Source organism: Lithobates pipiens, unplaced genomic scaffold, assembly GCF_037356315.1.
Source record: "Lithobates pipiens isolate NorthernLeopardFrog02 unplaced genomic scaffold, aLitPip1_a1.2 Scaffold_27, whole genome shotgun sequence".
Taxonomy (NCBI): domain Eukaryota; kingdom Metazoa; phylum Chordata; class Amphibia; order Anura; family Ranidae; genus Lithobates; species Lithobates pipiens.
Genome location: NW_027507788.1, coordinates 83,527,504 through 83,599,592, shown reverse-complemented (window position 1 = coordinate 83,599,592; position 72,089 = coordinate 83,527,504).

The window sequence follows — 72,089 nt, the reverse complement described above, 5'->3', positions numbered from 1 at the left end:
CACGCTACTGCCTTCCTCTAGATGGGTATCATCATCATCAGAGCCTTCAAAACACTGGGCATTCTCCTGGAGCATGTACCCAACACTGTGCTCAGACAGTTTGGGGGACTACTCAGGACTGATGCCATTGAGACGAGGGAAGAGGATGCATTGGCAGCTGCTTTGCCAGTTCCCTGAGCCTGGATGAGAGAGGATGAGGAGAATGAGGAGGGCTTGGTCATCCACTCTACCAAGTCTTCGGCATGTTGCAGCTCAACACGTCCAGCTGCCAAAAATAAAGACAAGCGTGCCCCATGGCCATGTGCTGATGACAATGCACCTCATCCATGACCAGAACTGTTGCCTCTAGACACAGAGCCTGCTTGCCCTCTTTTATTGGATCATGACTGTCTACCTCTCCTTGTTGGCCTTCCAGACATACTAATGGCCTGCAGGGAGATGAGAACATCAGCAATTGGGGGTAGCTTCAGGTGTATACTGTGCAGGAGGCCCAATACACAGACTTTAACTGCTCCAGATGCCTGTGGTATAGAAACGGAACAACACCAGTAATTGGGGGCAGCTTCAGGTGTATACTGTGCAGGAGGCACAATACACTGACTGTAACTGCTCCAGATGCCTGTGGTATAGAAACGGAACAACACCAGCAATTGGGGGTAGCTTCAGGTGTATACTGTGCAGGTGTCACAATACACTGACTGTAACTGCTCCAGATGCCTGTGGTATAGAAACGGAACAACACCAGCAATTGGGGGTAGCTTCAGGTGTATATTGTGCAGGAGGCACAATACACTGACTGTAACTGCTCCAGATGCCTGTGGTATAGAAATGGAACAACACCAGCAATTGGGGGTAGCTTCAGGTGTATACTGTGCAGGTGTCACAATACACCGACTGTAACTGCTCCAGATGCCTGTGGTATAGAAACGGAACAACACCAGCAATTGGGGGTAGCTTCAGGTGTATATTGTGCAGGTGGCACAATACACCGACTGTAACTGCTCCTGATGCCTGTGGTATAGAAATGGAACAACACCAGCAATTGGGGGTAGCTTCAGGTGTATACTGTGCAGGTGCCACAATACACTGACTGTAACTGCTCCAGATGCCTGAGGTATAGAAATGGAACAACACCAGCAATTGGGGGTAGCTTCAGGTGTATACGGTGCAGGAGGCCCAATACACCCCCTGTAACTGCTGCAGCTGCCTGTGGAATAGGAACAGAACAACACTGGCAATTGGGGGTAGCTTCAGGTGTATATTATGCAGGAGGCACAATACACCAACTCTAACTGCTGCAGATGCCTGTGTTACAGAAACAGAGCAACACCAGCAATAAGGGGTAGCTTCAAGTGTATACTGTGCAGGAGGCACACAACACCCACTGTAACTGCTGCAGATGCCTGTGTTACAGAAACATAAAACCCCAGCAATAAGGGGTAGCTTCAGGTGTATACTGTGCAGGAGGCACACTACACCCACTGTAAATGCAGCAGATGCCTGTGTTACAGAAACAGAATAACACCAGCAATAGGGGGTAGCTTCAGGTGTATACTGTGCAGGAGGCACACAACACCCACTATAACTGCTGCAGGTGCCTGTGTTACAGAAACAGAACAACACCAGCAATAAGGGGTAGCTTCAGGTGTATACTGTGCAGGAGGCACACTACACCCACTGTAAAAGTGCTAGGTTCACAAGCAAAAAGACACTGTCCCTGCCTATCCTGCTCTTTCCCTGCATGCCAACACACTACACAAGGACGCCGTGCTGCCAGTTATGGCTCTCCTCGTTGCCGGCGCTTTGATTGGCCAAGCATGCGGGGCCACAGTGCATGCTTGGCCAATCATGAGCCAGCAATGCACTGCGATGGTTCAGTGCATTCTGAGCTGTGAGTACCACACGAATATGGCGCGAACGGCCCACAAAGTTCTGGATTCGCCGAACAGACGAACAGCCGGTATTCGAGTCGTACATGCATTCGTCTCGAACACCAAGCTCATCCCTACTGGTTACCAACAATACAGACCTGATCACAGATTTGGAAATATGGGGCAATTTACGTAACAGTGATCACAGGTCAATTTTCTTCAGTATAAATCAAATAGGAAACATAAGGGGAATGCAAAGACTCTGAATTTCAAAAGAGCCAACTTCCCTTGCTATAAGGCATAAATTGGGATAAGGAACAAAGAACAAGGAGGAGAGATGGGTTTGCTTTAAGAGCATATTAAATAAAGGCATTAGCCAATGCATCCCATTGGGTAATACATTTAACCACTTGACCACTGGGCACTTAAACACCCTTAATAACCAGACCAATTTTCAGCTTTCGGTGCTCTCGCATTTTGAATGACAATTACTCAGTCATGCAACACTGGACCTATATGAAATTTTTGTCCTTTTTTTCACACAAATAGAGCTTTCTTTTGGTGGTATTTAATCACCGCTGGGTTTTTTATTTTTTGTGCTATAAAAGAAAAAATACCGAAAATTCTGTAAAAAAACGAATTTTTCTTTGTTTCTGTTAGAAAATTTAGCAGATTAGTAATTTTTTCTTCATAAATTTTGGCCAAAATTTATACTACTACATATCTTTGGTAAAAATAAGTACAAATTGGTGGATATTATTTGGTCTTTGTGAAAGTTATAGAGTCCACAAGCTATGGTGCCAATATCTGAAAATTGATCACACCTGAAGGACTGACGGCCTATTTCAATTCTTGAGACCCTAACATGCCAGAAAAGTACAAATACCCCCCAAATGACCCCTTTTTGGAAAGAAGACATTCCAAGGTATTTAGTAAGAGGCATGATGAGTTTTTTGAAGTTGTCATTTTTTCCCACAATTCTTTGCAAAATCAAGATTCTTTTTACTTTTTTTTTTTTTTTCACAAAATTGTCATATTATCAGGTTATTTCTCACACACAGCATATGCATACCACAAATTACACCCCAAAACACATTCTGCTATTACTCCCGAGTATGGTGATACCACATGTGTGAGACTTTTACACAGCGTGGCCACATACAGAGGCCCAACATGCATGGAGCGCCATCAGGTGTTCTGGAGCACCCAGGACAATTCTGACACTTCTCTCCTACATGTAAAAATCATCATTTATTTGCTAGAAAATTACATAGAACTCCAAAACATTATATATGTTTTTTTAGCAAACACCCTGGAGAATACAATGGTGGTCTTTGCAACTTTTTATCTCGCACGGTATTTGCGCAGTAATTTTTCGAATGCTTTTTTTTGGAAAAAAAACTGTTTTGTGCTTAAAAAAAAAAAAACTAAGTAAAGTTAGCCCAATTTTTGCATAATGTGAAAGATGAAGTTACGCTGAGTAAATAGATACCTAATATGTCACTCTTCAAAATTGCACACGCCCGTGGAATGGCGGCAAACGTCGCTACTTAAAAATCCCCATAGGCGACGATTTACATTTTTTTTACTGGTTATATGTTTTGAGTTACAGAGGAGGTCTAGGGCTAGAATTATTTCTCTCGCTCTAACGTTCGCAGCGATACCTCACATGTGTGGTTTGAACACCGTTTTCATATGTGGGCGGGACTTACGCATGCGTTCGCTTCTGCATGCGAGCACATGGGGACAGGGGCGCTTTCAAAAAAACATTTTTTTTTATTGTTCATTTTACTTTATTTATTTTAGTTTGACATTTTTTTCCCCAAAAATAATTTTTTTTATCACTTTTATTCCTATTACAAGGAATGTAAACATCCCTTGTAATAGGAATATGGCATGACAGGTCCTCTTTACAGTGAGATGTGGGGTCAATAAGACCCACATCTCACCTCTAAGCTGGGAAGCCTGAAAAAAAAAAAAGATTCTGGCTTTGATCGTATTAGCGATTCGGTAGAAGCACCGGAGGGCGGAGGGCGGCGGGAGATGTCTATGGCTGGGTATTGCAGGGTATCACCGACTATGGCTGGGTATCTCAGAGCATGGTGTTGCAGAGTACTGCGTTGCAGGGTATTGGCGGGTGTTGCAGAGCATTGCAGAGTGTTGCAGGGTATTGGTGGGTGTTGCAGAGCATTGCAGAGTGTTGCAGTGTATCGTCGGGGGTTGCAGAGCATTGCAGAGTGTTGCAGGGTATCGGCGGGGGTTGCAGAGCATTGCAGAGTGTTGCAGGGTATCGGCGGGGGTTGCAGAGCATTGCAGAGTGTTGCAGGGTATTGGCGGGTGTTGCAGAGTGTTGCAGGGTATTGCAGAGCGTTGCGGAGTGTTGCAGGGCATTGCGGAGTGTTGCAGGGCATTGCGGAGTGTTGCAGGGCATTGCGGAGTGTTGCAGGGCAATGCAGAGTGTTGCAGGGCAATGCAGAGTGTTGCAGGGCAATGCAGAGTGTTGCAGGGCATTGCAGAGTATTTGCAGGGAATTGCAGAGTATTTGCAGGGAATTGCAGAGTAATGCAGACTATTTGCAGGGAATTGCAGAGTAATGCAGAGTATTTGCAGGGAATTGCAGAGTAATGCAGAGTATTTGCAGGGAATTGCAGAGTAATGCAGAGTATTTGCAGGGAATTGCAGAGTAATGCAGAGTATTTGCAGGGAATTGAGGGGTTAATTTTCGGTGAGCAGCGATGTGGGCACTGCAGATGCAGCCCACATCGCTGCTGACACCGATCTCTTCCCCCTCCGCTGTACCGATCGGTACAGAGAGGGGAGGGAGGAACCGGCGTCATAACATGACGCCGGCTTGTTTACAAGTGATCACTCCGTCATTTGACGGAGCGATCACGTGGTAAACGGCCGCGATGAGCGGCCGTTTACCGTGATTCGTGATGCGCCGGGTACACTGGACCCAGCGGTCACGGATGCTCTCGTGTGCGCGCCCCAGGGGGCGCGCGAGAGCAGAATTCTGGGAGGCCGTTAATTAACGGCCTCTCAGAGTTAAACAACCGCCCTGAAGCCGTTAATCGGCAATGGGCGGTTGTTAAGTGGTTAAAAGAGCAAACAAAAGTCCTGGATTAACTCCAATGTAACAATGCATATAAAAGCAAAGAAGAAGGCCTTCTAAAAATACAGGGTTGAGGGATCATCCTCAGCATTCAGACATTATAAAGAATGCAACAAGAAATGTAAGGATGCAATAAGGACAGCTAAGATAGAACATGAAAGACACATAGCGGAGGATCCCAATCCCAAATCCCAAGATTTCTTTAAGTAGGTAAACAGTAAAAAAGGGAGGACAGACCATATTGGCCCCATAAAGAATGAGGAAGGACAGCTGGTTACAAAGGATGGGGAGATAGCGTAGGTATTGAATTTATTCTTCTCCTCAGTCTTCACAAGGAAATCGGGGGGGATTCAGTAACCAAAACTGCAGTGTTTATCTTCATGACACATCACAGGAAGCACCTCCATGGTTAACAGAGGAGAGAATTAAAATTAGACTTGGGAAACTAAACAATAAATCACCGGGACCAGATGGCTTGCATCGGAGAGTACTTAGGGAACTCGGTCAAGTAATTGGCATGGACCATAGGGTGAGTACATGGATTGAGTGGTAGTAGAGAAAAGTGCAACAAGGCCAAACTTAGGGAGAATTAAATAGATCTCCAACAAATCGACCAAGTGTCAGGGCTGGCTTAGCGCTTCCTCCTCTGGGCTGGCCGCTCAGCTGTCGGCTAATTGCCAGCTCACTTCTCTTTCCACAATTACCAGCTGTTCCCGATGATGCTTGTCTGACCTGCCTATTTAAAGCCTTCCAGCTCACTCTTTCCTTTGCCTTCGTGTTGGTCACATCACTAGGAACCATCTCCTGCTGTTTGTTTCAAGACTGGCTTGCTGACATCCCTCCTGGCTTCTATCCTGCTTGCAGTTGCTCTCCTTGGATCCCTGACGTCTGGACTGGCTGATTACCAAATCTGGTTTATGAACTTTGGACTGGCTGACTACCCGATCTGGCTACTGGACTCAGGCTATGCTTGACTACACTTTTTTCTATTTACCTTTTTATTTTTATTAATAAACAAGTGTGATTTGATTGTACTTCTGTCTCTGTCTGTTTCATGGTTCCTGACACCAAGATTGAGAGAGATCTCCTGGCAAGTAAATTTGTATATATATATATATATATATATATATATATATATATATTGTGAGGGGTTAGCTCGGCAGCGGGTGTGTGTGACCCCCTGGATGGGTTCACAACACAAAATCAGGCACAGCAGACAGCGTTGTAGGTGCAAAAAACAAAAGATGCAGTTTATTTATGCTACATGCAGTGATACATATAACAGCCAAACAAAAATAAAACATGAAAATAAATCCTGGTCAGCTTGACCTCTAACTACACACTTATATTCCCTGTCTAACAACTGAGTGCAGCCTTGTGCTGCACCAGTCCCTGTCTCTGTTGTAGAGGGTTGCCACACAGGCGTTAACTCACCGCACAGAACAGATATCACACTCCCCAGTCTATACAACACAAAACTGGTTCCAGGATGGAGCATCTCCCTAAGCATGCTGGGGTTTTTTGTAGAGGTCTTAATGAGCCCACTTACTTCAGCTGGGCTCATTAACTCTTCCCCTCTAATTGTAAAGGTCTGCATAAAGCCTGAATCTAGGGCACACATATTTCCCATCCTGGATACAACCAGGTGACTTTACCTGCGTGCTGCCACATACCCCCCCCCCCTCTTGTTTCAACCTTGGGGTTGTAACACAAGCAGTCAGACACGCATGTATCCGAGACAAAGCATCCACACTCCCCATTTAACACCAGGGCGATGCTTAACTGTAAAGTTAAATTCTTGTAGGGCCAGGAACCACCTATTTACCCTTCTATTGGTCTCCTTGTTCTGAGCCATCCACTTTAAAGGAGCGTGATCAGTCACCAGGTCAAAGTGCCTACCTAGCAGATAGTACCGAAGGGAATCTAGAGCCCACTTCACTGCTAAACATTCCTTCTCAATCGTGGCGTAATTTACCTCATGGGACTTCAACTTCCTGCTGAGGTAAATGACTGGGTGCTCTTCCCCGTTCCAGACCTGGGATAACACTGCTCCTAACCCAACGTCTGATGCATCAGTTTGTACAACAAAGTCCTTAGAGAAGTCTGGTGAGTACAACACTGGCTGGCTACATAAGGCTATTTTTAAGGACTGAAATGCTTCTTCAGCCTCTGGGGACCATTTAACCATGACCGACTCTTTCCCTTTTGTCAGGTTGGTGAGAGGCACAGCCTGAGAAGCAAAATGGGGAATGAATCGTCGATAATAGCCAGCGATTCCCAGAAAGGCTCGTACCTGTTTCTTGCTGTTGGGACGTGGCCAACTCTGTATGGCCTCGACTTTATTGACTTGGGGTTTTATCACCCCCCTCCCAATAGTGTACCCAAGATATTTGGCCTCCTCCTGTCCAATGGTACACTTCTTTGGATTGGCCGTAAACCCAGCTTCCCGGATAGAGTCTAGGACTGCTTGTACTTATGTGAGACCCAGTCTGTGCTATGGATAATCACATCATCCAGGTAAGCTGCAGCATATTTCTGATGGGGCCTCAGAATCTTATCCATTTTCCGCTGGAATGTTGCCGATGCATTCTGTAACCCAAACGGCATTCTCTTATATTGGAATGCCCCATCTGGGGTTACAAACACAGTTTTCTCCTTGGCCGACTCGGCCAGGGGAATTTGCCAATAGCCTTTGGTGAGATCAAGAGTTGTCATATATCCGGCTGTTCCCAGCCGGTGAATCAACTCATCTATACGCGGCATGGGGTAGGTGTCAAATTTTGTAACTTTATTTAATTGTCGAAAATCGTTACAAAACCCCCAGCTCCCATCAGGTTTGGGCACTAGTACGATAGGACTGGACCAGTCACTCTGGGACTCCTCTATCACACCCAATTCCAACATCCTTTGAACCTCCCCACGTATTGCCTCCCGTCGGGCCTCTCGTATTCTATAAGGTTTTAGTTTTACCCTTTCTCCTGGCGGGGTGATAATGTCATGCTCTACGCCAGATGTTTGTCCCGGAAGCTCAGAGAAAATCTCTTTGTTACGAAGTACAAACTCTTTAACCTCCTGTTGTTGGGGTTTCGATAAGGTGTCTGCTATTCCAACCTCAGGAACTAAGCAATCAGGCTGTACTTGTGACAAAGTCTCTGCGACTAGGGATTCCCTATCCCTCCAGGCTTTCAGCAGATTGACGTGATAGATCTGCTCCGACTTTTGCCTTCCTGGCTGTCTAACCCTGTAGTTCACCTCACTAATTTTTTCAATTACTTCATATGGACCTTGCCATTTGGCCAGAAATTTGCTTTCAACCGTAGGGACTAGCACCAAGACCCTATCCCCCGGGGAAAAAGTACGGGTCTTGGCCCCACGGTTGTACACTCTCTGCTGTGCTAACTGCGCTTGGGTTAAATGTTCCTTTACAATTGGCATTACCTGTGCAATTCTATCTTGCATCAGGGCGACATGCTCAATCACGCTCCTGTGAGGAGAACTCTCATTTTCCCAAGTTTCCTTGGCGATATCCAGCAGCCCTCTTGGGTGTCTCCCATAGAGCAACTCGAAGGGTGAGAAACCCGTAGAAGATTGGGGTACCTCCCTAATGGCAAACATTAGATAGGGTATTAGACAGTCCCAATTCTTTCCATCTCTATCCACCACCTTCTTTAACATTTGTTTAAGGGTTTTGTTGAATCTTTCAACCAACCCATCTGTTTGGGGGTGATACACAGATGTACGCAATTGCGTCACTTTGTACAACTTGCATAATTCTTTCATAACCCGGGACATAAAGGGTGTACCTTGGTCCGTAAGCAGTTCCTTACAAATACCCACACGGCTAAAAACAAGAGATAGCTCTTTGGCTATGGTTTTGGCCGAGGTATTTCGGAGAGGAATTGCTTCCGGATAACGGGTGGCATAGTCCAATATAACCAAAATGTACTGATGCCCCCTGGCGGACTTCATTATCGGACCTACCAAATCCATTGCGATCCTTTCAAAGGGGACCTCAATGATAGGAAGAGGTACCAGCGGGTTACGGAAATGTGGCATAGGTGCCGACTTCTGGCACACAGGGCAGGAGGAACAATAATTTTCTATTTCCTTCATGACCCCAGGCCAATAGAATCTCTGCAATACCCTCTCTCTGGTTTTCTCTGTCCCCAGATGACCTCCCAGAATGTGCCCATGAGCCAATTCTAACACCAACTTCCTGTAAGGTTTGGGCACTACAAGTTGCTCAATGGTTTCTTCTGCCCTTTGAGCCACTCGATACAGCAGGTCCCTTTCCATAGTGAAGTAAGGATAAGGGCAAGTCTTATCTGGGTTCACTAACTCGCCATCTATTTTCACCACATTTTCCCATGCTTTTATTAGGGTGGGGTCTTTTAACTGTTCTGTGGCAAAATTTTCCCCGTGAACCTCAAGATCCGAAAACTCCACAGACGGCATGTTTTCATCTGAGGATGTTGGCTCCTCCCCAGTTTCTCGAATTTCCCCCGCCAATACCGACAAGGGAAATTCAGGAGAGTCCTCACCACTCCCAGAGGAATTCTGGTCATCTTCCTGGTTTATAGGGGTACCAGTGGGGGGCTCAGGACAATCCCAGAGTTCCCAGAATTTTGGAAAATCCCTTCCCACAATAGCATCATGTGGTAAGTGAGACACTAACCCCACCTGATGAGAGAGGTTACCTTTGGGGGTCTCAAAAAACACTGAAGTTACAGGATACTCTCGGGTGTCCCCATGCACACAAATAACAGCCACCCTGTTCTTCCCAGAGACCTCTGTAGTAACCAATTCAGCTTTTATCAATATTACCAGGCTACCTGAATCCAGCAACACATCAACATTTCTACCATTAATACACATTTTACATAAATGTTTCTCAGGTCCCCGAATGGCAGTGCATGCAACTGTCGCAAACAGCGACTGACGTCTCTCCCTTATAAAGTCACATTGCATAGGCTCATCCACAACGGGGCAATTTGCTGCAATATGTCCCTCTTGGCGGTAGCGGTAGCAAATAATCTTTTTCGCTGCCTCTTGCAGCATGGGCTTCCTGGGCTGCTCTCGCCAGACCTTAGGTAGAACTCCCACCCTCTCACTCTCTCCACCCTCACCCCTTGGAGTCATCTTACCCGCCACTGGGGATGATCTGGTCTTAGGGTGGAAAGTCCGTGAGTCCCTGGAAGAGGTGGTCAGGTTCTCTGTAGCCAAGTACCTCTCAACCAGATCCACAAGTTTATTTGCATTTTCTGGGTCTCCATGGCTTACCCATTTTTGGATGGCAGTAAGAAGAGCTCTCAGGAAACGATCCATAACCACACGTTCCACAATGTTTGGTGCGGTCAAAATCTCTGGCTGCAGCCACTTCCTGCTCAGGTGAATGAGATCATACATTTGAGACCTGGGGGGTTTTCCAACCTGAAAAGTCCAATTATGCACACGCTGAGCCCGGACGGCCAAGGTGACACCCAGCCGTGCCAATATTTCTGTTTTTAGCACCACATAGTCTTTTGCTTGGTCAGGCTCTAGGTCATTAAATAAGCTTTCTGCGATTCCCCAGTTAACAGAGGGGCCACCAGTCCAGCCCATTGCTCCTTAGGCCACTTTTCCCTTTCAGCAGTCCTTTCAAATGTGGTCAAAAACACCTCCGGATCATCCTCTCCAGTAATTTTTGTCAGTAAACGGCTCACACCAAAGGATGCGGTATTATTGTAACTACTTGCTTCATTGGTCTGCGGACGTTGCTGTATTAATGTCTCTATTTTCTGTTGAAAACTCTGCTCTTGCTTCTGCAACAGGTCTATGAAGCGGGCTTCAGATCGCTGCTGGGCTTGTTGCTGAGCTTCCAGACTCTGCAGGTGAGCTTTCTGCTGGGCTGCAAGGCTCTTTTGTAAAGCCGCATTTGTTTGCTGCTGATTTGCATTTGCTTGCTGCTGATTTGCATTTGCTAGAGCCAGCTGTCTCAGTATCTCCTCCATGCTGGCCTTTAAAAAAATTGAAAAAAAACTGCCAAAATTCTCCACCAACTGTGAGGGGTTAGCTCGGCAGCGGGTGTGTGTGACCCCCTGGATGGGTTCACAACACAAAATCAGGCACAGCAGACAGCGTTGTAGGTGCAAAAAACAAAAGATGCAGTTTATTTATGCTACATGCAGTGATACATATAACAGCCAAACAAAAATAAAACATGAAAATAAATCCTGGTCAGCTTGACCTCTAACTACACACTTAGATTCCCTGTCTAACAACTGAGTGCAGCCTTGTGCTGCACCAGTCCCTGTCTCTGTTGTAGAGGGTTGCCACACAGGCGTTAACTCACCGCACAGAACAATTATCACACTCCCCAGTCTATACAACACAAAACTGGTTCCAGGATGGAGCATCTCCCTAAGCATGCTGGGGTTTTTTGTAGAGGTCTTAATGAGCCCACTTACTTCAGCTGGGCTCATTAACTCTTCCCCTCTAATTGTAAAGGTCTGCATAAAGCCTGAATCTAGGGCACACATATTTCCCATCCTGGATACAACCAGGTGACTTTACCTGCGTGCTGCCACATACCCCCCCCCCCTCTTGTTTCAACCTTGGGGTTGTAACACAAGCAGTCAGACACGCATGTATCCGAGACAAAGCATCCACACTCCCCATTTTAACACCAGGGCGATGCTTAACTGTAAAGTTAAATTCTTGTAGGGCCAGGAACCACCTATTTACCCTTCTATTGGTCTCCTTGTTCTAAGCCATCCACTTTAAAGGAGCGTGATCAGTCACCAGGTCAAAGTGCCTACCTAGCAGATAGTACCGAAGGGAATCTAGAGCCCACTTCACTGCTAAACATTCCTTCTCAATCGTGGCGTAATTTACCTCATGGGACTTCAACTTCCTGCTGAGGTAAATGACTGGGTGCTCTTCCCCGTTCCAGACCTGGGATAACACTGCTCCTAACCCAACGTCTGATGCATCAGTTTGTACAACAAAGTCCTTAGAGAAGTCTGGTGAGTACAACACTGGCTGGCTACATAAGGCTGTTTTTAAGGACTGAAATGCTTCTTCAGCCTCTGGGGACCATTTAACCATGACCGACTCTTTCCCTTTTGTCAGGTTGGTGAGGGGCACAGCCTGAGAAGCAAAATGGGGAATGAATCGTCGATAATAGCTTAATAATATCTTAAAATATATAAATATAGGCCAAAATTTACCTTTTTGGCCTAAAAGCAAAAAAAACTAACTGTTGGAAATACAGGGCAGTCTTAGAAGGATACATGTTAGAGTCTGCAAGACAGTTGAGACTGGGGCCAAATAGCTAAAGCTCTGTCAGATTGAATGAAAAGCATCTGTGAACAGCAATTTTAAAGTCTTGCCATAGATTCTTAATTGGATTTAAGTCTTGGCTTGGGCATTCTAACACATGAATATGCTTTAAAATAAACCATTCCATTGTAGCTCTGGTTGTATGTTTAGGGTCGTTGTCCTGCTGGAAAGTGAACCTCCGCCCTAGTCTCAACTCTTTTGCAGACTCTAATGCCGTGTACACATGACCGGACTTTCTGGCAGAAAAGGTCCAACGGAATCATTCCATCGGATAATGCGATCATGTGTATGCCTCAGCGGACCTTTTTTTTCAAAAATTCTGATGGACCTAGAAATAGAACATGTTTTATATCTTTCCGATGGAATCAATTTCTCTCAGGAAAACTGTTCGTCTGTATGCTGGTCCGAAGGACCAAAAACGATGCATGCTCTGAAGCAAGTATGAGACAGAAGCGCTCGTGTGGTAAAGCTAGCGTTCGTATTGGAGCTAGCACATTCCTTACACTGCTAATTCTGTGAACTTTTAATACAGCACATTCTTTTCTTCTTTATAATGCTAGAAGAATGAAGTTGTTTTGCTGCTCATATTCACAAAGAGTTCTCACAAACTGATTTCTTCATTAATTATCCTCATCTCATGAATAATATTCAATTTTTTTAGCCTAATCTCCATAATAATGTTTACAATATTTTTTTATACTCATCTTTTATCATTTTTTATTTCATCAAGATTTATTCTAAGGCCGCGTACACACGCGGGGACTGTTCGCCCAACTTTGTCCGTCAAACAGTTTCAGCGGACAGTCCGCTCAAAATTAGCATGGACGGACTTGCCCACACACGACGAACGAACAGTCCGCTGAAACCGTGCGCGATGACGTGAACGGCACGTACGACGGGACTAGAAAACGACGTCCTATACACTGCAATGCAAACTTCGGCGTGTAAATCCTTTCTGAGCATGCGCGGAACTTAGTTTGACGAACAAGCCTACACACGAGGGGACTGTTCGCTGAAACAAAGTTTCAGCGCACAGTTTTTCGGAATTTCCGAAAAACTTTGTTCAGCAGACTGTCCGCTGAAACTGTCCACTGAAAGCCCACACACGAGCGGACTGTCCGCCGAAACACTGTTCAGCGGACAAAGTTGAGCGAACAGTCCCCGCGTGTGTACGCGGCCTAAGATTACTTAAAAAATATTTTCTAGTGATCGCCATATACATTTTTTTTTGTTTCAAGTTACCACAATAACATTATCTTGTATTTTTTCTTAACCTTGAGGAGGTTGGTGTCCCTTGTTAATTTGACATAGGGGGTTATTAACGAAAGGCAAATTCATTTTTCGCTACAAGTGCAAACAATAAGTACAAAGTGAACATTTCAAAATCACTATGGAGGTTAGTTCTGAAAGGCAAATCCACTATGCACTACAAAGGCAAACTGAAAAGTCCACTCGAAATTGCACTGAAAGTGCACTTGGAAGTGCAGTCGCTGTGGATCCGAGGGGGACATGCAAGGAAAATAAAAAACAAAAAAAAACAGCATTTTATCTTGCACATGATTGGATGATAAAATCAGCAGAGCTTCCCCGTATTTCAGATCTACCCCTCAGATTTACAGAAACTGCACTTCCAAGTGCACTTTCAGTGCAAAGTGGATTTGCCTTTCGGAAAAAAAAACCATAGTAATTTTGAAATGTACCTGCCTACTCACAAACAAACTGGCCTTTTTGAATAAAAACACATAGAAAAGTATTTTGTGAAAATAAAATATCCATTTATTCAGGGAAACAAAATAAAGAGGAAGGCAATGCTGGACAAACTTTTGGAATTTGTGAAGCCTTTTGGCCCCCAGGGCACACATCACGTCAGTGGAAAACAAAATGAGTATCTTGAGGAGTCCATATAATAGGGAGCACAATCTGGTCCAGGAATCCCAGAGATCAGGACAAGCAGCAGATGACATATCTGTCCCCAGGCTGTGGTACTACAACAGGCTGCATCTTCTATCAGACCAGACTGAACCCATGCCATCACTTTCTTCTCTTCCCTGCAGCCTTCCCTCCACGCCACCCTGCAGTCTTCCCTGCAGCCTTCCTTGGAGGCTGTGGCTCTGGTGGTGAACTTGTGGCAGGAGGAGGAGGATGGGCTTGCTCATATATGTGGCTGTTCTCAGTGAGCTGGCCCCTCAACCCCTCCTGAAGGGCCTCATATAAAATGTCCTCACAGAGGAGGCGTTGGCCCTTCTGTAATTCCAGCAACCTGGTGGATAGATAGCAGCCTTAGGCCTCTTCAGCATTGAGTGGGCTCCTCGGGAAATCGCTGGTTTCCCTAATGAGGCCCAGTGCTACATCCTCCGTCATTGTCCCCTTCCTGGGTCTTTTGGTGGTAAGGCAGAGGGGAGGCACCTGGGATTGGGTGAGGCTCCTACTGGGCCCAGCCACCTCCTGGCTGCCACTGGGCATGGCCTTCTCCTGGCTGCCACTGGGAATGGCCTCCTCCTGGCTGACGCTTGGCACAGCCTCCTCCTGGCTGAGGCTTTCCAGACCCTCCTCCTGGCTGAGCTCATACAAAAAAGGGACATAGTTGTAGTTTTTGCTTCATCAATCACATACATTTAATTTTCAGCTCATGACCTGCAAATTGATTGATAATAAATAGAAAAGATTATCATTCTGACCCCAGCATTTTTCAAGCTGGTCACTAACATTTTTGGCCACTAGTGTCTAGTGATATGTAGACATCATTTTTGGTCTAAAATCATTGATTTGTAAGCAATTATATCATCTAGTTAACATCATTAATATTAGGACAATACATATGTCTAAAAACAAATATACCTGACTCCAGCTGGGCGCATCCACTTCTTCCAGGATGGAAGGCCCAGGTTGTTCCTGGGAAGCCTCTGCTGGGGTGGAGGGAAGGGTGGAGGAAAGGCTGCAGGGAAAGATCGAAAGAGATTCCCTGGATTCAGTCTGGTTATCCAGAAACCTCAGTTTTTTTAAGTACCACAGCTTGGGGACATAAACATTCTCAGCTGGTGCTCCTGATCTGAGGGAAGCCAGGATCTTTTTGTGCTCCTTCCTATACACGTTCCTCGAGATCCCAATTTTAGTTTCCAAAAATGTAATGTTTCCTTCGGGGACCGGAGTCTTCACAAATACCAGAAGTGTCTCCAGCGTTGCCTTCCTTGCTTGCTTATTGTAATATAAACAGTTTTTGACCTCCCACAGATTCTTTATCTCCCTGTACTTGTCAATAAAAATTGACAGAATGTCTGGTTCCTTAAATGGATTAATTTTTTCTGTAAAAGACAATACACAAGACAAAAACACTAATGTCAGTCTAAACTCTCATTATCTTATCCCAATATAGGCCTCCAACGTGAAGCAGTATAGGCCACTGTGATGAGCCAAGTTCAAATTTTACCTTCATTTAGGACACTCGCCACTTTTGTTCGTCCTCCACACACATACACACACACACGCACACACAGATCGGACGTACGATGCGTGTTAGCTTGCTAGGTAAAAAACACCAATGTCCTTCTAAACTCTCATTATCATATCCCAATATAGGCCTCAATCTTGAAGTAGTATAGGCCACTGTGATGGGCCCAGTTCAAATGTTACCTTAGTTTAGGACGCTCACCACTGCCGGTCGTTTGACACACAGATTGGACATTAGACAGATGCATGTTAGCTTTATATACACTGTGCATGCATCAAACTCCGCCGCTTTGCCGGCCCCTGATGTTCCTTTTCACTAATATTCCCCGCCCCATCTCTCTTCGGTGCGCAGTGGGAGTATATAGATAAAAATAGCAGAGACATATTCTGGAACTAGCACAGAAGAAAGCCCGAAGCCCTAAACATCTGGATCCAGTAGAAAATTGAAGGCCACCAACACGGCCTTTGAAGAAATGGTTGAGATGGTGGAAATCTTGAGGAGGGAGGACTATGATGGCAAAAAATGTCCGTACACCCGTCGGCGGAAGGACCAAATAATGTCCTCAGTTGTGACCACTCTGGAGCTGCATTTTGGGGTAAGACGGTCTAAAGACCAATTGAGAAAACACTGGTCCGACCATCAACTGAGGGAGCCGGATCAGTATCAAAGAATCAAGAAGGTGCTTCAAAAAAGTAAGTACTTGTTGTGTTGTTCTTATTATGATAATTAGACATATGCAGAGTATAATATTTTGTTTTGGAATTAAATTTTCGTCCGAAAAATACATTTATTTAGTTACTCCCGAAATTCGTTTTTATTTATTTCGTTTTTCGTTAAAAAATTGCATTTGTCCGAAAATCCACATGAATTACGGTCGAATCTGTCTTTGAAGGCTTTTGGTGTCTGTTGAATGTATAAAGAAGATTCGACGGAGCTGCTAAACTCTATATAGCCTATAGGCGGAGCATTTGACTCCAGAAATGTACGATTGCAGCCTCGTACAGTTTCGATGCTCCGTCGAATATTATTATAACGTGTGTGTTTTTCGTTGCTTCGTCGAATCTCCATCGTTGAATGAATGGTCTAAAGCCACGTACACACGTAGCGGTATGTCCGACGTACTTAGTCTGGCGGACTTCCCGCCAGACTGTCCGTCGGACTTTCCGAACGAGCTACTTGCCCACACACGGCACTTTTTCAGCGGACTAATACGGCGTACTAAGTCCGCCATACTATCCGCCCTACTTTTGAAATGAACGGACTCGCCCACTCATTTCGAGCGCGTCTCCAAGTAGGCGGGGCCCGCGAAGGAGACGTCGCTGGCCCCGCCGCCTGGTATAGACTTAAAGGGGAACCCCAACGCCGAAAAAAAATCGGCGTGGGGGTCCCCCCCAAGTCCACAACAGACCCTTGTCCGAGCACGCTACCCGGCCGACCAGGAAAGGGGGGGCGAGCGAGCGCCCCCCCCTGAGCCGTACCAGGCCGCATGCCCTCAACATGGGGGGTGCCTTGGGGAAGGGGGAGCCGCGCGCCCCCCCACCCCAAAACACCTTGTCCCCATGTTGATGAGGACAAGGGCCTCTTCCCGACAACCCTGGCCGTTGGTTGTCAGGGTCTGCGGGCGGGGGGCTTATCGGAATCCGGGAGCCCCCTTTAATAAGGGTGCCCCGGATACCGGCCCCCCACCCTATGTGAATGAATATGGGGTGCAATGTACCCCTACCCATTCACCTGTAAAATAAAAGTACAAAAAAACACACGAGATAAAATACTTTATTGCACAGCTCTGGGGGTCTTCCGTCTTCGGGGGTCTTCTCGCCGGACTCCTCCGCTTTCTTCTTGTAGCTCTTTTGCTAGCGGAGGAGTCCGGCTTTCTTCCTCGCCGCCGGCCTCTTCTTCTGACTTCGGGGGTCTTGTCTCCCTCTTCGGTTCTTCTGCCGGGCCACCGCGCCTTCTTATAGTTCTTTTACAGGCGGTGGCCCGGTCTTCTGTCGCCGCCGCCGCCTTCCATTCTTCTTCTTCTTCTTCTCCAGGAGATATTGACTCGACGAGCTCTCCGGCCGCAATGCCAGGGACGCGCTGCGCTGCCACTTATATAGGGACGAGGGGCGGTGTCACATGGGTTTATGTCACATGGGTTGGTCACATGGGTTGATGTCACATGGCGACAGTCCCAGCATCCTCCGGGACTGTGACATCGTAAGGGGGCGGGGTCACCATGTGACACCAACCCATGTGACATAAACCCATGTGACACCGCCCCTTGTCCCTATATAAGTGGCAGTGCAGCGCGTCCCTGGCATTGCGGCCGGAGAGATCGTCGAGTCAACATCTCCTGGAGAAGAAGAAGAAGAAGAAGAAGAAGAACGGAAGGCGGCGGCGGCGACAGAAGACCGGAGAGGGGGACAAGACCCCCGAAGTCGGAAGAAGAGGCTGGCGGCGAGGAAGAAAGCCGGACTCCTCCGCTAGCAAAAGAGCTACAAGAAGATATCGGAGGAGTCCGGCGAGAAGACCCCCTAAGACGGAAGACCCCCGGAGCTGTGCAATAAAGTATTTTATCTCGTATCGTGTATTGTACCCCATACTCATTCACATAGCGTGGGGGGCCGGTATCCGGGGCCCCCTTATTAAAGGGGGCTCCCGGATTCCGATAAGCCCCCCCCTGCAGACCCCGACAACCAACGGCCAGGGTTGTCGAGAAGAGGCCCTTGTCCTCATCAACATGGGGACAAGGTGCTTTCGGGTGGGGGGGGGCGCGCGGCCCCCCCTTCCCTAAGGCACCCCCCATGTTGAGGGCACGCGGCCTGGTACGGCTCAGGAAGGGGGGGCGCGCGCTCGCTCCCCCCTTTCCTGGCCGGCCGGGTAGCGTGCTCGGACAAGGGTCTGTTGTGGACTTGGGGGGGACCCCCACGCCGATTTTTCGCGGGCCCCGCCTACCTGGAGACCCGCTCGAAATGAGCGGACTTTTCTCCGGGCGGGAAAAGTCCGCTCATTTCAAAAGCACGGCGGACTGGCATACACACGGCCGGATTGTCCGCCGAAATGCGAGTCCCGCGGGAAGATTGGAGTGCAACACGGCATTCTAAGTCCGCCGAACTTTCGGGTCAAAAAAGTATGCCGGAGGCTACACACGGGGGGATTTTGTGGCGGACTTGAGTTTGCCGGACTTTTCCACCGGATTGTTTGATCGTGTGTACGCGGCATTAGTCTCACAGTGTCAGGCGTCAGATAGTGAGTGACTGATAATAACAAATATGGTGGCAACCCATTGTGAGAGCGACATGGAGGCACTGGAGGACATTCCTGGGCCATCTAAATGTTTCTGTATATATATTATATACTCGTTCAAACAGAAACTGGTAGACTGGTGATAGCGATCACTGATCAGACAGGTAACAAGATTCTATAATAACAAATCCTCCCCACAACACAGGCAGCCTCTGAGGCTATCACAACAACACTGGCAGCAACACTAGTATCACTATAAGGTTCTCACACTAACACAATAGCAGCAGATTATTAGGAAAAAGCTAAGTTGAACTGTAGCTTATGCTGCTGTGCTTATGCTTAATAATAATTTGGGTTCGCTGACAAGTGATAATTCAAATGAACCAGCTAAGATTGTCTTCTGAAATGATTCAGTGTCTGTGTCTCTCTGTGTTAGCAATCATAAGTGAAAGAAAGTTGGCTGTACGTGTGTACTTAGTTCTAGCTATTTTACTGCTCCTCCTCTTTGGTTACAATCAGCCAATAACATTCATCATCATCATTATTTTTATTTTCCTCCCCCCATCCAATTCCAGAATTTTTTCTCTCTATGTCGAATCTTTTCTCTCTATGTCGAATATTTTCTCTCTGTTGAATCTTTTCTCTATATAATCCTGGACTAATAGAGGTAAGGTTAGGCACATTCGACCACAGGTTCAATAAACACAGATTGTTATGGTCAGAGTCACGTCGAATCTCCTATTCTATATAGAACTGTTGTAACAACGAAAACAAAGCATTTATTTATGTCGGATCTTTCGTTTTTCGGATTCTGCGCTTTTCGTTCTTGTTTGTCAAAACGAAAACGAAAATACCTGAAATTCGGACGAAATGCATTCGGACAAAAACGAATGCACATGTCTAATGATAATTAACTTGCATGCTGCTCCATTTGCTTTTCTTTACTGTTGTACAGTTTCAAATGGCTACTTTCATGTTCATGGGCACAGTAATCATTCATAGGAAACATCGTTCATTTGCCAATAAATAAGATGTATTTAGCTGGTACTGGGTTATACCTACATTTTGGTCATGATAATTTGTTTTATTAACCACTTTCAGACCGGACCATTTTGCTGGTAAATGACCAGAGGTCTTTTTACACTTTGGCACTGCGCTGCTTTAACTGGTAATTGCGCGGTCATGCAATGTTGTACCCAAACAAAATTTGCGTCCTTTTCTTCCCACAAATAGAGCTTTCTTTTGATGGTATTTGATTGCCTCTGCGATTTTTATTTTTTGTGATATAAACGTAAAAAGACCGCAAATTTTGAAAAAAAATGATATTTTCTACTTTTTGTTATTAGAAAAATCCAATAAACTCAATTTTAGTCATACATTTAGGCCAAAATGTATTCAGCCACATGTCTTTGGTAAAAAAAAAGTCAATAATTGTATATTTATTGGTTTGCGCAAAAGTTGTCACATCTACAAACTAAGGTACGTTTTCTGGAATTTACGCAGCTTTTAGTTTACGACTGCCTATCTCATTTCTTGAGGTGCTAAAATGACAGGGCAGTACAAAACCCCCCCAAATGACCCCATTTTGGAAAGTAGACCCCCTAAGGAAATTGATAAGAGGCATGTTGAGCCCATTGAATATTTTATTTTTTTGCCTCAAGCGATTGAATAATGACAAAAAAAAAATTTTTTTTTTTTTTTTACACAAAGTTGTCACTAAATGATATATTGCTCACACATGCTATGGGCGTATGTGAAATGACACCCCAAAATAAATTCTGCTGCTTCTCCTGAGTACGGGGATACCACATATGTGGGACTTTTTGGGAGCCTAGCCGCGTACAGGGCCCCGAAAACCAAGCACCGCCTTCAGGCTTTCTAAGGGCGTAAATTTTTGATTTCACGCCTCACTACCTATTACAGTTTTGAAGGCCATAAAATGCCAAGATGGCACAAAACCCCCACAAATGACCCCATTTTAGAAAGTAGACACCCCAAGCTATTTGCTGAGAGGCATGTTGAGTCCATGGAATATTTTATATTTTGCCACAAGTTGCGGGAAAATTACAAACTTTTTTTTTTTTTTTTTTTTTTTCACAAAGTTGTCACTAAATGATATATTGCTCATGCATGCCATGGGCATATGTGAAATGACACCCCAAAATAAATTCTGCTGCTTCTCCTGAGTACGGGGATACCACATATGTGGGACTTTTTGGGAGCCTAGCCGCGTACGGGGCCCCGAAAACCAAGCACCGCCTTCAGGCTTTCTAAGGGCGTAATTTTTTGAGTTCACTTCTCACTACCTATTACAGTTTTGAAGGCCATAAAATGCCAAGATGGCACAAAACCCCCACAAATGACCCCATTTTAGAAAGTAGACACCCCAAGCTATTTGCTGAGAGGCATGTTGAGTCCATGGAATATTTTATATTTTGCCACAAGTTGCGGGAAAATTACAAACTTTTTTTTTTTTTCACAAAGTTGTCACTAAATGATATATTGCTCACGCATGCCATGGGCATATGTGAAATGACACCCCAAAATAAATTCTGCTGCTTCTCCTGAGTACGGGGATACCACATATGTGGGACTTTTTGGGAGCCTAGCCGCGTACGGGGCCCCAAAAACCAAGCACCGCCTTCAGGCTTTCTAAGGGCGTTACAGTTTTGAAGGCCATAAAATGCCAAGATGGCACAAACCCCCCCCCCCCAAATGACCCCATTTTAGAAAGTAGACACCCCTAAATTTAGGGGTACACTAGTGAGACTAGGTAATAAATGGCGGGTGCCCTGAAACTATAAAAAAATAACTAACCAACCAGCGTCACCTGTAACAGTTATATGGTGATCACTGGTGAAAGGGTTAACTAGGGGGCAATCAGGGGGCTTTATGCGGTAGTATATGGGGGTCCCTGGCGCTATAAAAAGCTGCGGCGAACCTAAATACCTACCTGCCTAACTAGCGTCACCTGTGACACTAATACAGCGATCAGAAAAACGATCGCTTATTAGGCTGGGTTCACACTGGAGCGATGCGGGAACGCCACGAATGCGCGGCGGGTTCCCGCATCGCATGCCTCCCGGCGGCAGTTCACACTGCCCTATGCGAACTGCTGGGAGTGTCAGTGAAATGTTAATGACACCCCCAGATCAGTTCGCATATCGCAGTGCGATCTGCAAACTTGGATCGCATGGTGTGAACACCCATGCGATCCGATTCTGCTGCGGACCAAAAAAAGGGTCCCGTGCGAGTTTGCGGCGGGTGCGGCGGGTGCGACACGAATTCAGCCATACTATCTGTATAGCTGAACTCGAATCGCACAGAGATCGGATGTGATTTGCACTGCAGTGCGGTGCGAATCACATCCGTTCTCATAAACCGCTGCAATGTGAACCCAGCCTTAGTGACACTGGCGACGGGGGGTGATCACGGGGTTAAACCTTTATTGGGGGGGTTAGGGGGGTACCTTAGAACTAAAGGGGGCTAACCCTAACTGCCCTAACAGTTATTAGTCACAAATGACACCTGCCGGGTGATCAGGGGGTTAAACCTTTATTAGGTAATAAATGGCGGGTGCCCTGAAACTATAAAAAAATAACTAACCAACCAGCGTCACCTGTAACAGTTATATGGTGATCACTGGTGAAAGGGTTAACTAGGGGGCAATCAGGGGGCTTTATGCGGTAGTATATGGGGGTCCCTAGCGCTATAAAAAGCTGCGGCGAACCTAAATACCTACCTGCCTAACTAGCGTCACCTGTGACACTAATACGGCGATCAGAAAAATGATCGCTTATTAGGCTGGGTTCACACTGGAGCGATGCGGAAACGCCGCGAATCCGCGGCGGGTTCCCGCATCGCATGCCTCCCGGCGGCAGTTCACACTGCCCTATGCGAACTGCTGGGAGTGTCAGTGAAATGTTACTGACACCCCCAGATCAGTTCGCATATCGCAGTGCGATCTGCAAACTCGGATCGCATGGTGTGAACACCCATGCGATCCGATTCTGCTGCGGGCCAAAAAAAGGGTCCCGTGCGAATTTGCGGCGGGTGCGGCGGGTGTGGCGGGTGCGGCGGGTGCGGCGAATGGCTGAACTCGAATCGCACAGAGATCGGATGTGATTTGCACTGCAGTGCGGTGCGAATCACATTCGTTCTCATAAACCGCTGCAATGTGAACCCAGCCTTAGTGACACTGGCGACGGGGGGTGATCACGGGGTTAAACCTTTATTGGGGGGGTTAGGGGGGTACATTAGAACTAAAGGGGGCTAACCCTAACTGCCCTAACAGTTATTACAGTCACAAATGACACCAATGCAAAAAAAAAAAAAAAAAAATGACATTGGTGTCACTGTGACTGGGGGGCAGGGGTAATTGGGGGGGTGATCGGGGGGTAAAGGGGGGGTGTGAGTGTGCCTGGCATGTTCTACTGTGTGTGGGATGTGTTGGTGCAACTCACTGATCCGCTCTCCTCCGTGTCGGAACGAAAAATACCGACACGGAGGAGAGAATACATCACTTCCTCTCCTGTGTTTACATTACAGGAGAGGAAGTGATGTCACCGGGGATTTCCATTCGTCGGGAGCGATCGCGAGGGGGTGGCCATGAATGAATGGCCGTCCCCTCGTCCGGGATCGCTCCCGAACGAAAACCGACCGCCGCAGGCACCGGGCGGGGGCCCGATCGGGCCCCCGACCCGCGGGAGGCAAAGGACGTACATGTATGTGCTTATGCCTGCCCGTGCCATTCTGCCGACGTACATCGGCGTGCGGCGGTCGGCAAGTGGTTAAAAGAAGTTTAGGATATTGTTGTGTAGATGTCTTTGAAGCTAGAATGAATTGCAAACTTGATTTAGTGGAATGTAAGGAGAGGACACTCGGCGGCTGTTTACACATCTGGACTCAGGAGTACTAATGTGGGACAACAGAGAACATTTTTTAAGGTAATCCACAGAGGGGCTCCAGGGGATACTTGGGGTGTCTCCATCTGTGAAACTTGGCCAAAAAAGGTAAGGGAATTTGAATCATGTCTTCAACTTGGATCTCTTCCCAAACAGACAATTGTACACCACTTCTAAGCAATGTTTCATATTCCTATTTCTGGGCTCAAATATCTGTGTGCTAAGTATACCTTTTCTTTCATTCTCATAGGGGAGAAAAGACAACAGGGGCCCCAGGGACCCTCGACCTCGCCAGCCTAAATGGCAAGTAAGCCCCAGCCCCCCCGAGGATGTGGAGGAAGGAGAAATGGAGGAAGTGGGTGACATGGGCACCCCACCAGGTGAGTGTCTGACACCCCAGCTTCAGGTAATCTATGTATGCCTGCATATTTCTAAATACATATTTTTTCATCAATTTTAGGTGATGTTCTGGTAGTGGAAGGGGAAGCAATGGAATCATTTACTAGCGCCAGTGCCCAAACCCTTATTATCAAGATCATGGCGTGGAATGGGGAGATGGACGTTGTCAGGGAAGACGGGCTTTCCATGTAAGATCCCGGCGCGCACGCATGGGTACTAGCACTTTAAGACACACACCTGTCACTAATACTGAAGTCAGGTGGGCTATTTAAACAGGGCTCCTACAGAGGTTCATTGCTGTTTGGTCTGCATCTTCTGTGTTGTATCCTGTTTCCTGTGTGACCTCTGAATCTGATCCAGCTTGTCGTTTCCTGTGATTGCCTGCTGCCTGTTCTGATCCCGGCTTCCCTTTGACTCTGATCCTACCTGCTGATTCTGTCTGATGATCTTCCGGTACTACTTGGCTTGTGACCTGACCTCTCTTCTGCCTACCGTCTATGCCTGATCTGCCTGATTATTACCGACCCGGCCTGTCTGACCCTGCATCTCGTTCATCCAGCCTGCTTCAGCTCCCAGCCCTGCAAACCAGCATCTGGTCCTGCTCGTGTGAGTTCATCCACTACCTGCCTGCTGATCACCACTACTACAGGGACTATTGAACTGTTTACAGGCTCTCATACCCCACCGTGCTCCTGTGGCTGCTGTATCAATACCAGTGGTCCGCGAGCCGGAGTTGTACGAGAGGCCTTCCTCTGCACGTCAGGCTCACATCCCAGATACGTAACAGTACCAAACAGCCATGTCTGAGCCTGCAAGAGGACCCTCTCCAGTGGATGAAATATGTCAGCACCTTGCTGCTCTTACACAGGCGGTTAAGTCGCTGCAGGAAGGATATGTGCGCCTGCAAGAGCGGGCACAGTCCCTGTCCACTCCAACAACTACAGCTCCTGCATCTGATCCTGCCTCCTCTACCACCCAAGCTGGGACTTCAGCCAGCAATCCAGTAGTGATGTTACCCCCTGAGCCCCGTGTACCTAATCCTGAAAGGTTTTCCGGTGATCGGAGTAAATTTAGAGCCTTCCGCAATGCCTGTCAGCTCTACTTTGCTCTCCAGCCACTGACTTTTTCCCTGGAAACCACCAAGGTGGGATTTGTTATTTCCCTCCTCCAAGGGGAACCACAGTCTTGGTCCCACCGGCTGTTGGAAGAGAACAACGCACAACTAAACACCATGCAAATGTTCTTTGATGCTATGGCGCTGATTTATGATGACCCCCAACATACCTCCACCGCTGAAGCCGCCCTTCATGCACTCCAGCAAGGCCGTAGAGCGGCCGAGGACTATGTCACTGACTTTAGACGCTGGAGTGCAGACACTAGCTGGAATGACACAGCCCTGCGTCATCAATTTCGTTTGGATCTCTCGGAAAGCCTGAAAGATGAGCTCGCTCGGGTCGGGGTGCCAAGCTCTCTAGAAGCCCTAATCACTCTGTCCATTCAGATTGACCGCCGCCTACGAGAACGCAGGTCTGAAAGAACCACACAACACTTCCGTCCAGCCTGGATGTTACCTAAGATCCCTGCTCCTCCTAACCCAACTCCTGGAAACTCTGCTTTGCCCACTCCAGAGGCGCCTGAACCCATGCACTTGGGCCCGATTCGTTCTTCATTGACTCCAGAAGAACGCCAACGCCGAAGAGTAAATAACCTCTGCCTGTACTGTGGAGAAGCTGGTCACTTTGTACGTACCTGTCCTGCCAAGCTGCGTAAGTGTCTTTCTCTTTCTTCACTCAACCAGTCACCCCTGCCCGCCTTATCTGCCAGCTCAGCTCATATCTCTCTGCCTGTTTCCTTCCAGCTGTCGGGAAGAACCGTATCAGTGACCGCTATTATTGATTCGGGAGCATGTAGCTGTTTCATCGACCAGTCCTTCGCAGCTCAGCAACACATTCCTCTACAAACCAGAGGACAGGGACTCACTGTATTTCTGGCCGATGGGTCTCTCATTAAATCTGGACTGGTAACCAAGGAGACACCACCGATGCTAACCCTCTCCTCCACCAACCATCGAGAGCTGCTGCGTTTAGACGCAATGTCTTCACCCTTGTACCCTGTCATCTTGGGTCTGCCCTGACTACAGGCCCACAATCCACAGATAGACTGGGAATCCGGAAGTGTCAAGTTCCAGTCAGCATATTGTCAGAGACACTGTTTGGAAACTTCACCACCATCACCTGCTACCCTGCTGTGTATGGACGCAGACCCTGAATTATGTCGAGTAGTTCCAGATTCTTACCACGAATACCTGGACATTTTCAGCAAACGAGGAGCAGACACTCTTCCTCCACACAGACCTTATGACTGCCCTATTGAGCTCCTACCCGGGGCCGAGATTCCATTTGGGCGCATCTTTCCTTTATCTGAACGGGAATCAGGAGTTTTGAAGGACTATATTGATGAGAATCTGCAGAAAGGATTCATCCGTCCCTCTACCTCACCGGCTGGTGCTGGTATATTTTTTGTAGAAAAGAAGGATCATTCCCTGAGACCATGTGTGGACTATCGTGACCTAAAAAAAATTACAGTGAAGAATTGCTATCCCCTTCCTCTAGTTCCTGAACTGTTCCAAAGACTCAACTCAGCAAGTATCTTTACCAAGCTGGATTTAAGAGGGGCCTATAACCTGGTTCGTACGAGAAGGGGATGAATGGAAAACTGCCTTCCGTACCCGATTTGGACACTTTGAATATCTGGTTATACCCTTTGGCCTTTGTAATGCCCCTGCCACCTTTTAGTACTTTATTAACGATATTTTCAAAGACTTTCTGGATATTTTCGTGGTTGTCTACCTTGATGACATTTTGATATTCTCTGTATCACTAGAGGTGCACCGAGGACATGTTAAAAGTGTATTGTGCCAGCTCCGCAAATATGGACTTTATGCCAAAGCCGAGAAATGCGACTTTGAGCAGCAGAGCATCCAGTTCTTAGGTTTGATCATATTGACCAAAGGAATCAAGATGGACCCACAGAAAGTCTCAGCGATACTAGATTGGCCAGCCCCCACAGACAAGAAGGGAATACAACTCTTTGTGGGCTTTGCCAATTTTTATCGCAAGTTTATCAAGAACTTTTCCGCTATCATTCACCCTATTACACAGCTGACCAAACAAGGTATCCGTTTCTGTTGGACTTCTGAGGCTCAAGCTGCTTTTGAAACTTTGAAGAGACGGTTTGCCATTGCTCCTGTCTTAAGTCACCCAGTCTCTACCTTGCCCTATATTGTGGAGGTGGATGCTTCAGAAAGTGCAGTTGGGGCCATTCTATCACAACGTCAAGGCCTCAAAGAAGTGATCCATCCAGTGGCATTCTTTTCATGCAAACTCACGTCAGCTAAAAGAAACTACAATGTAGGTGATCGGGAACTTCTGGCGATCAAAGCTGCATTGGAGGAATGGAGGTACTTGCTGGAGGGAGCGGCCCATCCAATTCTGATCTACACGGATCATAAGAATCTTGAATATCTGCGATCCGCTAAACGCCTCAAACCACGCCAAGCTCGTTGGGCACTCTTTTTTTTCAAGATTCTCATTCCATATTACGTACAGGCCCGGATCAAAGAACACTAAGCCTGATGCGTTGTCGCACATGTTCGAAGATCCAAGAGACATCCTAATACCAGACACCATCTTACCAGCTGGAAACTTCCTACTATTACACACTGACCTTTTGTCTCAGTTACAGCAAGCTTCTGCAGAAACACCCAGTCCTCCAGGGGTCACACTACAAGCAAAGAATGGACTATTATGGAGGGGTAAGCAGATTTTTGTACCTAAAGAGGTTCGAGCAATGATCTTGGGGGTTTGTCATGACCACCCTTTGGCAGGCCATTTTGGGGTTCATAAGACTGTCCAACTTGTACAACGCTCATTTTGGTGGCCAGGATTGGAGAAAGACTGCGGAGCCTATGTAAATGCATGCACCACCTGCATCCGGAGTAAAAGTTCCCGCTTGGGGATTACTCAGACCTCTGCCTATACCTGACAGACAGTGGCAGATGATTGCTATGGATTTAATAGTTGAACTTCCACCATCTGAAGAATGTACTGCTATCTTTGTGGTAGTAGATCGCTTATCAAAGATGGCTCATTTCATTCCTCTAAAGGGTACATCATCGGCTTCAGAAACTGCTCGGGTGTTGATAAAAGAAATTGTCAGACTCCATGGAGTCCCTGCAAATATTTTGTCTGATCGCGGTGTCCAGTTCACATCCAGATTTTGGAGGGCCTTGTGCGAGATCCTACAGATTGAACTCTCATTCTCTTCTGCTTACCACCCACAAACTAATGGGCAGACGGAGAGGACTAATCAAACCCTAGAGCAATACATCCGTTGTTTTACTTCTTTTGTCCAGGATGATTGGGTATCATTATTACCCCTGGCGGAATTTGCCTATAATAATGCCAACCATTCTGCCCCTAAGCAATCTCCGTTCTTTGCTAATTATGGATTCCATCCCACCTTCTTACCCAATCTTGTTGCAGAATCTTCCGTTGCAGCTGTCCAGGATACTCTGGACTTTTTCTCTCGTAATAATATGTTGTTACATGAAACCATCGCGAAAGCACAGGAAGACAGCAAGAAATCGTTTGACAAGAAACGGAGGGGGGAACTGACCTTGCAACCAGGAGATCAAGTATGACTTTCAACAACAAATTTGAAGATGCTATGTCCTTCAAGGAAGCTGGCACCAAGGTTCGTAGGACCATTTCCGGTAAGGAGAAAAATGTATGATGTTTCTTTTGAATTAACTTTACCTGAGTCTTTTAAAATCCACCCAGTGTTTCATGTATCCTTGCTGAAGCCTGTTCTGCCAGATCCATTTCCAGATCATAGACCAGGTCCTCCCGCACCTATTATTATTGATGGGGATGAAGAATTTGAGGTTGAGGCTGTTTTAGACTGCAGGAAAAGAAGGGGTCAGATGCAATATTTAATCAAGTGGAAGGGTTATGGTCCAGAGGAGAATTCCTGGGAACCTGCACGAAATGTACATGCCACAGACTTGATCCATGCCTTCTTCCGCAGGAACCCGCAAAAGAGGAACCAGTTGCATATATGCGGCATAACATGTATTCTTATAAGACTGCCCTGTATTTTGCTCCATCTAGCTTCCCATCAACTCTGACCAGTTTCCTTGCCCCTGCTAAAGAAAAGCATCCCCCCAGCATGATCCTGCCACCATCATGTTTCAAGGTTGTGATGGTGTGTTCAGGGTGACGTGTAGACTTATGCCGCGTACACACGAGCGGACTGTATGGCGTACTTAGTCCGTCAAAACACATTTCAGCGGACAATCCACTCGTGTGTGGGCTTCAGCGGACTTTTTCAGCGTGCAGTCCGGCGTACTAAGAATTTCGGATTTTTCTAAATTCTGTCCGTCGTACTTTGGTTTCAGCGGACAATCCGCCCGTCAGTATGCTAGTTCGACGGACTAAGAATGGCGCATGCCCAGAAAGGATTTACACGGCGGAAGGGTGCTTTGCTGTGTCTTGGACTTCCTATTTCTACTCCCGTCGTACGTGCTGTACACGTCATCGCGCAAGCTTTCGACGGACTGTTTGTGCATCCGTGTGTGGTCAAGTCCGTTCAGTCGAAAGTACGACGGACTGTCCGTCGGATTGTATGACGAACTAAGTACACCATACAGTCCGCTCGTGTGTACGCGGCATTAGTTTTATGCCACACATTTATTTTTAACCACAGCCCCAAAGGATTTGGCTGGCCAAAGACCAGAGCACTTTTTGCGATTCGGCACTGAGTAGCTTTAACTGACAATTGCTCGTTCGTGTGACGTGGCTCCCAAACAAAATTTTCCCACAAATAAAGCTTTCTTTTGGTGGTATTTGATCACCTCGAAATTTTTATTTTTTGTGACAATTTTGAAAAAAAACGCATTATTTTTTACTAAAATAAATGTCCCCAAAAATATATCATTTTTTTTCCCCTCAGTTTAGGCTGATAAATATTTGTCTACATATTTTTGGTTTAAAAAAAATCCCAATAAGCATTTATTCATTGTTTTGCACAAAAGTTATCGCGTCTACAAAATAGGGGTCAGTTTTATGGCATTTTTATTAATATATATTTTTTTTTTACTAGTATTGGTGGTGATCTGTAATTTTTATCATAACTGTGACATTATAGCGGACAAATTGGACAATTTTGACACATTTTTGGGACCATTCACATTTATACAGCGATCAGTGCGATTAAAATTGTATTGATTACTGTGTAAATGGGACTGGCAGTGAAGGGGTTAACACTAGGTGGCACTGTAGAGGTTAAGTGTGTCCTAGGGAGTAAAGAAAAAAGTGTAGCAGTGCTTTTCTTTTCTTTTTTTACTTTTTTCTTTATATCTATTTTTGTGTGTATCTCACCTCTAGCAGCTGCTTAGTGATTTTTGGCTTAGTGCGGTATTCATCCCTTTTACATGTGTCCTAGGGAGTGATTCTAACTGTGGGGGGGGGAGGGGCTGTTTGTGACACATCACTGATCATGCTCTTGATCACAGGTCCGCCCACACACAGGCGGATTGTCCGGCGGACTTTTTGTTCCCAAAAGTCCGGCAGACTTAGAAAGAAGTCTTGACTTAAAATTGTCCGCCGGACTCTGTAGTCCAGCTGACAATCCGCCTGTCTGTGTGCTAGTCCGCCGAACTTTTGAAATTAATGGACTTGCCCACACACGGAGTAAAGTCCGTTCATTTTGAACGTGACTCCAGGTAGAGGGAACTCAATGTCGCTACCTCCATCGGCGAGATTGACACCTCGCGAGCCCCATCACCTGGTATGGATTTAAAGGGGAACCCCTACGGCGAAAAAACAGCGTGGGGGTCTCTCCAAAGTCCATAGCAGACCCTTATCCAATCGTTTGCTTCTATTTTAGGCCCCAGATTTGTAAAGGCGTTTAATTCTTTGCTGAATGACCCTCCCATACCGGAAGATACCCTTAGAGCACATATTGCAGTTATTCCTAAGGAAGATAAGGACCATGCTCAATGTAAAAACTATAGACCAATATCCCCGTTAAACGGCGACTTAACATTTTTTTCTCAGATACTGGCATCTCGGTTACAGCCTTTCCTTCAGAGTGTCATCCACCCCGATCAGGTGGGGTTTATGCCCACCAAAGAGGCGAAAGATAACACTACAAAAGCTTTAGAGATTATCCATCTAGCTCATATACCTAAAATACCAATGTGTTTATTATCTTCCGACGCGGAAAAAGCCTTTGACAGGGTGGATTGGACATTTCTGAAGGAGACGCTGACCTATATCGGTGTGGGAGGGTCATTTAGTAAATGGATAGAGGCTATTTACTCGGGCCCTTCGGCAGCGGTGAGAATTAACGATGTGACTTCAGTCATATTTTAATATGAATAACGGTACTAGACAGGGTTGCCCCCTCTCTCCACTAATTTTCATATTAACCCTCGATATTCAAGGCTGTAGAGTTAAGGATTCAGAGCATAAAATTGTGGCTTTCGCCAATGATATATGGTTTTTTATTACGTCACCAGAAACCACGTTACCAAACCTACTAAAGGAGTTCAAGCGATATGGAAAAATTTCAAACTTTAAAATCAATATTCAAAAATCTGAAATATTGAATATTACCTTATTAAACAAACAAGTGGAGGCTCTTTAATCCTCTTTTTCATTTCCATGGCCATCTTCATTCCTGACATATCTTGGCGTTAAATTGACTTCTTCGATAGACAAGATTTTTCATGTAAATTGCCCACCATTGACTCAGGAACTATTGGCAGACCTGGATAGATGGAATAAAGGTCCTTATAGTTGGATGATATAAAGTTCAGTTTTTAATACGGAAGCGACGAACACATGTTGGCACTGTGGAGAGTCGGTGGGCGATATGCTACATATTTTCTGGTCGTGTCAAAATGGACTACAGTTTTGGGTCAAGGTGCAAAATATTGTTAAACGGTTAACTGAATATGATTTGGGATCTGATCCAGCTAGGTATCTCCTCCATTTGTCGGACTTCTCGAAGCGTAGGTATCGGAACTCGCTGATTGCTCATCTGTTGAACATGGCGAACGCGTGCATGCGTACATTCCGGCTCTGTGGAAGCAGAGAACCCCCCCCCCCCCCACTACACTGTGGTATAAAAAAATAGCCGACATTTATGCTATGGAAAAAGGAAATGCACATATACAGGGTAACAAGGAGAAGTGTGAATTAAAATGGATATCGTGGTCCCAGTTTATATCTACTAAGGAGAATGGCGGCGAGCTGGTCGAGGAGGGGTTGGTGGGGGAGTAAAGAAAAAAGTGTAGCAGTGTATCTCACCTCTAGCAGCTGCTTAGTGATTTTTGGCTTAGCGCGGTATTCATCCCTTTTACATGTGTCCTAGGGAGTGATTCTAACTGTGGGGGGAGGGGCTGTGTGTGACACATCACTGATCATGCTCCTGATCACATGGGCGGATTGTGTGGCAGACTTTTTGTTCCCAAAAGTCTGCCAGACTTAGAAAGAAGCCTTGACTTAAAATTGTCTGCCCGTTTGTGTGCTAGTCCACTGGACTTTTGAAATGAACGGACGTGCCCACACACGGTGTAAATTCCGTTCCTTTTGAACGTGACTCCAGGTAGACAGAACTAGCGAAGGAAGTCATTGTCGCCACCTCCATCGGCGAGATTGACACCTCGCAAGCCCCGTCACCTGCTATGAATTTAAAGGGGAACCCCTACGCCAAAAAAAATGGCGTGGTGGTCCCCCCAATGTCCATAGCAGATTCTTATCCGAGCACGCAGCCCGGACGGTCAGGAAAGGGGGTGGGGTGGAGTGAGCGCCCACCCTTCCTGAGCCGTACCAGGCCGTGTGCCCTAAACATGGGGGGTGCTTTGGGGAAGGGGTGGCCCTGCAGTCCCCCACCCCAAAGCACCTTGTCCCCATGTTGATGAGGACAAGGGCCTCTTCCTGATAACCCTGGCCGTTGGTTGACGGGGTCTGCGGGAGGGGGGCTTATCAGAATCTGGGAGCCCCCTTTAATATGATGTACCCCTACCCATTCACCTGGGGAAATAAGTGTACATAAAAAAAACACAGCACAGGTTGTTAAAGTTCTTTATTAGACAGCTCGGGGGGTCTTCTTCCGTCTTCGGGGGTCATCTCGCCGGACTTCTCCGATATCTTCTGCTCTTTTGCTAGCTCTTTTACTAGCGGAGGAGCCCGTATTTCTCCGTTGCCACTGACGTCCAGGGGTCTTCTTCCGACTTCAGGGGTCTTCTTCCGACTTCGGGGGTATTGTCCCGCTCTTCGGTTCTTCTTGCCGAGCCTCCACTTTCTTCTTCCAGCTCTTTTACTAGCGTTGGCCCAGTCTTGTCGCTGTCGCCGCCGCCTTCTGCTTATTCCTTCTTCTTCTCTTCTTCCGATGTTGACACAATGCTCTCTCTGGCCATAATGGCAGGGACCGCATTGTGTGGCGACTTATATAGGAATAAGGGGAGGGGTCACCGGGTGATGTCACATGGTGACACCGCCCCTTATGATGTCACAGTCCCAGAGGATAAGGGTCTGCTTTGGACTTTGGGGGACCCCACGCCATAGTCCGGCGGATTGTCCGCCGGAAAAGTTTGGTTGTGTGTGGGCATGTGTGGGCAGGTCTGCTCGTTCGGAAAGTCCGGCGGACCTCCGCTGCAAAGTCCGGCGGGTTGTCGACCGGACTAAGTCAGCCAGGTAGTCTGATCGTGTGTACGCGGCATTCGTGAAAATGTCCAAATTGTGGCCACCATTATTTTCCAGCACTGCCTTAACCCTATTGGGCATGGAGTTATCCAGAACTTCACAGGTTGCCACTGGAGTCCTCTTCCACTCCTCCGTGACAACATCACAGATTTGGTGGATGTTAGAGACCTTGTGCTCCTTCCGTTTGAGGATGCTCCACAGTTGCTCAATAGGCCCATTATCTTTACCCTCAGCTTCTTTAGCAAAGCAATGGTCATCTTGGAATCTGGGGTTATTATCATGTTGGAATACTGCCCTGAGGCCCAGTCTCTGAAGGGACGGGATCATGCTCTGCTTCAGTATATTGCAGTGCATGTTGGCATTCATGGTTCCCTCAATAAACTGTAGTTCTCCAGTGCTGGCAGCACACATGCGGCCCCAGACCATGACACTCCCACCACCATGCTTGACTGTAGGCAAAACACACTTTGTACTCCTCACCTGGTTGCCGCCACACACACTTGACATGATCTAAACCAAATACATTTATCTCAGGGTTTCAGTAATCCATTTCCTTAGTCTGCTTGTTTTCAGCAAACTGTTTGCGGGATTTCTTGTGCATCGTGAAGAGGCTTCCTTCTGGGACGACAGCCATGCAGACCACTTTGATGCAGTGTAAGGTGTATAACAGACATAAAGCACTGACACCAGCACCGTGATATACAGCACTGACACCGGCACCGTGATATACAGCACGGACATCAGCAGCCTGACATACAGCAATGACACCTGCACCGTGATAGAGTGATCTGACACCAGCACCGTGATAGAGAGCACTGACATCAGCAGCGTGACATAAAGCACTGACACCAGCACCATGATATACAGCACTGACACCAGCACCGTGATAGAGAGAACTGACATCAGCAGCGTGACATAAAGCACTGACACCAGCACCGTGATATACAGCACTGACACCAGCACCGTGATATACAGCACTGACACCAGCACCGTGATAGAGAGCACTGACATCAGCAGCGTGACATAAAGCACTGACACCAGCACCGTGATATACAGCACTGACACCAGCACCGTGATATACAGCACTGACATCAGCAGCGTGACATAAAGCACTGACATCAGCACTGTGATATACAGCACTGACACCAGCACCGTGATATACAGCACTGACACCAGCAGCGTAACATAAAGCACTGACACCAGCACCGTGATATACAGCACTGACACCAGCACCGTGATATACAGCACTGACATCAGCAGCGTGACATAAAGCACTGACATCAGCACCGTGATATACAGCACTGACACCAGCACCGTGATATACAGCACTGACATCAGCAGCGTAACATAAAGCACTGACACCAGCACCGTGATATACAGCACTGACACCAGCACTGTGATATATAGCACTGACACCAGCACCGTGATAGAGAGCACTGACATCAGCAGCGTGACATAAAGCACTGACACCAGCACCGTGATATACAGCACTGACACCAGCACCGTGATAGAGAGAACTGACATCAGCAGCGTGACATAAAGCACTGACACCAGCACCGTGATATACAGCACTGACACCAGCACCGTGATATACAGCACTGACACCAGCACCGTGATAGAGAGCACTGACATCAGCAGCGTGACATAAAGCACTGACATCAGCAGCGTGACATAAAGCACTGACACCAGCACCGTGATATACAGCACTGACACCAGCACCGTGATATACAGCACTGACATTAGCAGCGTGACATAAAGCACTGACATCAGCACCGTGATATACAGCACTGACACCAGCACCGTGATATACAGCACTGACATCAGCAGCGTAACATAAAGCACTGACACCAGCACCATGATATACAGCACTGACACCAGCACCGTGATATATAGCACTGACATCAGCAGCGTGACATACAGCAATGACACCTGCACCATAAGCAGCCCCAGGAGGAAGTCAGCATAGCACAGGGATGGTGATAGAGTGATCTGACACCAGCACAGTGATAGAGAGCACTGACATCAGCAGCGTGACCTAAAGCACTCACACCAGCACCGTGATATACAGCACTGACACCAGCACCATAATATACAGCACTGACACCAGCACCGTGATATACAGCACTGACACCTGCACCATAAGCAGCCCCAGGAGGAAGTCAGCATAGCACAGGGATGGTGGGAGCCCCTCATAATATGCACAGCAGAGGTACAGCCCCAGGAGGAAGTCAGCACAGCACAGGGATGGTGGGAGCCCCTCATAATAAGCAGCCACAGGAGGATGTCAGCATAGCACAGGGATGGTGGGAGCCCCTCATAATAAGCAGCCCCAGGAGGATGTCAGCATAGCACAGGGATGGTGGGAGCCCCTCATAATAAGCAGCCCCAGGAGGAAGTCAGCACAGCACAGGGATGGTGGGAGCCCCTCATAATGAGCATAGCACAGGGATGCTGGGAGCCCCTCATAATATGCACAGCAGAGGTACAGCCCCTGGAAGTCAGCACAGTACAGGGATGGTGGGAGCCCCTCATAATGAGCATAGCACAGGGATGGTGGGAGCCCCTCATAATATGCACAGCATAGGTACAACCCCAGGAGGAAGTCAGCACAGCACAGAGATGGTGGGAGCCCCTCATAATAAGCAGCCCCAGGAGGAAGTCAGCACAGGAACTAGTAGGTTGTGAATGATTAGCAGACTTTACCTCAGTCCCTATACTGATAAAGGACTACTGCAGTATAGGGCAGCAGTCAGCAGTAGTGCACCTCAACCCTATATATTGTGGACCTATACCAGTCCTTAAGGAATAGCAGACTGTACCTCACTCAACCCTATGTACTGTAGTACCCTATACCTTACCAGTCCTTATAAGGATCTTTGTGGAACTAGTAGGTTGTGAATGATTAGCAGACTGTACCTCAGTCCTTATACTGATAAAGGACTGCTGCAGAAGAAGGGCAGCAGTCAGCAGTAGTGCACCTCAACCCTATATATTGTGGATCTATACCAGTCCTTAAGGAATAGCAGACTGTACCTCACTCAACCCTATGTACTGTAGTACCCTATACCTTACCAGTCCTTATAAGGATCTTTGTGGAACTAGTAGGTTGTGAATGATTAGCAGACTGTACCTCGGTCCCTATACTGATAAAGGACTGCTGCAGTATAGGGCAGCAGGCATCAGTAGTGCACCTCAACCCTATATATTGTGGACCTATACCAGTCCTTAAGGAATAGCAGACTGTACCTCACTCATCCCTATGTACTGTAGTATCCTATACCTTACCAGTAGGGATGAGCTTCGTGTTCAAGTCGAACGTACGTTTGACTCAAACATTGGCCGTTCGGCCGTTCGGCGAATTCCGAACGTTTTGGCCGTTCGCGTCAAAATTCGAGTGACGCGCGCGCGGACCACAATGCACTGCGTTGGCGCAGTGCATTGCTGCCCGATGATTGGCCAAGCATGCACTGTGACCCCGCATGCTTGGCCAATCGCAGCGCCGGCAGCGAGGAGAGCCATGATTGGCCACAGGCATCCTGCCTGTGGCCAATCATAGCTCAGGCTGTGTAGTGCACGCCCCACACTATATAAGGCCGCCTTTAAGGCGGCCTCCTGTAGTGTGTTACTTTGCATCTGAAGCAGTGGGTGTTCTGTGTACCTTCAACACAGTACACACCAATCGTTTTTGGCTGATTTCCTATCTTGCTGCTGTGTAGTGGTTGTTGTCTGTGCCCTGACTGCAGTATACACCACTATATTCACCTCACCTATATAGCTAGTGATCTAGCTTTAACCACTTAACAACTGCCCATTGCCGATTAACGGCTTCAGGGCGGTTGTTTAACTCAGAGAGGCCGTTAATTAACGGCCTCCCAGAATTCTGCTCTCGCGTGCCCCGAGGTGTGCGCACTCGAGAGCATCCGTGACCACCGGGGTCCATAGGACCCGGCGCATCACGGTAAACGGCCGCTCATAGCGGCCGTTTACCACGTGATTGCTCCGTCAAATGACGGAGTGATCACTTGGAAACAAACCGGCGTCATGTTATGACGCCTGTTCCTCCCTCCCCTTTCTGTACCGATCGGTACAGCGGAGGGGAAAGAGATCGGTGTCAGCAGCGATGTGGGCTGCATCTGCAGTGCCCACATCGCTGCTCACCGAATTTAACCCCTCAATTCCCTGCCAATACTCTGCAATACCAGTGCATACTCTGCAGTACCCTGCCATTACTCTGCAGTACCCCGCCATTACTCTGCAGTACCCCGCCATTACTCTGCAGTGCAGTACCCCGCCATTACTCTGCAGTGCAGTACCCTGCCATTACTCTGCAGTGCAGTACCCTGCCATTACTCTGTAGTACCCCGCCATTACTCTGCAGTGCAGTACCCCGCCATTACTCTGCAGTGCAGTACCCTGCCATTACTCTGCAGTGCAGTACCCCGCCATTACTCTGCAGTACCCCGCCATTACTCTGCAGTGCAGTACCCTGCCATTACTCTGTAGTACCCCGCCATTACTCTGCAGTGCAGTACCCCGCCATTACTCTGCAGTGCAGTACCCTGCCATTACTCTGCAGTGCAGTACCCTGCCATTACTCTGCAGTGCAGTACCCTGCCATTACTCTGTAGTACCCCGCCATTACTCTGCAGTGCAGTACCCCGCCATTACTCTGCAGTGCAGTACCCTGCCATTACTCTGCAGTGCAGTACCCTGCCATTACTCTGCAGTGCAGTACCCTGCCATTACTCTGTAGTACCCCGCCATTACTCTGCAGTGCAGTACCCCGCCATTACTCTGCAGTGCAGTACCCTGCCATTACTCTGCAGTGCAGTACCCCGCCATTACTCTGCAGTACCCCGCCATTACTCTGCAGTGCAGTACCCCGCCATTACTCTGCAGTGCAGTACCCCGCCATTACTCTGCAGTGCAGTACCCTGCCATTACTCTGCAGTGCAGTACCCTGCTATTACTCTGTAGTACCCCGCCAATACCCCGCCAATACTCTGTAATACCCTGCCATAAATTGCCATACCCAGCCATACTCAGAGATACCCAGCCATACTCGGTGATACCCTGAAATACCCAGCCATAGACGCCCCCCACCCCTCACCGCCCTCCGGTGCTTCTACCAACTCGCCAGTACGATCAAAGCCAGAATCTTTTTTTTATTTTTTATTTCAGGCTTCCCAGCCTAGAGGTGAGATGTGGGGTCATATTGACCCCCCAGATTTCACTGTAAAGAGGACCTGTCACCCCATATTCCTATTACAAGGGATGTTTACATTTCTTGTAATAGGAATAAAAGTGATCAAAAATATATTTTTGGGGAAAAAAATGTCAAACTAAAATAAATAAAGTGAAATGAACAATAAAAAAATAAAATAAAAATTAAAGCGCCCATGTCCCCATGTGCTCGCATGTGCCACACATGTGAGGTATCGCCGAGAATGTTAGAGCGAGAGCAATAATTCTAGTCCTAGACCTCCTCTGCAACTCAAAACATGTAACCAGTAAAAAAATATTTAAAGCGTCGCCTATGGGGATTTTTTAAGTAGCGACGTTTGGCGCCATTCCACGGGCATGTGCAATTTTGAAGAGTGACATGTTTGATATCTATTTACTTCATCTATTAACTTCATCTTTCACTTTATGCAAACATTGGGCTAACAAGTGGTTAATAATAGAGCTTGCAGTCAGTAGTGTTAGGAGATAGTGCGTGCTGTCTGCGTGCTCTGTACCCAGTACATACCGCTATAATATAGGGCAGGCCCCTACTTTCAAACATCCAACTTACAAACATCTCCTACTTGCAAACGCAAGGAGACAGCAGCAAGTGAGATGAAAAAAGATGGACGACAAAACAAATTATACAGGGGTGATAACCCTTCCCTATGTTTTCCAAAAAGCTTAAAGATAGTTTTTTTGACTGGAGCTACACTTTAAAAATGTACCGGTTGAAAATGACAAACAGATTCAACTTAACACAACAAACCTACACAGTCCCTGTCTTGTTTGCACCGCCTGTATACTGCTGTTCTGAGTATATAGGGCCTGGGGGCCACACGCATTTCCTTTTTTTAATATGGGTACGGGGTTCCCCTTAATATGCGTACAAGACCCAAATAGGCTGGTAATGGGCAGGGAGGGCTACCCATGCCATGTTTCTCAATGATTTTCAACCATATTGCAGGAACCAGATATAACATTAAAACCGCAAGCAGTTTTAAATGGTGTTATTTCCGTTTAATGTCATTTTGTGCAGGGACTGTTCTAAACACGGGAAACACGTGGCACTTCACAGGCATACTACAGACACCCCGCAGGCACCATATTTAAAGGAATATTTCACTTTTTTTTTCACTTTAATCGTCATTAAAATCAGTGCTCCCGCCAAAACGGTAGTTTTTAAAACTTTTTTTTGCAGTGACCCATGTCCCCTGAGGCAGGAGGCAGGTCGCCAAACCCTTTTTAGGACACTATCTTGCATATTAGCCGTTAAAATGAGCACTTTCCAATTCGAACGTTCGAGTCCCATAGACTTCAATGGGGTTCTAACGTTCGTACCGAATGCGGGGGTCGTTCGCAAGTTCTGGTGCGAACCGAACCGGGGGGTGTTCGGCTCATCCCTACTTACCAGTCCTTATAAGGACCTTTGTGGAACTAGTAGGTTGTGAATGATTAGCAGACTGTACCTTAGTCCCTATACTCATAAAGGACTTCTGCAGTATAGGGCAGCAGTCATCAGTAGTGCACCTCAACCCTATATATTGTGGACCTATACCAGTCCTTAAGGAATAGCAGACTGTACCTCACTCAACCCTATGTACTGTAGTACCCTATACCTTACCAGTCCTTATAAGGACCTTTGTGGAACTAGTAGGTTGTGAATGATTAGCAGACTGTACCTCAGTCCCTATACTGATAAAGGACTACTGCAGCAGAAGGGCAGCAGTCAGCAGTAGTGCACCTCAACCCTATATATTGTGGACCTATACCAGTCCTTAAGGAATAGCAGACTGTACCTCACTCAACCCTATGTACTGTAGTACCCTATACCTTACCAGTCCTTATAAGGATCTTTGTGGAACTAGTAGGTTGTGAATGATTAGCAGACTGTACCTCAGTCCTTATACTGATAAAGGACTGCTGCAGAAGAAGGGCAGCAGTCAGCAGTAGTGCACCTCAACCCTATATATTGTGGATCTATACCAGTCCTTAAGGAATAGCAGACTGTACCTCACTCAACCCTATGTACTGTAGTACCCTATACCTTACCAGTCCTTATAAGGATCTTTGTGGAACTAGTAGGTTGTGAATGATTAGCAGACTGTACCTCGGTCCCTATACTGATAAAGGACTGCTGCAGTATAGGGCAGCAGGCATCAGTAGTGCACCTCAACCCTATATATTGTGGACCTATACCAGTCCTTAAGGAATAGCAGACTGTACCTCACTCAACCCTATGTACTGTAGTACCCTATACCTTACCAGTCCTTATAAGGACCTTTGTGGAACTAGTAGGTTGTGAATGATTAGCAGACTGTACCTCAGTCCCTATACTGATAAAGGACTACTGCAGCAGAAGGGCAGCAGTCAGCAGTAGTGCACCTCAACCCTCTATATTGTGGACCTATACCAGTCCTTAAGGAATAGCAGACTGTACCTCACTCAACCCTATGTACTGTAGTACCCTATACCTTACCAGTCCTTATAAGGATCTTTGTGGAACTAGTAGGTTGTGAATGATTAGCAGACTGTACCTCAGTCCTTATACTGATAAAGGACTGCTGCAGAAGAAGGGCAGCAGTCAGCAGTAGTGCACCTCAACCCTATATATTGTGGATCTATACCAATCCTTAAGGAATAGCAGACTGTACCTCACTCAACCCTATGTACTGTAGTACCCTATACCTTACCAGTCCTTATAAGGACCTTTGTGGAACTAGTAGGTTGTGAATGATTAGCAGACTGTACCTTAGTCCCTATACTCATAAAGGACTGTTGCAGTATAGGGCAGCAGTCATCAGTAGTGCACCTCAACCCTATATATTGTGGACCTATACCAGTCCTTAAAGTGGTTGTAAACCCTTAAGCCCCGTACACACGAGCGGACTTTTCAACATCCAAAGTCCGACGGACTGATTCCGTCAGACTATTCGATCGTGTGTGGGCTGCAACGGACTTTTGATTCACCAAAGTCTGACGGACTTTAGAATATGGAACATGCTTCAAATTTTTCCGAAGGAACTCCGCCGGACCCGGTCCCTTCGAAAAATTCGCTCGTGTGTATGCTATTCCGACGGACTAAAACCGACGCTAGGGCAGCTATTGGCTACTGGCTATGAACTTCCTTATTCGAGTCGAGTCGTACGTCATCACGTTCGAATCCGTCGGAGTTTAGTGTGATTGTGTGTGGCCAAGTCCGCTCAGTCGAAAAGTCCGTCAGAACTCTGTCGGAACTCCGGCAGAACTCCGGCAGAACTCCGGCAGAACTCCTTCGGAAGTCTGTAGGACATAAGTCCTCTCGTGTGTACGGGGCTTAACAAACCACTTTGACCTACAGGTAAGCCTAGATTAAGGCTTACCTGTAGGTCCAAGAAATATCTCCTAAACCTATACGGTTTAGGAGATATTTGCCCAAAGACAGGCACCGCTGTCTACGGCGCATGCAACAGCAGTGCCTCAAACCTATATCCTGAACTACACCTAACACCTATACCATACCAGTCCTTAAAAGAACGTTTGTGGACCTAATAGCTAGCGATTTGGGTCACTGCAGTCTCTCCCTGCTCCACACAGCAACCTCTCCCTATAGTGACATACGAAAGAATGTAAAATGGCTGCCGGATCGGGTCTATTTATAAGTTAGGGGGAATGTCCAAGTGTCCATGTGCTGTAATGTCTCAATTGGCTGTCCTGTACCCCATGATGGATGTGTAATCATAGGTCAAAGTTCTTTTACACAGTAAACACGGAAGTCCGCCAGGCGAACGACGGCAATAGTCCGCCAATTGGGCGGATGGCAAACAGCCGAAATTCGCCGCAAAACGACCGTCGGGCGAACCGTTTGGCTATCCCTACTCATACATCTATCTCCCAAAGACAACCTCTGGAAATGACGATGAGCATGTGCACTCAACTTCTTTGGTCGACCATGACGAGGCCTGTTCTGAGAGGAACCTGTGCTGCAGAGGCGCAGCTTGAATCTTGTGGGCCCCGATGCAAAAGTTGACCTGGGCCCCCCCACCCCACTACTTCCAATGTGCGCGCAAATTGCGCGCAAATACATCTACCGCACGCCAAGATACTCAAAGTGGCTTAAGAGTTTTGAGTTACCAGGGTTCCTCTTTACATCAGAGGACAGGGATTACTGCTGGAGGATCAAAGGACAGGGATCACCGCTGGAGAATCAGAAGACAGGAACCCCTGGCAGGTCACTTGGCAGAGCTCCTTTCCCATTTCAGCACTGTATACCCCACACTACACAGGGCTGAAATCACATTCCTTTACACACTAGACATGTGCAAAAAAAATTTGTTTAGTTTCGTTTTGTTTGAATTCGTTAATTAATTTCGTTTAGTTATATTCGGAAAATTCATTAAATTCGTTTTTGTATTTCGTTTGATTTTCTGTCAAATTAGAAAAATCGGTCACATTCGAAAATATTTCTACTGAAATCGAAATGATTTCAACATGATTCGAAATTTTTTCAACCGCATTCAAAACTATTTCAACTTGATTCAAAAATATTTTGCAACCAGATTTTAGGGCCATGTATCTCGGGGTCACTTGGTGATAGAAACCCCAAATTTGGATATGTTGTAGTGTTAGTTCTATTGTGTTTGCATACCAAATTTGGTATTTCTAGCTATAAGTGACCCCAAGATATGTGGCCCCAAATTCGGGTCGCAAAATGTCATTCTCTGCTGCAGAAAAGTACTTTCATATTGCCCTATCTGGGGGTCGCTTGGTGGCAGGTGACGTGGGAAGTGGACAATCCACAACTTGGTCACATGGCACTCGTGTCATGTCACGTGGCACTCGTGGCTGGTCACGTGGCACTCGTGGCTGGTCACGTGGCACTCGTGGCTGGTCACGTGGCACTCGTGGCCGGGCACGTGGCACTCATGTCAGGTCACGTGGCACTCGTGGCCGATCACGTGGCACTCGTGGCCGATCACGTGGCACTCGTGGCAGGTCACGTGGCACTCGTGGCAGGTCACGTGGCACTCGTGGCAGGTGTCATGGCAAGTGGACAATACACAACTTGTGGCAGGAGACATGGCAAGTGGACAATACACAACTTGTGGCAGGTGACGTGGCAAGTGGACAAATACAATACACAACTTTTGGCAAGTGGACAATGACATACAGCATATGCACTTGCCTTGCATTCAAAACTATTTCAACCGGATTCGAAAATGTTTTGCCACCCGATTTTAGGGCCATGTATCTCGGGGACAATGACATATAGCATATGCACTTGCCTTGCGATCGACATCTGTGACTTTTCCAATCAGGCATGCTGACAACTTAATTGATACCATAAATATAAATGAAATAAGATGTGTGTGTTTTTTTTGCACTGGTACACTGCAAGTATGAAAAGTTGATGTGACAGATATATATAAGTAAGTATAAGTAACTAACCATCTTCCAAAATTTCTAATTCAAATCAAAAAGATTAGAACAGAATAGAAAAAAAATAATTTAATAGAAAAAAATAGAAAGAATATACAACCATCTTCTGAAATTCAAATTTGAATAGAATAAATTTGAATTTCGAATAGTATGAATTCAAATTTTTAAATGAATTAATTTTAAATTTGGATAGAAAAGATTATGATAAAATAGAAAATAGACTAGAAAACGATAGAATAGAACAGAACAGAATAGAATATATTCTTTTATATTCTATTAAAATCTTTTCTATTAAAATCGAAATCATTATATACTAAATTCGAATTTCGGAAGATGGTTATATATTTCCGACATATGAATTTCGTATAGCATGAATTCGAATTTGAATAGAAAAGATTAGAATAGAAATAGAGAATAGACTAGAAAAACAATAGAACAGAATAGAATATAGATACTATCTATTTCATTTTTAATTTTTTTTGCAGATTACCATTTGTTTTAATAAGATCTCCTGCAGACTATAAGCATCTATTTCATTTTTTGCAGATCTCCTGCAGACTGTTAGTATCTCTTTCGTTTTTTCACCAGATCTCCTGCAGACTATTAACATCTATTTCATTTTTTGCAAATCTCCTGCAGACTATTAGCAACTATTTCTTTTTAAGCAGATCTCATGTAGACTATTAACAGCCATTTCACTTATTTTTTTGCAGATCTCCTGCAGACTGTTAGAATCAGTTTCATTTTTCTTTTCTTTTTTTGCAGATTACTATTTATTTCCATCAGATCTCCTGCAGTATATTAACATCTATTTCATTTTTTTTTGCAGATCTCCTGCAGACTATTAGCATCTATTTCATTTTTATCTATTTATTTTTTTGCATTAGAACAGCCATTTCCTTTAGCTATAGATGCTAATAGTCTGCAGGAGATCTGCAAACAATGAAATATATGTTATTATACTGCAGGAAATCTGATGGAAATAAATAGTAATCTCCAAAAAAAAAATGAAATTGATTCTAACAGTCTGCAAGAGATCTGCAAAAAAAAAAAAAAAGAAGTGAAATGGCTGTTAATAGTCTACAGGAGATCTGCTAAAAAAATAGATGCTAATGGTCTGCAGGAGATCTGGTTAGAAAACAAAATAGATACTAATAGTCTGCAGGAGATCTGAAAAAAATGTAATAGATGCTAATAGTCTGCAGGAGATCTTATGGAAACAAATAGTAATCTGCAAAAGAAATTAAAAATGAAATAGATAGTATCTATATTCTATTCTGTTCTATTGTTTTTCTAGTCTATTCTCTTATTTCCATTCTAATCTTTTCTATTCAAATCCGAATGTCGGAAAGAAATATATATATATATATTATAAAACCACCATCTTCCGAAATTTGAATTTAGTATATAATGATTTCGATTTTAATAGAAAATTAATAGAAAAGATTATTTATTTATTTATTTATTTTTAAACTACTTCAGCGAATTTTCATGAGGTCCAATCAGTTTAACGTTCATTAACGTTGTCCTCATCTTCACATCATTGTAGCATTAATTTTTTAATTTATATCACAAAAATTTCCTCTCTCTTTTTTTTTTTTTTTTTCAAGGCAAGTATAATGAAGGGAAAAAAGAGAAGAAAAAAAAATCAAATCTACCCCTACAAACTTCTCCCTCTCTCCTCCCCCTTGCCCCCCCCCATCTCCCACCCATCTCCCCCCCTACCTAACTATGCGTGGAGGTTTAAACCTTCTCATATTCTTATATGCTCGGCATAGCTCCATGATTTTTTACATTTTTTCCACTCTTGCCATTTATCTACTACTACCAATCCCTTATCATCATGGCTTTCCCTTCGCCTAGTCATACGGTAAGTCTCTTCCACTGTATCGATCCATTCCCAGATTGATGGACTTTCCTCTTTTTGCCAATTTTTAGGTATCAATCTTTTGGCTGCGTTTAGAAGATGCGGGACCAATGATTCCTGATACTTTTTAATTTCCTCTCTAGTACCGTGAAATAATACTATCCATGGATCCTCTGGGATTGTAATATTTGTAATTTCTTTTACATAATGTAAGATCCTTTTCCAGTATTTATTTATTTTAGGACAACTCCACCATAGGTGGGTCATTGTTCCCAATTCCCCACACCCTCTCCAACAATCCCTTGACTTACTTGATTGAAATTTGTGAATTTTGTCTGGGGTAGCGTACCATCTAGAGATACATTTGTAATTCATTTCTACTGTTCTGCTATCGGCTGCTGACCTGTGTATGAGTTTATAAATTTTCCCCTGGGTGCTTTTATCACATTGTGTGCCCAATTCCATTTCCCACTTCTGTATATAAGGCGGGCTCTCCAGATCCCCTTTCTCGGTCAGTAGCCTATACAGCTTAGAAATTATCCCCTTGGGATTATCTGCTAAACAAAGCTTCTCAAAGGGTGACCACTCCTCTTCCATTTTTAATGGCTGTGGTAGGCTTCTCACAAAGTGGGCCAACTGAAGGTACTGCCACTCATCTATTCTTCCTAAATCCCCTTTGTGTTTTAACTCGTGCAGTGACAAAATCCTCCCTCCTTTTATAAGATCCCCAACCTGTGCCTTCTCTTTTTTCAACCAGTTCCCGCTATTAATTTTTAACCCTGGAGGGAAGTATTCATTTTCTTTTAACTCTATAAGTGAAGAGTTATATTGGCCGTTCAATTGCTTGTATACCCTATCCCAAATCCTGAGTGTATTGCGTGTCAAAATATTTGTGTCTGCATCAAGTGTCCTGTGTTTTGGCGGATTCCATACTATCTTATTCAACTGTGTTTTACTCAAGACATTTTCTATATTTACCCATCTTTTCTCCTTATTATTTTCCCTTACCCACTCTACTAATCTCGACAACACGATAGCGTTATAGTACTTTTGTATATCAGGTACAGCTAACCCCCCTTGACTTTTGCTTCGTTTCAGGGTAGTGAAAGAAACTCTGGTTTTTTTTTTGTTCCATATGAACCCCCTTAACAGTGTCTTAATCTTCGTGAAATAATACTTCGGTACCACTATGGGGATCATCTGGAATTTATATAAAATGTTTGGTACAATAAACATCTTAAGTGTATTAATGCGTCCCATCCAGGTCAGTGGTATATTTACCAGTCTATTCCTTTCTTTCTTGATTTCGTCTAGTAATGGGATGAAATTTAATTTAAACAATTTCTCTACTGAGGTTGTAAGTTTTATTCCAAGGTAATTTAATTCCTTCCGCCAAGGAAACCCAAATTCTTTTTGAAGCCAACACTTTTCCAATTTACCCGTATTAATATTGAGTACCTCTGATTTAACTTGGTTAATTTTAAAATTCGAAAGTTGGCCATACTGTGCTATTGCTTCTATCAGCTTAGGCATCGTATTACTTGGCTCACTGATATAGAATAACACATCATCGGCAAAAGCGGCCAATTTATGTTCTTCTTTTCCTATTTTAATTCCCTTAATCTGTGGGTCATTACGGATCGAGGCAAGCAGTGGCTCTAGGGACAGCACAAACAGCAGGGGTGATAGGGGACACCCCTGCCTTGTGCCGTTTTTCATCTCAAAGGGTGGGGATAGCATACCATTGATCTTGATCCTAGAAGTTGGATGATAGTAGAGTGTCCTAATCCTCTGGACCATTTTGGGTCCCACTCCCATTGCCTCCAGGGTTCGGAACATAAATCCCCAGTCTACCCTGTCGAAGGCCTTCTGGGCATCAATCAACAGGAGTAGACTCGGGCTCTCCCTCTCACCCTCCTGGGATAGAAGGAGCAATGTTCTCACTCCATTGTCCCTTCCCTCCCTTCCGGATATAAAGCCCAATTGGTCGGGATGGACTAATGTGTTCATCAGGGCCTTCATTCTACTAGCCAGAACTTTAGCAAACAGCTTTGTATTAGCATTCAGTAGAGATATGGGCCTATAATTAGAACACAACGTCTCATCCTTCCCATCTTTCCGAATAACCGTTATAGATGCGGACCTTGCCTCCTCACTCATTTCATACTCTGTCCCTAATCCATTTAAATAATTACATAGATGAGGTATTAATATTTTCTTAAATTTCTTAAAGTAATATACGGTAAACCCATCTCGGCCCGGACTTTACCAGAGGCTGAGTCCATAAGTGCCTTTTGTAATTCTTCCTCTGAAATGGGTCTCTCTAGTAATTCCATTTCTAATTCAGTGATTTTTGTTAACTGAGCTTGTGACAGTGGGGTCACTTTGGACACAGGGTGAATAAAAGAAACCCCCGATATGGTCTGTGATAGCCATATTCAAGGCTGTATAATACATTGTATACTGTATGTGGGGGTTAAGTGTCATTGTTGTGACATGTTTGGACTGGGGGCGGTGCTGAGCCAAGTTGGGGAGGATGGAGGAGAACACCCTGTTGCATACCTGAGTAGAAAACTATTACCCCGGGAAGTGAGCTATGCGGCAGTGGAGAAGGAGTGTTTGGCCCTAGTCTGGGCCCTTAAAAAGCTGAACCCTTACTTATACGGACAGGAATTTTCACTGGTCACCGACCACAACCCATTGGTCTGGCTTAACCGGGTCTCCGGAGATAATGGCAGGTTGTTGCGGTGGAGCTTAGCCCTACAACCTTACAACTTCACCATCAGCTACCGACCCGGTAAGCAAAATGGCAATGCTGATGGGTTGTCCCGGCAAACCGACGCCCTCCCGGGCTCCTAGTGCAATGTTGATGGGTTATCCAGTATTGGAAGAATGGACCCATGGACTAACTGCGGAGTCAACCCGTCTGGGGTCCCCTCCTCTGTTAGTCTCCTGCCGAAAGGGGAGATGTGTGACAGTGGGGTCACTTTGGACACAGGGTGAATAAAAGAAACCCCCGATATGGTCTGTGATAGCCATATTCAAGGCTGTATAATACATTGTATACTGTATGTGGGGGTTAAGTGTCATTGTTGTGAGGAATTAAGTTGTTTTGCATTTCTATTGTTCATTTAAGTCTATCCTTGTGTGTAGTGTAAAGTGCCAGACAGACTGGCTGCTAACCCTTTGTGAAAAGATGTGTATTGCGTGGGATCGTTTGAAGCCTAGCAGACGTCTTGGGAAGCTGGGCTCTTGTTCATGTTAAAACATGTGCCTTAGAATTGTGTATAAAAATACAATGTTGGTTTTTAATAAATTCATTCCTACTTCAGCAGGGACAGAGTGCGTCTCGTCTTTTTGCCAGAGGGATCGGCTCCTATAGGAAAGGGTCGTTTAACTGTGGATATTGGTACCGATTGGATGTGTGTCTCGGAGAGGGAACATCGCAAACGGCGTTAACCCCCTTTATATTAGGGGAGCCGTTACAGAGCTTTTTCCAGATACCCCCCCATTTTTAGGTCCTTTTCCTCTGCTTTTAGTCCTATGGGCTGATCCACTGCATACACTTTCTCGTAGTAATTCTTAAATATTTCCGCTATCTCTCTTGTTCTGTAGACCATATCCCCTTTACCTGTCTGAATTTTTTCTATGTAATTTCTAGACTTTTTCTTTTGTAATCTTCTTGCTAGATATTTAGTAGGTTTGTTATCTCCATAGTACCTGTCCCTAGCTATTTGGTTGAACGTTTTTTGAGTTTCCTGTTCCATCAGGGTTTTTAATTCGTCCCATTTGATTAATAATTTTTGGAAGATTGCTTTATCCTGATTCGGGTGTTTTTTATGTTGCTGTTCTATTCTAAATATTTCCTCTAATAGAGTTTTGATTTTTTCCGATCTCTCTTTTTTTTTTCTAGATCCCAATGATATCAGGATCCCCCTAATGTAGGCTTTATGGGCCTCCCATAAGTTTTGACTTGATATATTCTCGGTGTTGTTAATCGCAAAATATTGTTCTAATTCTTTATTAATCCTTTCTTCCCCCTCTGCATCCTGAATTAATCCTTCATTTAGCCTCCAAGTAAAGGATTTACATTCCCCTCCCCTTAATAGCAGCTTCATCCTAACCGGGGCATGATCAGAGAGTGTAGCTACCTCTATCGAGGTCTCTTCAACCATTTCCAAGATTCTATGATCTACAAAAATGTAATCGATCCGGGAGTACATCCTGTGTACAGGGGAATAGAACGTGAAATCTTTCTCGTTTGGATGCTGGACTCTCCAAGCGTCTACTAGTTGACATGTATGCAGTTTCTGTTTTATTCTTTTTAATTGCACCTTACTAGTCCCCTGTACCCCGGATGTACTATCCAATCCCGGATCGACGCAAAAGTTCAAATCCCCCATCAGGATCGCTGGTCCTCTCCCAAAATCTGTTAATTTCCCCAGGAGATCCACTAAGTATTTTGTAGGGTCGCGATTAGGGGCATATATATTGATCAGGGTACATTCCATTTCTCTCAATTTACCTCTTAGGGCCAGGTACCTTCCCTCCGGATCTACTAATCTTTCTTCTAGATTAAACTGTATCTTCTTTGAGAATCCTATAGCCACTCCCCTTCCTCTACTTGTTATCGCATCTCCATAGTACCACACTGGGAACTCCTTTGAATATAACTTAATATTTGCCTCATGAGAGAAATGAGTTTCCTGTAAGAAAATTACCTCAGCTTTGTAGTGTCTAAGTTCCTTCAAGGTCTTATGCCTCTTACTAGGCGTGTTTAGCCCTTTGACATTATACGTCATAAAATTTATGGCTTGCATCTTAAATCTCTTGAGTAGCTATGTAGAAACTACTTCTTACTTCTACACCGAGCAATAACCTCTCCAGCATAGATTTTCCCTCCCCCTTCCCCCTCCTCCCCCCTTCCCCACCCCCCCTTCCCCCCCCCTCCCCAAACCACCACTCTCCCCTCGCCATCCCATCCCTCCCCTCCTCTCCCCCCTTCCCGGCCCAGATCTGGCCTTTGACTCACTGAATGGTCCGGTACTCCCGACCATCAATAAGTCTTGTAGATTCTAAGGTGAGGGACAGTATTTGGCCTCCCCTCCTCTCCTCCAAGATTATACTAAGAAGAGGAGGGGGGGGACCAGCCCCCCGCACCCGCACCCATACCACGGTGTAGCTTCACATAACTCCCTCCCTCCCTCCCTACAATACACAACTTTTGGCAAGTGGACAATGACATACAGCATATGCATTTGCCTTGCGATCGACATCTGTGACTTCTTCAATCATGCATGCTGACAACTTCATTGATACCATAAATATAAATGAAATAAGATGTGTGTGTTTTTTTTGCACTGGTACACTGCAAGTGTGAAAAGTTGATGTGACAGATATATATAAGTAAGTATAAGTAACTAACCATCTTCCAAAATCGAAAAGATTAGAACAGAATAGAAATTATTTTTTAATAGAATAAAATAGAAAGAATATACAACCATCTTCTGAAATTCAAATTTGAATAGAATAAATTTGAATTTAGAATAGTATGAAGAAAATGAAATAGATGCTAATAGTCTGCAAGAGATCTTATTAACACAAATGGTAATCTGCAAAAAAATTAAAAATGAAATAGATAGTATCTATAGTCTATTCTGTTCTATTGTTTTTCTAGTCTATTCTCTATTTCTATTCTAATCTTTTCTATTCAAATTCGAATTCATGCTATACGAAATTCAAATGTCGGATATATATATATATATATATATATATATATATATATATATATATATATATATATATATATATATATATATATATATATATATATATATATATATATATATATATATATATATACATATAACCATCTTCTGAAATTCGAATTTAGTATATAATGATTTCGATTTTAATAGAAAAGATTTTAATAGAATATAAAAGAATAGACCAGAAAAACAATAGAACAGAACTGAATAAAATATAATATATTCTATTCTGTTCTGTTCTATAATTTTTCTAGTCTATTTTCTATTTTATTATAATCTTTTCTATCAAAATTTAAAATGAATTAATTAAACATTTTGAATTCATACTATTCGAAATTCAAATTTATTCTATTAAATTATATTTTTTTCTAATCTTTTCTATTTTAATTAGAAATTTTGGAAGATGGTTAGTTACTTATATACATCTGTCACATCAACTTCTCATACTTGCTGTGTACCAGTGCAAAAAAACACACACATCTTATTTCTATTATATTACTTTTCTGCAGAAGAGAATGACATTTTGCAACCCAACTTTGGGGCCACGTATCTCGGGGCCACTTATAGCTAGGAACCCCAAATTTGGTATGCAAACACAGTTGAACTAGTACTACAACATATCCAAATTTGGTTTCTAGCTCCAAGTGACCCCGAGTTATGTCAGGCACTTTGCTGTAGCAGATAATGACATTTTGCAACCCAAATTTGGATATGTTGTAGTGCTAGTTCAACTGTGTTTGCATATCAAATTTGGGGTTCCTAGCTATAAGTGGCCCCGAGATACATGGCCCCAAATTCGGGTCGCAAAATGTCATTTTTTCAAATTTGATTCGAATTTCGTTTGAATTCGCTAGCATTGTAATCCGGTAATTCGGATGCATCCGAATGTCCGAATAATGAAAATTCGTCCGAATTTCGATTCGTAACAAAACGAAATGCACATGTCTATTACACATAGTCTGTCAGTCTCCACAGGGTGTATCTGGCATTTATGTTGCCCTTATGACCTGTGAAATTCTCTGGTTGGAACAGCAGTGATGTTGCAGTAGGCAGATACTCCCTGTGCAGATCATGGCTAACTAGCTGTGTTGTAAAGCAATGTGATTTCAGCCCTGCGGAGCAGTACGGAGTGCTGTAATGGGAAAGGAGCTCAGCAGCTGGGCATGGCATGCATGGTAGAGGGGGTGCTCAGGGGGCTTTGGGGGGGGTAACTTATATCTAGGAGGGCAAAGCCATGTGACACAAAATCTGGAGCCTGCAGCCCTTCAGGGGCCCCCCAAGGAGGTGTTAAGGGGTTTGTTTTAGCATTTTCTGAAGGTTTCTCTGTCAGTTTTGGCAGGTGTTGTTGGAGGTGTGTTTCTGTTCCCCAGTTGTCAGGGAAGTGGGGTAAGTAGACATCCCCAGGTGGGGGGGGGGGGGTACAGAGAATCCCAGCTAGTGACTAGAACACACTCAGCAATGTCATACCTCACCAGTGATATTGGTCCCATCGTGACTGCAGGATGGCACTCTCCTCCTCTTGACTCATTGAGCTTGTTTACCATTCCATGTTACCAGCACACAGCAAAGACACTTCTCCATCCTGGGCTGTTCTCACCTTGTGCTCCTCTCCATTCAGGAAATGGTTCACAGCTTCTCCCCAGCCAATGGGAACAGAGGGGTGGGGACTGTGTAAGGCAAAGTAGAAGCCCAGAACTGGAGCAGGGCTGTGAGGTCCTGGCGCAGATTGGAGCTGGATTTTGTGGAGGTTATGATAATATGACAGGGAGGCTGCAGGGACCCCCCTGGAGCTAGGGACGGGGTTACGATTGTGACCCCTGCAACCCCTTATGCCACACCCATGCTGTGATGTTAAACCACTGTATGACCTTGGCCACTGTGCTGAGATCAGTTTCAGGGTCTTGGCAATCTTCTTATAGCCTAGGCCATCTTTATGTAGAGCAACAATTCTTTTTTTCAGATCCTCAGAGAGTTCTTTGCCATGAGGTGCCATGTTGAACTGCCAGTGATCAGTATGAGAGAGTGAGAGCGATAATACCACATTTAACACACCTGCTCTCCATTCATACCTGAGACCTTGTAACACTAATGAGTCACATAACACCGGGGAGGGAAAATGGCTAACTGGGCCCAATTTGGACATTTTCATCTAGGGGTGTATTCACTTTTGTTGCCAGCAGTTTAGACATTAATGGCTGTGTGTCGAGTTATTTTAAGGGGACAGCAAATGTACACTGTTATATAACAGTAGCTAGGTAGGTATGTGGTCGTGAAGAAGGGCGTTATCATTGCTAGCCCGAAACATCAGCTAAATATGCCTGATGTTTGATGCAATTTTTTACCAATAAACTCTTAGGCCGCGTACACACGGGCGGACTGTTCGCCCAACTTTGAAACACTGTTCAGCGGACAGTCCGCTCGTGTGTGGGCTTCAGCGGACAGTTTCAGCGGACTGTCTGACGAACAAAGTCTTACGGAATTTCCGTAAAACTGTCCGCTGAAACTTGGTTTGAGCGGACAGTCCGCCCGTGTGTGGGCCAGTCCGCTGTACTTTCGAAATGAGAGAACTGTTCCCGCCCGGAGAAAAGTCCGCTCATTTCGAATGCGTCTCCAGGTAGGCGGGGCCCGCGAAGGAGACTTCGCGGGCCCCGCCGCCTGGTATGGACTTAAAGGGGAACCCCAAAGCCGAAAAAAATCGGCGTGGGGGTCCCCCCAAAGTCCACAACAGACCCTTGTCCGAGCACGCTACCCGGCCGGCCAGGAAAGGGGGGCGAGTGAGCGCGCCCCCCCTCCTGAGCCGTACCAGGCCGCGTGCCCTCAACATGGGGGGGTGCCTTGGGGAAGGGGGGGCCGCGCGGCCCCCCCACCCCAAAGCACCTTGTCCCCATGTTGATGAGGACAAGGGCCTCTTCCCGACAACCCTGGCCGTTGGTTGGCGGGGTCTGCGGGCGGGGGGCTTATCGGAATCCGGGAGCCCCCTTTAATAAGGGGGCCCCCGGATACCGGCCCCCCACCCTATGTGAATGAGTATGGGGTACAATGTACCCCTACCCATTCACCTGTAAAATAAAAGTACCCCAAAAAAAAACACAACACACGAGATAAAATATTTTATTGCACAGCTCCGGGGGTCTTCCGTCTTCGGGGGTCTTCTCGCCGGACTCCTCCGCCATCTTCTTGTAGCTCTTTTGCTAGTGGAGGAGTCCGGCTTTCTTCCTCCCCGCCGCCGGCCTCTTCTCCCGACTTCGGGGGTCTTGTCCCCCTCTTCGGTTCTTCTGCCGGGCCACCGCGCCTTCTTCTAGCTCTTTTAGAGGCGGTGGCCCGGTCTTCTGTCGCCGCTGTCGCCGCCGTCGCCGCCTTCCGTTCTTCTTCTTCTTCTTCTCCAGGAGATGTTGACACAACGCTCTCTCCGGCCGGAATGCCAGAGCCGCGCTGTGCGGCCACTTATATAGTGACAATGGGGCGGTGTCACATGGTATATGTCACATGGGTTGGTCACATGGTGACCTCGCCCCCTTACGATGTCATAGTCCCCATGTGACATCAACCCATGTGACCAACCCATGTGACATATACCATGTGACACCGCCCCATTGTCACTATATAAGTGGCCGCACAGCGCGGCTCTGGCATTCTGGCCGGAGAGAGCGTCGTGTCAACATCTCCTGGAGAAGAAGAAGAAGAAGAAGAAGAAGAAGAAGAACGGAAGGCGGAGACGGCGGAGACGGCGGCGACGGCGGCGACAGCGGCGACAGAAGACCGGGCCACCGCCTCTAAAAGAGCTAGAAGAAGGCGCGGTGGCCCGGCAGAAGAACCGAAGAGGGGGACAAGACCCCCGAAGTCGGGAGAAGAGGCCGGCGGCGGGGAGGAAGAAAGCCGGACTCCTCCGCTAGCAAAAGAGCTACAAGAAGATAGCGGAGGAGTCCGGCGAGAAGACCCCGAAGACGGAAGACCCCCGGAGCTGTGCAATAAAATATTTTATCTCGTGTGTTGCGTTTTTTTTTGGGTACTTTTATTTTACAGGTGAATGGGTAGGGGTACATTGCACCCCATACTCATTCACATAGGGTGGGGGGGCCGGTATCCGGGGGCCCCCTTATTAAAGGGGGCTCCCGGATTCCGATAAGCCCCCCGCCCGCAGACCCCGACAACCAACGGCCAGGGTTGTCGGGAAGAGGCCCTTGTCCTCATCAACATGGGGACAAGGTGCTTTGGGGTGGGGGGCCGCGCGGCCCCCCCTTCCCCAAGGCACCCCCCATGTTGAGGGCACGCGGCCTGGTACGGCTCAGGAGGGGGGGCGCGCTCGCCTGCCCCCCTTTCCTGGCCGGCCGGGTAGCGTGCTCGGACAAGGGTCTGTTGTGGACTTTGGGGGGACCCCCACGCCGATTTTTTTTCGGCATTGGGGTTCCCCTTTAAGTACATTCCAGGCGGCGGAGCCCGCGACGTCTCCGTCGCGGGCCCCGCCTACCTTGACACGCGCTTGAAATGAGCGGACTGTCCTCAGCGTGTGTGGGCGACGAACTTAGTTTGCCGTATTAGTCCGCTCAAAAAGTGCTGTGTGTGGGCAAGTTCGTTCATTCAAAAGTTTGAGCGGACTGTTTGACGAACTTAGTTTGGGCAGACAGTCCGCCCGTGTGTACGCCGCCTTACTTTTGTGCAGCAATTCCTCTTCAATTTTTTATACTTTAGTCCCTGGGAAGGAATAGATTGCTGGCACAATATATCGAATAGACCGTTCAGTGCACCTCACCCATTGATCTTTATATATATATATATATATATATATATATATATATATATATATATATATATATATATATATATATGTATATATATATATATTTATTTATATATCCATATATAGATATAGATATTTAGATATATCTATACAGAGAAATATAGATATAAATAAATATATATACTTATGCTCATGCACACGAGACGCAGTTAAACGCGCGTTCAGATGCAGTTGGACAGTTTTTTCAACTGCCCCTGAACTCATTCAATGTTATCCTATGTGTCCATGCACACAGTCTCGTTTTTTTTCTGTTTTTATGCAGTTGCGTTTAATCTCGTTTTTCCAGAAGCAAAAAAATGCGTTCAGAAGCAAAAATTTCCACGTTTCAGACGCAAAACGCGGCAAAACGCGGTAAAACGCCGCTACCGCGTTTAGCCGCGTTTGTGTTTATATGCGTTTTTAAAGGTGACCTTTTTTTTTTACATTAAAAATCTCAAAAATGATTGCAAATGATGAAAAACCATTAGAAAAATATTTTAAACAATTGCAATTGCAAGTGGACAATCCACAACTTGTGGCAAGTGACATGGCAGGTGGCAAGTGACGTGGCAAGTGGACAATCCACAACTTGTGGCAAGTGACATGGCAGGTGGCAAGTGATGTGGAAAGTGGACAATCCACAACTTGTGGCAGGTGACGTGGCAAGTGACCTGGCAGGTGACGCGGCAAGTGACCTGGCAGGTGACGTGGCAAGTGGAAAATCAACAACTTGTGGCAGGTGACTGCCATGTGACGTGGCAAGTGGACAATCCATAACTTGTGGCAGGTGACGTGGCAAGTGACGTGGCAAGTGGACAATCCACTTGTGGCAGGGGACGTGGCAAGTGGACAATCCACTTGTGGCAGGGGATGTGGCAAGTGACGTGGCGAGTGGACAATCCACAACTTGTGTCAGGTGACGTGGCAAGTGGACAATCCACAACTTGTGGCAGGTGATGTGGCAAGTGATGTGGCAAGTGGACAATCCACTTGTGGCAGGTGACGTGGCAGGGGACGTGGCAAGGGACGTGGCAAGTGGACAATCCACAACTTGTGGCAGGTGACGTGGCAGGTGACGTGGAAAGTGATGTGGCAAGTGGACAATCCACAACTTGTGGCAGGTGATGTGGCTGGTGACGTGGCAAGTGGACAATCCACATCTTGTGGCAGGTGACGTGGCAGGTGACGTGGAAAGTGGTGTGGAAAGTGGACAATCCACAACTTGTGGCAGGTGATGTGGCTGGTGACGTGGCAAGTGGACAATCCACAACTTGTGGCAGGTGGCATGGCAGGTGACGTGGAAAGTGGACAATCCACATCTTGTGGCAAGTGACGTGGCAGGTGATGTGGCAAGTGACGTGGCAAGTAGACAATCCACAACTTGCCGCAGGTGATGTGGCAAGTGACGTGGCAGGTGATGTGGCAAGTCACGTGGCAAGTGGACAATCCACAACTTGTGGCAGGTGATGTGGCTGGTGACGTGGCAAGTGGACAATCCACAGCTTGTGGCAGGTGATGTGGCAAGTGATGTGGCAAGTGGACAATCCACTTGTGGCAGGTGACGTGGCAGGGGACGTGGCAAGGGACGTGGCAAGTGGACAATCCACAACTTGTGGCAGGTGACGTGGAAAGTGATGTGGCAAGTGGACAATCCACAACTTGTGGCAGGTGATGTGGCTGGTGACGTGGCAAGTGGACAATCCACAGCTTGTGGCAGGTGGCATGGCAGATGACGTGGAAAGTGGACAATCCACATCTCGTGGCAAGTGACGTGGCAGGTGATGTGGCAAGTGATGTGGCAAGTGGACAATCCACAACTTGTGGCAGGTGACGTGGCAAGTGACGTGGCAAGTGGACAATCCACAGCTTGTGGCAAGTGACATGGCAGGTGGCAAGTGATGTGGCAAGTGGACAATCCACAACTTGTGACAGGTGACGTGGCAAGTGATGTGGCAGGTGATGTGGCAAGTCACGTGGCAAGTGGAAATCCACAACTTGTGGCAGGTGATGTGGCTGGTGACGTGGCAAGTGGACAATCCACAATATGTGGCAGGTGGCATGGCAGGTGACATGGAAAGTGGACAATCCACATCTTGTGGCAAGTGACGTGGCAGGTGATGTGGCAAGTGACGTGGCAAGTGGACAATCCACAACTTGTGGCAGGTGATGTGGCAAGTGACGTGGCAGGTGATGTGGACAATCCCCAACTTGTGGCAGGTGACGTGGCAAGTGACGTGGCAAGTGGACAATCCACATCTCGTGGCAAGTGACGTGGCAGGTGATGTGGCAAGTGACGTGGCAAGTGGACAATCCACAACTTGTGGCAGGTGACGTGGCAGGTGATGTGGCAAGTGATGTGGCAGGTGATGTGACAAGTGGACAATCCACATCTTGTGGCAAGTGACGTGGCAGCTGACGTGGCAAGTGACGTGGCAAGTGGACAATCCAAAACTTGTGGCAGGTGACGTGGCAAGTGACGTGGCAGGTGACGTGGCAAGTGACGTGGCAAGTGGACAATCCACAGCTTGTGGCAAGTGACATGGCAGGTGGCAAGTGATGTGGCAAGTGGACAATCCACAACTTGTGACAGGTGACGTGGCAAGTGATGTGGCAGGTGATGTGGCAAGTCACGTGGCAAGTGGAAATCCACAACTTGTGGCAGGTGATGTGGCTGGTGACGTGGCAAGTGGACAATCCACAACTTGTGGCAGGTGGCATGGCAGGTGACATGGAAAGTGGACAATCCACATCTTGTGGCAAGTGACGTGGCAGGTGATGTGGCAAGTGACGTGGCAAGTGGACAATCCACAACTTGTGGCAGGTGATGTGGCAAGTGACGTGGCAGGTGATGTGGACAATCCCCAACTTGTGGCAGGTGACGTGGCAAGTGACGTGGCAAGTGGACAATCCACAACTTGTGGCAGGTGACGTGGCAGGTGACGTGGCAAGTGGACAATCCACAACTTGTGGCAGGTGACGTGGCAAGTGACGTGGCAGGTGATGTGGCAAGTGACGTGGCAAGTAGACAATCCACAACTTGTGGCAGGTGATGTGGCAAGTGACGTGGCAGGTGATGTGGCAAGTGACATGGCAAGTGGACAATCCACAACTTGTGGCAGGTGATGTGGCTGGTGACGTGGCAAGTGGACAATCCACAGCTTGTGGCAGGTGGCATGGCAGATGACGTGGAAAGTGGACAATCCACATCTCGTGGCAAGTGACGTGGCAGGTGATGTGGCAAGTGACGTGGCAAGTGGACAATCCACAACTTGTGGCAGGTGACGTGGCAGGTGATGTGGCAAGTGGACACTCCCCAACTTGTGGCAGGTGACGTGGCAGGTGATGTGGCAAGTGGACACTCCCCAACTTGTGGCAAGTGATGTGGCAAGTGACGTGGCAAGTGGACAATCCAAAACTTGTGGCAGGTGACGCGGCAAGTGACGTGGCAGGTGATGTGGCAAGTGGACAATCCACAACTTGTGGCAGGTGACGTGGCAGTTGGACAATCCACAACTTGTGGCAGATGACATGGCAAGTGACGTGGCAAGTGACGTGGCAAGTGAACAATCCACAACTTGTGGCAGGTGCCGTGGCAAGTGACACGCTAAATACAAGTACACTGCAGCTCTCACAGCTGCTGCTACTCACTCTGGTCTCACAAAATTGCTGAAATAGTTAATAATACTGTTTTTTTGAGCTGGGGAGGGTCTATGATGTTATCTTAACTAAACGCTTCTAGACGCAAACGTGGTAAAACGCGGTAAAACGCAGCTAAATCGCGGTAAAAATCGCGGCAAAACGCGCGTTTCTAAATGCCAGTTTCAACATGTGTCCAGCAGCGTTTGCATCTGCGTCTCGTGTGCATGAAGCCTTAGAGGAGAAATTTGCTATTTTCTAAACAAATATACCTGCTGCTGTTTGTGTCTATTTGATTATTAACCACTTCAATACAGGGCACTTAAACACCTTCCTGCCCAGACCAATTTTGAGCTTTCAGCGCTGTCGCACTTTGAATGACAATTGCGCGGTCATGCTACACTGTACCCAAATGAAATTTTTATCATTTTTTTCCCACAAATAGAGATTTCTTTTGGTGGTATTTGATCACCTCTACGGTTTTTATTTTTTGCGCTACAAATAAAAAAATACCGAAAATTTTGAAAAAAAAAATGTTTTTTTTTGTTTCAGTTTCAAAACTTTGTAAATAAGTATGTTTTCTCCTTCACTGATGGGCACTGATGGGGCTACACTGATGGGCACTGATAAGGTGGCACTGATGGGCACCAATGTGGCACCAATGAAGTGGCACTGATAGGCGGCACTGATAGGCGGCACTGATGGGCGACACGGATGGGCGACACGGATGGGCGACACGGATGGGCGACACGGACGGACACTGATAGGTGGCACAAATTGGCACTGATAGCTGGCACGGATGGGCGGCACGGATGGGCATGGATAGGCGGCACAGGTGGGCATGGATAGGCGGCACAGGTGGGCATAGATAGGTGGCACAGGTGGGCATAGATAGGCGGCACAGGTGGGCATAGATAGGCGGCACAGGTGGGCATGGGTAGGCGGCACAGGTGGGCACTCAGGCGGCACAGGTGGGCACTCAGGCGGCACAGGTGGGCACTCATAGGCGGCACAGGTGGGCACTCATAGGCGGCATCGGTGTTATAGTAATGGATGCCAATCAGTGCCAAACAATAATGCATGCCAATCAGTGATGCCCATTGTGGCCACTGATTGGCATCCATTATGGGCACTGATTGGCACCCATTGTGCTGACTGGCACCCTGGTGGTCTAGGGAGGATTATGTATTTTTATTACCTTTTCCCTGGTGGTCTAGTGGTGTCCCTGGTGGTCCAGTGTGGGCATCCTCGGGGGGGCTGTGCTGATAATCGATCAGCACAGACCCCCCCTGTCAGAGGAGCAGCCGATCGGCTCTCCTCTACTCGCGTCTGACAGACGCGAGTGAGGGAAAGCCGATCACCGGCTCTTCCCATTTACACTGTGATCAGCCGTGATTGGACACGGCTGATCACATGGTAAAGAGTCTCCGTCGGAGACTCTTTACCGAGATCGTAGTTGCCGGGTGTCAGACTGACACCCCGCAACAACGATCGCCGCGATGCGCGCCCCCGGGGGCGCGCAGCGGCTTATTATCCTAATCACGTCATATGACGTCGGGTTAGGATAATGAAACCACTTTGCCGCCGTCAATTTGTAATAGGGCGGGCGGCAAGTGGTTAAACAAATCTTGTCTTTGCAGACCACACGCTTATATCTGTTGTCATACCAACGGTTAAGATAAATTTTAGCATAAAAACCAGGTGTAGATACATTTTAAATAAAGTGATCCATATGTCAACATGAGTGATATATATATATATATATCATTTACATTTTTTATTTTAGATTATAAAACAAAGTGAGCCATTTTAGATAATCGGTCTACCACCACAAAGATGGCAGTGTGCCCCTCTGCCAGAGGCACCTCAACAATAAAGTCTATGGACAATATCTTCCATGGCCTGTCTGGAATGGGCAGATATCTCAGTAATCCAAGGCCCTGGTTCTACTGGTTTTATTCCGAGCACAGGTGGTGCAAGACTACAAGTATCTCTTGCAGTCTTTAAGTTCTTGGGGCCATCAGAAAGTGCGCTGGACAAGATCAGCAGTCTTGGTGACACCAAAATGTCCCGCCAGTGCATGGTCATGACAAAGTCCTAAATTTGTGACCAGTAGGCCTTCAGGTACAAAGATTTTGCTTCCGTACCAAAACAGTCCATCCCTAGCTTGTAGTTCTGTTCCTATAGCAGGTGCCGACCCTACTGAGGCTTGCTTGATTCATGAGAGCAGGTCTTCTTGTAACAGGAGAAAATTTCCTGGGGAAAGAATAGTATCTGGAGGAGAGGTTTCTTTGGAATTATGGAACATCCTAGACAGAGCGTCAGGTTTTATGTTCTTAGAACCTGACCGATAGATAATGAAGGAGGCCCGGAATAAGAGACAGAAAAATCAATGAAGGGCCGGGTGTGACAAATGTTTAAATGTAATCAACTAAGGGGTTAAGAGGTGAGGAAAGGAAGGAGGGGGAGGAGACAGGACGTTTGGAGCTGGAGGGGGGCGGAGCAATATAAATAACGTGGGTGGGGACAATTGCGACCAGTGGAAGGTTCAGTGAGGGGAAAAATTCCCACCCACCCTCCCTTTTTATAACTGGGGTCATTTAAGTGTTGTTTTTCCTGTAGTTCGCTTCTTGTGTGTCTGTTTGTCTGTTTTCCTTTTACAGGGTATCGGGATTTGGGTCGTCATAGCAGCAGTAGCGGCGGTGTCTTTGGTCTTTGATGGTGGCAAGAAAACAGATGTGATGGAAGTGGTGGGGGGCTCAAGGTAGAATGTGCCCCCTTTTTGGTGTATTGCAGCAGAAGGGTAGGCTGAAATACGGGAATGGTTGCACTGGGGGAAAGGGGGTTTTCTCCGGGCTGATAAACGGTCAGAGGCCTGGTATGGTAATATATGGTCCCGCAGTGTACTGGTAAAGGTGAAGTACGGGTTACCATCAAAGACCAACAGACCGGGAGTTTTGTTTAATAAAGGCTGCTTTGGCCAGTTTTATACTCCAAACTCCTGTGTGGTCCATTATTGGTTAATGATGGGTTAAGGTAAAGGGAAAAGGGGTGAAGGAGCTGGTAAGGTTAATAAGGGGATCATGGGAGAGTTGGTGATATCTTTAATACATTGGTCATGGAAGGAAAACCTGGAAAAGAACAGGGCCATCTGGCTTTTCGTGGTCTCAAACTCTTTGCAGACTTCAGGTATTCCAGGGTTTTGTGATCTGTGTAGATCAGAATAGGATGAGCAGCTCCCTCAAAAAGGTATCGCCATTCTTCTAGAGCGGATTTTATGGCCAGAAGTTCCCGATCTCCTACGTCGTAATTTTTTATGCAGTTGATAATTTGTGAGCAAAGAAGGCTACTGGGTGTAACAAAGCTTTGGTCCCTTGTCGTTGGGAAATAACAGCTCCAACAGCAATTTTGGAGGCATCTACTTCCAGAACAAATGGCAGGGAGGTATCAGGATGCTTCAGAACAGCAGAGGAAGTAAACAGTCTTTTGAGGGACTCAAAGGCGGTTTGAGCTTCTGGGAACCAATGAAAGCGAACTCCTTGTTTGGTTAACTGAGTGATGAGCAGATGATGGCTGAGAACCCTTTAATACATTTTCTATAGAAATTGGCGAAGCCAACGAAACGTTAGACTCCTTTCTTGTCAGTGGGGGCTGGCCAGTCAAGGATTGCAGCAATCGTATGAGAATCCATTTTGATCCCCTCTACGGAAATGATTAGAAATGGAATACTCTCGTGCTCAAACTCACATTTTTCAGCCTTAGTGTACAAGCCATGTTGCCGGAGCCGGGCTAAGACACATCTGACGTGTTTGCGGTGAGAGACCAGGGAGAAAGAGAAGATGAGGATGTCATCTAAGTAGACTATGATGACAAATTCAAGTAGTTCCGGAAGACATTGTTTATGAAATACTGAAAAGTAGCGGGGGCATTGCACAACCCAAAAGGCATTACCGTGTACTCAAAGTGCCCAAAGCGAGTGTGAAAAGTTGTCTTCCACTCATCCCCTTTTCTGATATGGACCAGGTTATAAGCCCCTCAGAGGTCTAATTTGGTGAAAATGGTAGCAGTCCCCAGTCTCTGGAATAACTCTGGTACCAAGGGGAGAGGGTAATAATTTTTAACAATAATTGTATTAAGTTCACGATAGTCTATGCAGGGGCAAAGGGAATGATCTTTTTTTTCCACAAAAAAGATGCCTGCACCTGCTGGGGATGTGGAAGGCAGAATTAAACCTTTTTTCAGATTTTCATCAATGTACATTTTTCAGTGTCCCTTGCTCCAACTCAGTCAAAGGGAAAATCCTGCCAAAGGGAAATTCATCTCCAGGAAGGAGCTCGGTGGGACAGTCATAAGCCCGAAGAGGTGGAAGGGATTCTGCCCCCTTTTTACTAAATACATCTAAGAAGTCATAGTAGGCCTCGGGGACTGACAGGCGTAACTCAGAATCAGAGTTCAAAGAGCAGGAGATTCACAGGGGCCCTTCAGAATGCACAACTGTTGGCAGTTTGGAGAAAGGAATGTGACTTCTCTGGTGACCCAGTTTATAGAAGGGTTATGGGCTTGTAACCACGGCATACCAAGGATAACAGGGAACAATGGTGAAGAAATAATGTCCAGGTGAAGCAGTTCTTGGTGCAGGTTGGTGATGGTGACTGGAAGGGGAGCAGTTTCCTTTATGAGTGGCCCAGATTTTATCGCAGACCCATCAGCCGGGTGAATAGAAAGTCCTTGGGCCTTGTATAACAGAGGAATCTGGTGTTTGGCTGCAAAAGATGAGTCCATAAAGCAGCTACAAGCCCCAGAATCAATGATAGCGGGAACTTGTAAAGTCCTTCCTGGGAGCTGCAACAAGATTAAGAGAGAGAGGTGAGAGGAAGTCTTAAGCCAAGTAGTTGCATCATCAGAAGACACAGACAGGCACTTACGGAGCTTGGTAGGACAGTTCCTGACATAGTGCCCAGGTTCCCCACAGTACAGACACAGGTTATTTACCTGGTGACGTTGGCATTCCTCCATTATGAGAGAAGGGGCGAAGGACTCCAAGCTGCATGGGTTCAGAGGTATCAGTTGTGGAGGCTGGTCTAGTGGTAGATGCCGGATGGGTGTAGTTGGGGACTCTTGGCAGAATCAAGATAGGGCGAGTGGACCCAACACCTCCTTCTGCTCTTCGCCCTCTCAACCGCCGATCAATTTGTATAGTGAGGTTGACTAAGGCATCCAGGGTCTGAGGAATTCCTACTTGAGCTAGTTCATCTTTGAAGGAGTCAGAGAGCCCCATGCAGAACTGGTTAGCGAAGGGAAACATCATTCCAGTCATTGCACTTCCTTTACTGCCCTACACCCTTGTCGAAGGGTATGCAGGGCAGCTTCTACAGTTGCAGAGAGCAGTGGGTCCTCGTAGAGTTGGGCCATAGTGTCAAAAAAGGTAGTCAAATTAGTTAATACCTCGGCTTTCTGTTCCAGAAGGCAGGGCCCATTTTTGGGGGTCACCCAGGAGTAAAGAAACCATGAAGCCCACTTTAGTGGCTTCAAGCGAAAAGGTGTGAGGTTGTAGGGCAAAGTATAGTTCGCATGAGTTCCGGAATGCCCTGAATTTACTTTGTTCCCTGGAAAACTTTTGTGGAGTGGGAACTCTTGGTTCTGGAGGCAGCATAACTACTGTGGTAGAAGTAGTGCTGGTAGCAGAAGTAGATGGGTGAGAAGGACCCTGCGTAGTAGTGGGAAAAGAAAGTACTTGGAACCGTTCTTCCAGATGTGTATATCCTTCCTGGAGACATTTAACAGCCTGGGTAAGGCCTGCCAGGTGCATACAAAGTTTCTCCATAGGAGAGGCTCCCTGCTGGGGGGTCGGTTATGGCTGTCAGTTACTGTCACGTACCTAGTGGACGAGCCCAACCTGCAGGGGATGGCCTCTCTTACAGCTCCGACTCGTTGGCCCTGGTAAGGTGAACAGGAAGCACAGGAGTCAAGAGTGGCATACGTGCCTGGCAGGATCAACAGCAGGAGATGGATCTAGAACTCAGGAAGCACTGTGCAGAAGGACCTCAGACTGTGCTGGAAAGTAGACAGGAACCTGGAAGAAGCTGGATCGGAAGGCAGGTGCAGCAGACTGGAACCGGACAGCAGACTGGAACCTGGAACCAGGAGACTGGAGCTGGACCACAGACCGGAGCTGGACTGCAGACAGGAGCTGGACAGCAAGCTGGAAGCTGGACCCAGGAGGCTGGGACTTGACAGCAGACTGGAACCGGACAGCAGACTGGAACCTGGAACCAGGATACTGAGACAGGAGGGTCAGACAAGCCGGGTCGTTAATCAAGGATGGTTGGAAGCAGTGGCGGCCCGCCCATAGGGGGCGCCCGGGCGCCGCCCCCCCTCTCCCTAGGTGTAAAAAAAAAAAAAAAGTAAAAAAAAAAAAACGGGCCCTTTAAGACATTTAAAAAAATAAAAAATAAAATGTCATTTAACAATTTAACATAGTGTACTGTGGCGCCGGTCACAGTGCACTATGAGAAGCGCCACGTCCATGCAATCACAAGATTGCATCCATGGCGCTTCATTTGCGGGTTAAAAACCCGCCTTGCGGCGCACTTCAGAACGCCGACTAGCTTCCGCCCGTAAAATCACTGTGATTCTACGGGCGGGAGCATTGTCATTCTTAGACAGGCAGTCACTTCCGGCTTTCGGCTGCTTCACGAAACCCGGAAGTGACGTAGGCAGCTCCGTTCCTTAGCCCGAGCGGAGCTGCCAGACAGTGAGAGGTGAGTCACCGCATAAAGGCTTTCTAGCCTCTACTTTGTGGAGAATGTTCGTGCATTTAGCTGAATGAATGCAAAAAGCTTTCACAGCCAGAAAGGTTTCCCTAGGCCAGGCGACTTTTGCCGTGGCCAATCAGAGAATGAGCTCTGAAGGGGGAACTCCACGCCAAATTTCTGAAAAAATATTTGACGTGGGTTCCCCCTCCGAGAGCATACCAGGCCCTTAGGTCTGGTATGGATTCCAAGGGGAACCCCCTACGCCGAAAAAACAGCGTGGAGGTCCCCCCCAGATCCACACCAGACCCTTATCCGAGCACGCTACCCGGCCGGCCAGGAAAGGGGGTGGGGACGAGCGGGCGCCCCCCCCCCTCCTGAGCCGTACCAGGCCGCGTGCCCTCAACATGGGGGGGTGCCTTGGGGGAGGGGGGGCGTGCGGCCCCCCCACCCCAAAGCACCTTGTCCCCATGTTGATGAGGACAAGGGCCTCTTCCCGACAACCCTGGCCGTTGGTTGTCGGGGTCTGCGGGCGGGGGGCTTATCGGAATCCGGGAGCCCCCTTTAATAAGGGGGCCCCGGATACCGGCCCCCCACCCTATGTGAATGAGTATGGGGTACAATGTACCCCTACCCATTCACCTGTGAAAAAAAGTACAAAAAAAAAACACAACACAGGGTTAAAATATTTTATTGCACAGCTCCGGGGGTCTTACGTCTTCGGGGGTCTTCTCGCCGGACTCCTCCGCTATCTTCTTGTAGCTCTTTTGCTAGCGGAGGAGTCCGGCTTTCTTCCTCGCCGCCGGCCTCTTCTCCCAACTTCGGGGGTCTTGTCCCCCTCTTCGGTTCTTCTGCCGGGCCACTGCGCCTTCTTATAGCTCTTTTAGAGGCGGTGGCCCGGTCTTCTGCTGCTGCCGCCGCCGCCGCCACCGCCGCCGGCAGAAGAACCGAAGAGGGGGGACAAGACCCCCGAAGTCGGGAGAAGAGGCCGGCGGCGAGGAAGAAAGCCGGACTCCTCCGCTAGCAAAAGAGCTACAAGAAGATAGCGGAGGAGTCCGGCGAGAAGACCCCCGAAGACGGAAGACCCCCGGAGCTGTGCAATAAAATATTTTAACCCTGTGTTGTGTTTTTTTTGTACTTTTTTTCACAGGTGAATGGGTAGGGGTACATTGTACCCCATACTCATTCACATAGGGTGGGGGGCCGGTATCCGGGGCCCCCTTATTAAAGGGGGCTCCCGGATTCCGATAAGCCCCCCGCCCGCAGACCCCGACAACCAACGGCCAGGGTTGTCGGGAAGAGGCCCTTGTCCTCATCAACATGGGGACAAGGTGCTTTGGGGTGGGGGGGCCGCACGCCCCCCCTCCCCCAAGGCACCCCCCCATGTTGAGGGCACGCGGCCTGGTAGGCTCAGGAGGGGGGGGCCGCCCGCTCGTCCCCACCCCCTTTCCTGGCCGGCCGAGTAGCGTGCTCGGATAAGGGTCTGGTGTGGATCTGGGGGGACCTCCACGCCGTTTTTTCGGCGTAGGGGGTTCCCCTTGGAATCCATACCAGACCTAAGGGCCTGGTATGCTCTCGGAGGGGGAACCCACGTCAATTTTTTTTTCCGATTACATAAGGGGCATGTTTTATGAGAAGTGGGAGGGGCCAAAATGGTGGGCGGGGTCTGGCGCCCCCCCATCCAAAAACTTCACCAGCCGCCACTGGTTGGAAGCAACCTGGATAAAGCACAGGAACAGGTTTTCAGGAATCAAGACCCATGTAACACTGTAGAACAGACAGCAAGATACCAGTGTGAAGGTCTGTTTTAAATATCCTGCTTAGTTTTAATGGGCGCTCGCGCTCCCATGCGTGCACGCGCTTGCGCATAGGCACGCAATCGCTCAAAGGCAAGCTCAGGATGCCTGTTACTGTCAGGATCTTCCTGACACCCTTCTTGCAGCAGATATGGTTACCAGAAAAAATTATTTTCTTGTCAAAAAAGGACCAAGGGAATATGTCGTATCGGCCCAAAAAAAGGCTATTTGTAATGCTGACAAAACTAAATTCAAGTCTCAAGGGTTAAGGGGTTACCTAACCAGAGATTAAGCCGTGTTACCCCCTGAATAAAGTTAAAAACCAATGAATACAAAGAAAGTGGTCATTGAAATAATACCGATAAGGCCGAGACCTGTCCTTAGAAAACACTCAAGGCCAGCTTTATTTCTCACCCCATCTGCAGAAAAGTCAAGGACTCTACCTTGACTTATTTCCTGGGGTGCAGCTTCTGGTTTCACACCAGAAGACATATGTTTCCCAGACTACACAAAATATAACCATGGAGGCCGGCTCCCTTACATTAACCAAGGTAGAAAACTACCGAACCTGGCAGCCCACGCTTCTTCAGAGCAGGCATGTACTGACCATCGGGACTATCGGGACTTTCCCGGTGGGCCGATGGCTCAGTGGGCCACTCTGATGTAAGGGGGCTGCTGATGGGACACTGATGTAAGGGAGCTGCTGATGGGACACTGATGTAAGGGGGCTGCTGATGGGGGTGCTGATGGGGCACTCTGATGTAAGGGGGCTGCTGATGGGGCACTCTGATCTAAGGGGCTGCTGATGGGGCACTCTGATCTAAGGGGGTGCTGATGGGGCACTTTGATCTAAGGGGCTGCTGATGGGGCACTCTGATCTAAGGGGGGTGCTGATGGGGCACTCTGATCTAAGGGGGGTGCTGATGGGGCACTCTGATCTAAGGGGGGTGCTGATGGGGCACTCTGATCTAAGGGGGGTGCTGATGGGGCACTCTGATCTAAGGGGGGTGCTGATGGGGCACTCTGATCTAAGGGGGGTGCTGATGGGGCACTCTGATCTAAGGGGGGTGCTGATGGGGCACTCTGATGTAAGGGGGGTGCTGATGGGGCACTCTGATGTAAGGGGGGTGCTGATGGGGCACTCTGATGTAAGGGGGGTGCTGATGGGGCACTCTGATGTAAGGGGGGTGCTGATGGGGCACTCTGATGTAAGGGGGGGTGCTGATGGGGCACTCTGATGTAAGGGGGGTGCTGATGGGGCACTCTGATGTAAGGGGGGTGCTGATGGGGCACTCTGATGTAAGGGGGGTGCTGATGGGGCACTCTGATGTAAGGGGGTTGCTGATGGGGCACTCTGATGTAAGGGGGGTGCTGATGGGGCACTCTGATGTAAGGGGGGTGCTGATGGGGCACTCTGATGTAAGGGGGGTGCTGATGGGGCACTCTGATGTAAGGGGGGTGCTGATGGGGCACTCTGATGTAAGGGGGTGCTGATGGGGCACTCTGATGTAAGGGGGTGCTGATGGGGCACTCTGATGGGGCACTCTGATGTAAGGGGGCCGGTCTGGATGAAGTCCAGGGCCAAATTTCTTTCCCAGTCCAGCCCTGCTTCAGAGTGTGGGTCTCAATAGCCAAACCGTTACATTTAGCATTTGTAACGTAGGATGGAACTCCGAACTTTGCAAGAGAAGGTCTGGCTGTGAAGGTAGGGTCCATGGGTCCCCTACTGCCATCTCTACAATCTCTGCACACACATAGACATGTACATTTTTTTTTTCGTTTCGAATTGAAATTCGGATGATTTTTTATTATTCGGACATTCGGATGCATCCGAATGACCGAATTACAATGCTAACGAATTCAAACAAAATTTGAATCAAATTCGAAAAATGACATTTTGCGACCCGACTATGTGGCCATGTATCTCGGGGCCACTTATAGCTAGGAATCCCAAATTTGGTATACAAACACAGTAGAACTAGCACAACATATCCAAATTTGGGGTTTCTAGCACCAAGTGACCCCGAGTTATGGGGCCCCAAAGTCGGGTCAGAAAATGTCATTCTCTGCTGCAGTAAAGTGCTTGATATTTTGCGACCCGACTTTGGGGCCACGTACCATAACTCGGGGTCACTTGGAGCTAGAAACCCCAAATTTGGATATGTTGTAGTGTATTTCTACTGTGTTTGCATACCATACTCCTAGCTATAAGTGGCCCCGAGATACGTGGCCCCAAAGTCGGGTCGCAAAATGTCATTCTCTTCTGCAGAAAAGTAATATAAATGAAATAAGATGTGTGTGTTGTTTTGCACTGGTACACTGCAAGTATGAGAAGTTGATGTGACAGATGTAACCATCTTCCAAAATTTCTAATTCAAATAGAAAAGATTAGAACAAAAATATAATTTAATAGAATAAAATAGAAAGAATATACAACCATCTTCTGAAATTCAAATTTCAAATAGAATAAATTTGAATTTCGAATAGTATGAATTCAAAATTTTTAATTAATTAATTTTAAATTTGGATAGAAAAGATTATAATAAAATAGAAAATAGACTAGAAAAATTATAGAACAGAACAGAATAGAATATATTATATTTTATTCTGTTCTGTTCTATTGTTTTTCTGGTCTATTCTTTTATATTCTATTAAAATCTTTTCTATTAAAATCGAAATCATTATATACTAAATTCGAATTTCAGAAGATGGTTATATGTATATATATATATATATATATATATATATATATATATATATATATATATATATATATATATATATATATATATATATA